Consider the following 72,089-nt stretch of genomic DNA (forward strand, 5'->3'; position numbering starts at 1 on the left):
AATGACTTAACCATCATTTTGTTATTATCTTATAGCTAAAAATAAAATCGTACAATGTAGTACTTTCTATAGAGGTTATAAAATACAAGAATGATGACGAACATTATTTTGTTTTGAAAATATAATATTTTAATTGCATCGCAATGTGAGTGAATCCAGGATTTTATGAAGGAGGGTGTGGCCCTAGGTCGTTAAAGCCGACATCCAAGAAGAGGGGGGGGGGGCGTCTGCTTGGTGTACCACCCCGAAAAATAAAAATATCAAATGGTGAGTTCTGAGCCATAGTTAGACTACTAATTAGGCCTAAAACGGCAGTTTCTGCTAATGAATTTTGGATTATTTTGTGAGGTTGAAAATGTTCGAAGGGCTCGGAGAAAGTTGTGGAGGAGATGGGAGCGGTAGGGGAAGGGGGAAGAGGAGTAAGCTTAGCCTAAAGACCAGCGAATAAAAGCACACCAAACAGAATAAAGCAAATACAGGAGTGAATCTAGACTTATTTTGTTCAAGTTAGGGAGTCCAAAGCTTTCTATAGTGAAAGGAGGGAGGAGGGGGGGGGGGGGGGAGAAGAGAACTGGCAGAATCGATTTTCTATAAAAACAACTCCTTTCTAACCGTTTTGGGGGAAGCCCTACCGTCCCCTCTCCGACCCCGTGGCTAAGCCACTGGAAAGTATAAAGCCGCAACAACTCTTAAATAAAGATAAGATCATAAAGATCAGACAACGAGGTATACGTTATAGATATTCTTATAACTGAAAAGTCACTTGAGATTAAGACTTCTTACAACTAAAACCAACAAGATCTTAAATGTTCCTTCATGACATATAACACATGCGAGGAAAGTTGTTATGTGAGAATTTTATTTTAAGAAAATGAACAATGAAAAACTGACAGGTGACGAATTTAAACTAATTTGCGAAAGAGCAAAGAAAATTCAACATTCCATCTGTGCATGAAATAATTGATCATCGTATTACTTTAATGAGATTATTTCTTGTGAGTAAACAGACAACGAACTAGATGAAATGCATCAGGTCATAAACTTGTCGTTTACAATATGTTGATTCTGAATTATTCGAACTATATTTTCTTTATTAAGTAACATATAGAAATATACAATAGATATTAAAATTTGAATTTCTACTGTTGCATGAACATCAATAAACATATATGCAACGTTATTTAAGACAGTCTTTGAATATAAATTTTGTCTTTTTACCATAGCTATAACTCTGAGTGGACACAAGGGGAATATCGAATAGGGGTGGGGCGGGGTGGGTCGGGCGGGCGGGCGGGCGGGGTGGGTGGGTGTTGTGGGTTTGGGTGAGGTGAAGGTGGTTAACGACCCAGTCATACTAAATGAGATTACGATAGTTAAATATTATGAGGACGTACTCACCTTTAGTTGTGAATATGATAAACAAAATAATGTATGACAATCACCACTGGTTCCAAAAATATATTAAAATAATTATTGAATCGCACGTTGATCCATAGCTTCTTATTAGTGAATCGTACTATGGATGTTCTTTGTTTTACATGGTAAACGATGATGAATAATATTATATCCACGTGAAACTGGATCCACAATAAGCAATTTTTTTTATATTATTTATCCAAGTGAAATGTATTTGTCATTCTAAACTAAACGCTTAAAACATTGTCTAAACATGCCACAATGGTGTATGTGAGCTGATGCATGCAGCGGGAATATATATACTATTGATGTGAAGATGTGACACATACCAGGCCTATAATATGTTGAAATCTCGATAGAACTGGTCACTGATTAATACCGTCAATAATATTCACACGAAATTACGTGTGAAAAGAGCGTGATTTTTGTTCTTTTTCAGACACGATATGAGATCGATAAAATAAACAGATGCTCTGCATCATACTGAGTTTGTCAAATTGATATAGTCTATTTAATTCGTTTTGTTTCACCTTTCATCACTTATAATAAAAAAAAAAATGTACTTAGAATGGCCTTCATGTGGCAATTCTTCCCCTTCTCAAAGAGTAAATTACATTTGACCATGAAACAAATTACAGCATTTTTCTATACAGTTATATATATATATATATATATATATATATATATATATATATATATATTTATATTTATGTATAAATATATATAAATATATATATATATTTATATTTATATATAAATATATATATATATAAGGAGTATTGTTTAGAAAATATATTTTATACAATACTCCTTATTTGTAAATTATATGAGTCATATCTTATTTCTGTGCGTTTTGCTAATAATATATATAGATATAGATATATGTTTAAGAGGTGTGTTGCTACTTTTTTTAACTGATATATTCGAATGGGAAAAATTTTAATATGGTTTTAGTGACCATCAGAAAGACCTCAGTTATTAATTGGCTAGTAAAAAGAGATATGAACTGTAGCTCTCGGGATTTGAATTAAAGCATGGGAGAGCTGTGTGTCAAAACCTCGGAGAGGTGAGGGTCCTGCGGGGGAGGGGTGAAACGGAGGGGGGGGGGGTTATTCTTCCTCTTTTGCAGCCGAATATAGGCCTATAAGCTAAAAGCTTCTTTAAAAATCAGAAACTAACCTCAGTAAATCAAGTCACAACCCCGTCCCAGCTCCAATAAAATAGACAGAATTCACAGAAGAAATCTTCATGGTTACTGCCTTCATCCTTATATGTGGCTTCGAGAAATGAAGGTGATGGGGGCGGGGTGGGGTGGGTTGAGAGTCCTTATCGAAACTACCCATGATGCATGCAATGTGTTATTTCAAGATAGGGCTCGAGATTATAAAATGAAATCTTACATGTAATGACAATATCTCTAATTTAATTTACACCAGTCAGAACCCAATTCATCAGATCCAAGAAAGGGAAATTAGATATTGAAATTGCTATGATCATAGCAGATGATTCCATTTTCTGACTGTCCACGGCCAGACGCCTAAAAGGGACACCTCTGATTGGGGGTCCACGCAGGAGCAGAGCCCCTGCTCGGAGTTCAGGGGCGCAGCCACTGGAAACTACACCTTTTTCAGATATTTCTTGTTAATCTTAGAGATATTAAATAACGAATACATGCAGATCTGATAGGGGGGTTACTGTGAAATTGCTTTATAATATGTATCATATAGGGGGCCTGCACTCCATACTATCTGGTTAATAAAAGAAATTCTAAAGAGAGGAAGAGAATATACCCCTCCCCTCCCCTCCCGGCCCCGCCCTCCCATCTGCTGACCTCTATGAGAGAGTGAATTTGGATTATGTAGAGAGTGCAAATAACTGAACAACCCATCCTCGCTAAAGACATGAAAAGTTCTCTTCTACAACCCGTCGTACACGACTTATCCTCCACCTCTCTCTTTCTTCTCTCCCTCTCTATCTCGATTTGCTATAAGTACTCTGTTTTGTAATCATTTTAATTATCAATATAATCGAAGCGTTGGTTAGCAGATATACATTTCTTCTTGATTTGGTTCGAAACATTCCTGTTTAATTAGTGATTGTTTGACCTGTAGGCTATAGCGGTATCGAAATGTTAATGCTTTCGCTAGATTAAGGCTTACTAGTGGTCTGATGTATATCTATCGACAAAGGCGTAGGAACCGGGGGGCTGGGGGGCCAGCCCCCCCCTCCCAAGTGAAAAATATGAGGGCGGAAGTATCATTCCGCCCCCCGCTTCGCAAGTCAGAAAACCCCTTTTTCATTTCCAAATGAGAAAAAAATTCTCATTTGGAGCAACAAATTGCATCTAAGGCCAGGTGAAAATGCAAAATTATTTACAAAATGGAGTGGGTGTTGAAGTGTGCTATATTGCACCAAATTGCATCTGAGGCCACCTGGAAATGCAAAAAAAAAATCAAATTAGACCCCTCCCCCAGGCCGGTCATCAGTCTTCAGCTCCCCCCCCCCCACTAAAAAGTACCGTCCTACGCAACTGTCTATCGAGAAGAACAAAACTTTCGTCACAACCTCTACAAAAAGATGTCTCAGTTCAAATGGTTACACCACGTGACCACGGTGACGTCAGTCAAAGTGCAATGACGACGTCAATGGTGAAGTGTATATTGCTACATGTACGGTAACGACAAAGATCGTTGTACCCATTGCTATAGGCCTATTATCAGTTTTTGTAAACAATTCTTTCAATGTTGATGATTCGAGGAGATTCAGCATATATTTTCCTCTGAGCATATAAAAGCCCGTTCGACACAATGGGCTGCTGAAGACAAAAGAAATAGCTTGGTAACTGTTGATGTATACGGTCCGATGCGCAATTATTGTCCCGTTTGCGTTAGCAAATACCAAGGGGTGACGTTATTATGAATTTGCGTAAGGCACAACAAGAAACACTAACCTATGACGCAGCTACTTTGAATAGAAAGTGCCCTTTTATTTATCGACAATAAATATCTATCTATATATATATATATATATATATATATATATATATATATATATATATATATATATATATATATATATAAATATATATATCAACTTTGACAATCATAAACATTTCTATTCCTCGATGTATTCATAAAACTATAGAGTTTCGAAAAATAATTTATAAACTATAAAATCCATCCATAGGAATCAAATCAGCTTACTGCTTACCATTTTTGTAACTATTACTTTTATGCAGAGTCAAACTTTTGGTAAGCCAGAAAGAATCGAACAATAAATGTTGACGATCTTTGCTATATGAACTATGCAATCCAGCCCCAATTTTGTGTTGAACCAGCACGATTTTAGTTTATTTGCAACAGTTCTTTTGTGCTATTACATGCGTGTGTTGTTGTTTGTTATCATATGTTACTGCACAAGTTTGCACGATGGCGAGTCTGGTTTGCAATAAGATATGTTTGGTCCTGTATAATTGTTAATTGTTACCCTTATTGTGTATATATATATATATATATATATATATATATATATATATATATATAATATATATATATATAAATATATATATATATATATACCCAATAATATACATATACATATAATAATATACATTTACATATAATAATATACATATACATAATAATATCCATATACATATATCATGCAACCGCCTCCTCTCGCTCCTCCCCGCCCCTTCCCCCTCCTCAACAACCCCAACCCGACCCCCTCTGTCATACATTACATTTCCTCGCATGAACACACGACTAAAAGCTAAATCAGTAAACCCCTGTGTCGACCACTGACCTTTCTAAAACAGTACGGAAGATTGTGAAACCTCATCTGTGACCAGATTTGTGGTACGAGTACAACAGCACGAATACGAATACAACAGCATGAGTATACGAGTACAACAGGATGAGTTCGAGTACAACAGCATGAGTACGAGTACAACAGCATGAGTACGATTACAACAGCATGAGTACGAGTACAACAGCACGAATACGAATACAACAGCATGAGTATACGAGTAAAACAGCATGAGTTCGAGTACAACAGCATGAGTACGAGTACAACAGCATGAGTTCGAGTACAACAGCGTGAGTACGAGTACAACAGGACGAATACGAATACAACAGCATGAGTATACGAGTACAACAGCATGAGTTCGGGTACAACAGCATGAGTATACGAGTACAACAGCATGAGTTCGAGTACAACAGCATGAGTACGAGTACAATAGCATGAGTACGAGTACAACAGCATGCGTACGAGTACAATAGCAAGAGTACGAGTACAACAGCATGAGTACAGACTCTGCATGGTATCAGATTGGAACACCTAAAAGTTACCTCCCCCTCTCCTACACTTCGTGTATCCATCCCCCCCCCCCCCCCTCCGGGCCCTCCCCATCGCTCTTCCGAGACGAAGAGCTCTTTTTATGGACATCTCCTATTCAACAACCTACTCCGCCGTTGCTTGGATGTAAAATATTATTTCACATTGGTAGACTGTGCTGTAATGTGTATTTCAATTTTGACTGCACGTATATGTATTTAAACACATACATGTGCATTTGAAAACTTTAACCGTATATATCCAGCCACATTACTATACTTTACGATATAAAAGTTTCATACAACGGATTGGTGTGTGTACTTTAAATAGCATTGATAATCCGTCTGCTTTTCTCGTTGACGACATGCACAACCGTTACCATGGCAGCAAGTACTGGGGTTATCCTACTGAGGTATTTCTTATCACAACGATACTTTATTTTTTGATATATTCACTCAATGACGATTGCATTATATTATTTTTTTCTAAATGTATAATCTGCTTCCCATGCTCTCACCCCCATCAAATCACCCCCCCCTCCCCCACCTCACCTATGCTCCAACTCATCGCTGCTCCCTGCCCATATCGCTTCCTATCACCAGTACCTTTGATCCCGTGTTGGTGATTTGTCGGTGAATTCACGGAAAAGGGAGTTTGAACCTCTGATTAACTTGAAACCAGTTCCTGCCTGGATACATTCAAACAAGCGGAACTACTTTTTCATATCGCGGAGGAGGACAGTCTATAGGCTGCATGCATGTGCGACGGCCTCTTCAGTTAAGATTAGTATAGGATTGTGCTTTATGAAGAAGCCCATCCAAGCATGACTGCTTTGAGGTTGTCCTGAATAGGCGTGACCTAACCCTTTTGCTAACTCACAATCTGCAACCAAGGCCTATCAATTGAGGAAGTCCTATATGATAAGTTGGCTGGGTGAATTGTATGGCCAACTACACAGTTTAGGTGTAGACCAGATCCGCAGACCTGAGATCTCGCTTGACAATTTTTTTTCACAGCTAACTTTGTGAAAAGCGAGAACTTTTCGCCGTTGATCATTGCAAAATTCATCGACAGAATTTTTTAATTTGCATCTGTGAAAATACAACGAAACAAAGAGCAGATTTTGCCGGTGAAGGTGCAAGGAAAACAAAGCTAAAACCATGGCTGGTTGGCATAGAGTTGTTGTGACTCTGTTAGTGGTTTGTACTTTCGCAATAAAACAAGGTTAGTAACTTAAAAAAATTACCTTTCTCATGTATAATTTGTTTCTATTATGTTTCTTTGTTTTACTTAAACATAAACGAAAGGAACGAAGGAATGAAAAGACAATTAATCTGTTCGAGCTTGTTTCATATTCAAGCTGACGGTTAACCGATATCCATGTCTAATAACAGCAGTTTAGATGGTGTTAAAGGTATAGTTGGAAATTCGGTATGCGATTTTAACAGGCAAAACGCCTCAGTGTTCTTGCTGAATGGCTGTGTAACCAGTGTTGTGTGAAATCGGTTTCGTCATACCAAACATTGTGACTATCAAATACTTCATCACCGATATAACATACTTTATATGAAATGATATTAAGCACTAACATTGATCGTTTATGGGGCGAATTTAGAACCAGGTAAATTTTAGGGGGGGGGGGAAGGAGAAGAAAAGTGGAATTTCATCCCAAGATACTAGTGTATCATAACGTATGCCTATACCATAACATATTCACTGAACATTCCGATCATATTATATCATATCAATACTAAGATAATAATGATAGATACATTGTACGACAGATAAACAACATTATTTGTACATCATGGAGAGATTGTGTGTTCCAGAGGGGACTGGCCGGGTACACTGTGCTTGTTCTATGGACGTACTAACGATTCATTAATTGGATTCATTAATTTTAAAAGCTTCAAAATAATATATTCAGTCTATAATTTCACGCCGGAAGTCAGCACACACCCCACCCCACCCCTTCCACCCCCTTCCACGGGTCCCATCAACACCCCACCACCATAGTGCCATGAATATGCATATTTCATATATAGCGTTAACAATGCTCATATATGTATAGTATGTAACATATCTCATATCTGGAGGCGACCATATAGACTCACATTATACTTTTGTCCCTAATCAGTCTACACTGATCACGTGTACTACCCAGTTACGCTCACATCTTGTTCTGATCCACATCATGAACAAAGTGCATGAACAAAACAAAAAAAATCCATTTTCGTCAGCACTTTTTAAACTTTTAAACTCAAATACCGTTTACCTCATTCTAAACAGTCCGTGTAACTTCCGCATAATACATGCATAAACTCCTTGCACAGCAAGTTGTATATTAGGTGCAGACAGTGGCGTAGGAAGGTACTTTTGAGTGGGGGGGGGCTGAAGACTGATGGCCGGCCTGGGGGAGGGGTCTATGGGGAGGGGGTGTCCCCCTCCCCTTTGGATTTGTTTTTGCATTTCCAGGTGGCCTCAGATGCAATTTGGTGCAATATAGCACACTTCAACACCCACTCCATTTTGTAACTAATTTTGCATTTTCACCTGGCCTTAGATGCAATTTGGGGCTCCAAATGAGATTTCTTTTCTGATTTGGAAATGAAAAAGGGGTTTTCTGACTTGCTGAGCGGGGGGGGGGGGCGGAATGATACTTCCGCCCCCTACCATATTTTTCACTGGGGGGGGGGCTGGCGCCCCCAGCCCCCGGTTCCTACGCCCTTGGGTGCAGATATATACATGCCGCCCTCGTCCAACTCGGTAGGTCTGTATGCCAGCCGTTTTGAATATTTGTCTTATTGTATGTGTCCGATATATTTCTACTGAACCAACCTTCCCCCTTCTCCAGAAAAAAAAAGCACAGTGGTATGTTACCTCCTATAAGAAATGTTTGTACCGTATACAAGTATGTGATTTAACTATACATCTCACTGCGTTGACATACAAGATGTTCTAAAGGAGTCAGTGTAAACACAGGGTTCTGTGTCACCCCGACCACCAAGTTGAACCCCTTCCACCAAACACCCCCTCACCCCACCCATTTGCCTTACTGTCCTATTTAAGGTCAAGGTCGATGGCCGTTGCATAAAAAACTTGACTTCATTCGTATTTTGATATTCCAGTGTACGTAGCCTGTTAGATCTTGCTACGTGCACCTGAATTTCGTATACAGATGTTCAATGCAGATCGTGTACGCCAGGTAACAGCATACGGAAGTACCGGATGTGATTTCAACAAAGGGTCATACTTACTAGTTACTCATACATTTCCTTTTTGAGGAACCTTTTTCAATCCATTATGCAATGAATTTACATTGTTCGTGTATGCAGATTGTCAGGAAATATTACTTGGCAAGGTGAGGGGAGTTAAGGGCGAAGGGGGGGGGGAGGGTACGGACCAGGGAGTAGTTGGGTGAGAAGGTTAATGTCACTTGCAGAGATTAGATGTTTGCCAGCACATTATTGTAACAAAATAGTCCCGTTATGCACTACATCTCTACTCCATTCCGACCCAGCCCCAACCCTCATAATCCCCACCCCAAACCACCACCGTCCCCTCCCTTCGTTTGTCTTGACAGCTTTTGTGGTAGGCCGACTTTATAATCAAAGGTAGATCGTATAAATAGCACACTTAGTGGATGACAAAGTTTGTAGAAGTACTTCCGATAAGAAACGCTGTTTTGCAAAATGAATGGGCTCATATTACATACACATCTTTTGTCAAGTTTGGTTAGTATATTCATCAGCCATCATTACAGTGCCCCTTTTTCCAAAGCAGGGTTGAAAAGAGGGTCATATGAACCCCCCCCCCCCCCTCGATATATATACTTCATTCTTGGTGCCATTAACGAAGATGGTGGACCAACAGTGTTTAAAATTAGATATCAAGTACCTCAACTTATGTACAGCTTTGGTTAATATATTTTCTCAATATTTGTGTTAATAGTAATTAATTCTAGAGTTCTTTGTGAAGGTATCTTCAGATCAAGCTTTCAAGCATGTGTCCATAAGAAAAGGATGCTGTGAATTGAGTACTTTGTATTTTGACTATACGAGTTGAATTGTTTTGCATAGAATCGTTTGAACTAGATTGAAGAACAGACAGATAGATAGACAGACAGTTAGATAGATAGACATATAGATAGAAACAGGGGCGTAGCGAGGAATTTGCCAAGGGAGGGGCGAATATGAGCAGCTGTAGCAAACTTTCTAAGCGTAGCGCCACCATGTGAACATTTCGGCAGAATATGCCTCCCAGATCGCTGGTAATGGCACTTCCCAGGCCGTGTAAGTTGCATCTAAGACTTTTTTTATTTTGAAATTACTAGCGATATCATAAAAACAAATACAAAAAATATGCTCAAGGGGGTGGGGGCGGCTGCTCCCTTAGCCCCCCCCCCCTTGGCTACGCGCCTTACAGAAAGAAAGATATATGTATATGTATTTTAGTAAAATAATTACCATATATCATAGTAGCCTTTAAGTGTTCCAAACTATGATGGGAAGTAAAAATCACCGTAACTCACATCAACAAACACAAACGTTGCGGCCATTCTCTCTGCATTTATCTCTTCATATGTTCATTGGCTTCATAGCACGTTGAATATATGGTAACATTGGTAAATTCAGAAAAGATTTTAATAGATTTTTTTAGATTTTAATATTTTAATATTTTTTACCGTCCTAAAATTCTGGAAGCAATCGTCATGAAGCAATCAAGTAAAGGCTGCAGCACACAGAAATGTCCACATTCATTTCTGTGGCTACATCCGGTTGAGATATGATCGTGGCGCTATACCAGTTTTGGCGTTGGCTAAAGCGTTGAATGTGAAATCTTAATTAAATCGAGCAGAGAAATCAATTTCTGTGTTTATGGTATCAACTGTAGCATAGTCTTGTATCCCAGATAAACAGTTTCGCGGAACAGAGCCAAGAGTTGAAAAGGCTAACAGTTAGCGTACTTGAGTTGAAAACCTGTGATACCTTGGCAACTGCGTATGTGGGAGTACCTAGTAATGCTTTTACAGAGATGGCTCGGTAAGTTTTGCAGATTTGGCAAAAAAGTTAGGAAGGCATGGCTTGGAATATTTCATATCTCATCACTAATGGAAAAGGTGTGAACATATTTCAACATATTTGCGTAGCCCTAGCCTAGAAAGCAGAGGATCACCACGTCCCCGAAATTGCGTGATTCTGTCCATTATTCAGAATGTTTATGGCATGTCATTTCAATTTGTTCTATTTCTAACAGCCCAACCACAGACCACCAACAATTCAACAGTAATGATGGATTCTACCATTCAGTCTGACACACCAACTACCACACCTTCTTCAAGTGATCCCACCATTCAAACACAAGAACCTGCAGGGACAAGCACATTAGAGCCTACACCTGACCCAGGGCCTAGTCCTACAGATGACCCAAACCAGATTTCGGGGGAATTGACATATGAAAATCTTGGTAAGTAGCCTAGGCAAGTCTGCATGTTTTCACTGTGTATTCTTCATTGAGGATAAAGTGAGGAGCAGAGTGTTGGTGGGAGACAAGTGTGGTATACAGGTATTTTTCAAAGGGTCCTTTTTGTTTTGTTTGTTTTTGTGTGTGTAGCAAGGAGTTTATGAGAAACTGTTCAATTACATCACATGTGATTCCAATCCCGGTGAAATGTAATTTGAGGTCATCTATGTTCAAACTAGTACTATCATGTAGCACTCTGGCATGTCAAAATATTACATACATTTAATTACAAATGTCCAATCCTACCCTACCACATGTTGTAGCTTGTAAGTCTACTAACTTGAGTGATTGAATGATATTAACTTGAGTCACCAAGTGATTCACATTCATTACTTCATTATTAGGATAGATCATGAGGAAACAATGTGAAGTGTGTGGAAACATTATGCTGATAACTTTACGGCGCCCTCAAAATGTTAAGAACATTTCTCTAACAGGTATCTAAACAACTTTCTGCCAAATGATGGAATATGTGTTCTTAACAATTTATAATAAACTGACCAATTCCTTAATTTCTAGTAAATGAGAATTTCATCAGTTAGCTGTGAACAAAAAGAGATAACCAGACATTAAACCTTTCCATACCAAATAGGTACGGCTCAAAGTCTATATTGTTGTCTGTTTTTACAAGCTCTTCTGCGGCCATCCAAGGTCAGTAATAGAGAAAAAATGCTCTTATTGAAATGAGTGACTGAGTGGGCTTCCCCACTTGATCTCGAGCAGTTGATCAGATCCAGGTCTGATCAACCGCTCTTAATCAACTGCTGTGGGGGAACGCATCCTCGGTCATCATATCTCGAGATGTTGATCCACCGACAGGGTTAAATCAGATCTCGAGCAGTTGATTAAAATTGCCGTGTGTGAAAGCTCTGTGGATCAAGGTGGCCGGTGATCACAATGATCTATGACGTAGCATCCTTTCTTTGACCACAGTTACAGCGCGAAAATTGGCTTGTAACAGGCCTTTTGTACAGTATTGCGTAGATTAACAAGCGTTGTGCTACCACTAGTTAGTAAGCTGCTCACAGTACATAGGTGTAGTTAATTGAAGAAGGAACACAGCAAATTCATTGGGCATACACTATACTGTGCACTGTTGGAACAACATGGGCTGCGGAAAATGCAAGAGCAAAAAAATGTGGTCCAACGTGGATCAAGTGGGCACGCCAAACTGTTGACCTCGAGCGGCTCGATCAGATTCGGATCTGATCAAGTGCTTGTGATCAACGACCAATAGTTAAAAGGTTATTAAATACAGTAGACTCAACAATAGAAAGGAAGTTGACCTCTGAAATGTTACTTCTATAGCAAATTATCATTATTCATCTAAACTTACCTCACCAAGTTTATATATATGAAGTCCTAAAAGAAGGATGCATGACAGGATAACACATTTAAGCCATCTTTCATGTTACATTTGTCATCATAAGTCATCAAAAAGCATTGATATATATATATATATATATGTAAATATATATATGTATTATATGTGCTATATGTATTATATGTGTTATATGTATGTATATATATATATATATATACACACATATTTTATGTATAGCTATATATTATATGTATATATATGCAAAAGATCCCATTTTTCCATAGCTGTTATCTACTATACAATATAAAAATATGGGGAACAGTGAGGGAGGAGGGGGGAGCCTTATGGCACCTGTATTGTACACATTGAATCATATAACTTGAATTACTTTGAATTACTTAACTAACAATGCCTATTTTTGTCATCTTCCACAGCGAGTCTTGGTATCAAGTTTGATTATGAAATGGAACAAGAATGGGAAGGATACGATGGTTGGTACAATAATCTCGCCCATCCTGACTGGGGTGGCGCAGGTAAATACAGTTCCATGCTTCACTTTTCCAGTTTTTTAATATGATCGATCATCGATTTCTGAACATGTGCAATCATCTCGCCCAAAGTGACTGGGGTGGCGCAGGTAAATACAATTACGCGCTTTGCTTTCGTGAGAAAGCTCTTTTCAAGTTTTTTTTTAAATTTGATTGATCATTGCTTTCTGAACATGTACAGAATTATTATTTTTTTGGGGGGAGCGGTATTCTGCAGTTCGTTAATACGTTAAAGAGACAATACATGACGAGGCGACAATACTGTCACAGTAACTAGACCCAGATGACAATTTGGGGATCCATACAATTCTTTGTGCTTGAACAGAAGTATTAAATGTAAAATGCTTGGAACTTTGACAATAAGGTCCCTTCCCCCCCTTCCCCCCCAAACTACCTGCATAGTCTGACCTTCTTCTACTTGGTAGCAAATGTGAAAGAATCTCCTGTTTTGAGAATATCTTTAGGAATGAGGATGGGGGGGGGGAGACAGCAACCATATCCTTTAATGGTTGTTTGATAAAGGATGACAAAATTATATTTGATATGTTGTAGGCCATTTAATGAAAACACTTCAACCAGTCCAGTTTGTGAATACTTTTAATCTTTGAGAAATGACCCCACTTGTGAATAATAATCTGATACACAGGACAAACACTTGTACAGCCGAAACCATCCTAAGGATCTATAATTCAAAAAATCAAACCGACACTATCGTATGGCAGTTTTCATTTACTAGCGCCCCAAACCCTGACTTCGGTCAAATTAACACTAGATACATAATCTCTGCTTACTGCAGCCTCTGTCTTAACAACCCCTAGATACATCACTGATAAATGACCTTATGAAATTACGAAACAAAAAGAAATCTGTCTTCAGTCATTGGTTTAACTCTGCTTTTTCTTTGACACACCCATCCTAACGAATATATTTCTGTCTCTGTACGTTATCCTCGAACAGATCTGCCTCTAACGAGACGTCTGCCTGTGGCATATGAAGACGGTGTATTTAGGCCTGCCGGTTATGACAGACCTAACCCCATGAACCTTTCAAGAGCCGCTATGCTCGGCAACACAGGACTGGGATCATTCCGAGGAAGGACCGCTCTGATGACTTTCTTTGGTGAGTGTATGCTGCAAAAAAAAACAACAATTTAAAGGCATTGAAGACTTGCCCAAACCGTGTGCGGCCATCTGAAAAAGTTAACTTTCCGTTGCTTGCAAGTGACAATTTGTTCGTTTCGCTACAAAATGCAGATTGTAATGAAACGTGATACCTTTTTATCTTTAGCTGGACCTGAGATGTCCATCGCTGTATCGTTTATACACTTTGCTGTGGGTATTGACCTCAGCTGTATGTACTAAATGTACACTAGTGTCTAATTACCCACAGTAGCAAGCTGTGTGTGTATTTTCTGGGATAGATGGTAGTGTGTAACACTTCTGTTACACCTCATTTGAAACAAGGTCAGATTACCGGCATTAGACTTTTCTTTTTGCGCGAGTCTTCACACCCTTTAAATGATTAAAAACGTGAAAAAACCATTTTTAAACAAACGGCTCGCGTCTAAGGGTAGCTGTCAGAATTCTTGTCCTGATTTCACCTGGCTGTGTGCCGGATATACCAGAGGTCCAAAGAGAAATATTGTTTGGAAACCAATAGGCAAGGCATTGAAAACCCTCTTTATCCTTAGATTTGGTAATGTTCAGGGTAGGCCCCGGTAGGTCGATCATGCGTTTTATGCCAATTATCGCAAGATTTTGGGGAAACTTTCTTTGGAGAGCTGGATTTGGCCCAGTGGCCACCTATCGAGAACCCCTTATGGAGATCATACGTCCGTGTTTGTAATATGCATATATATTGATCTCATCAAGTCGGCATAATTCACAGAGTCAAAAGCTGTTATCGAGTTAAACTTGGTTTTATTAAATCTTTTACTTTCAGGACAACAAGTGGTCGAAGAGATTTTGGACGCCCAGCGGCCAGGTTGCCCCCCAGAGTATTTTAACATCAAAATTCCCGAGGATTACGAAGCTTTTCAGGATGTTACTGTCGTAAACAGAGAAAGGCAGAATCAGATTAGGACAGAGCTCCCTCTGTTGAGGAGCAGGTACAGCTTTCAAACTGGATACGCTCCCAACGTCCCACGAGAACAGGTCAGAATAACAGACTTTGTATAATCCTTGTCATTTGCAACTCACGTCTCTCTGGGCCATGCAAAAACAAAGGATGGATAGTTTTTGAAAATGTCAGAAAAATTAAGTCAACTTCTCTTTTCACCTTTAACTTGTCGATGTTGATTATTTTTTGGGGGGGTTAAGTCTTCTACTTCTTCTTTGCTTTTGTAACTTTGATAACATTGTACATTTCATGTCAACTCTAGAGGTCGTGACCCCTCCAAATGAATTAACATATATATATACAACGGTATTTGTACATTTACTCTGCCCATTAGCTCAACGAGATCACTCCTTGGTTCGACGGCGGACTCGTCTACGGAATTTCAAAAGCCTGGGCCGACGCCTTGAGGGAGTTTGACGGCGGACGGCTGCGAAGTAACGCCGCTAGGGGGGAACCCTATTATCCCGAGGAAAATACCATCGGACTTCCAATGGCCAATCCTCCCAACCCGACCGTTCACAAACATTTGGACTCTAAGCGATTTTTTAGTGAGTGTAACAAAAGCTAAAAGTGACGATGCCGTTGATCTCGAGCACTAGCGCGGCTTGAACTTTTGTCTTGAGGTGTATTCTAAGAATAGTAACTTTTAGTCACTGCAAGGTAGATGTGAAATGGGGAGTGGGGAGGTAGAACTGGGAGGGGAGGGAAAAATTCTGGTTCATTGACATATGGCAAAACTTTTCCAAAAGTAAAAATTCTTTCTTAAACATGGAACCAAAAGTCGTCCATAACAACTTTGAAAGAAATCATGTTAGCTGCAATAGCAACCATGTTGTCAGCTGTTTGGTATTATTATGACAAGAAATTTGTAAATTTTTCTTCAAAGAAAATCTGTTCCTTTTCATGTCAAGAAGGTTAAGGAGTAGCCTAGATCTAGCACCTTTTATAGCCTAGTTTGCATATAAGGATCAAGGCTGACGCCTGTGAAATCATTAACTATGATATGATGTACTACCGACTGGTTTACGGCTCTTTTTTTGTACGAGAACGGGGGAAAAAAAAAAATCGTGGGCAGTATTATTACTAAACAGTATAGTAACATGTTGCAGTAAAGTAATGCTAAAGTCATGTAGGGCATAAACCAAGTATGGTACCGTGAAGAGATTACAATAGTGTAGCTAACTGAGGTATTACTGCTCTAAGTTCAATGATGACTACCGTGCTCATTTTTTTGTTAGCTCCAGAATCTGTGAGCACAATTTTTTTTGGAGATATTTCTAACAGTAGTCAGAAAAGAATAAAAAAACGAAAAAAAAAAAATGCTGAAAAATTTGAGGCCAACTTTAGCATAATATGTATGTCAATTTGTATGTCACTATTTTAGAGGCTTGAAACTGTCTATTCCCTGCATTTTCTACTGTTTTACCAGAGGCTAAAGTCAAGTTAATCATTATGGATGTGCGATGTCTGCATTTCACACCTGTCCTTCTAGATTTGTACCTGTTCCCTCAGACATTTTGCAAATCTAGTATGTAGATACCAGTCTGTTAGGTTAATTTCTCGTGCTGAGAGCATTGTACTCATATGTGTACTCATGCAATGGGGAGGGTGGAGCTGGGTGGGGTGGGGTGATTCTATTTAAATTAATACTCACTCAAGTGTGAGTCAGCCAATAAGGCAAAGAGCATTCCAATAAAACCTCTGACGACTTGCTTCCATTACAGAACTCGGTAACCCGAGAGGAAACGAAAATCCTTTTCTCCTCACCTTTGGTATCGTATGGTTTCGTTGGCATAACGTCTGGTGTGATGTCATCATCAAGGGTTTGATGGAAGACCACAGTGAGCTGTCGAGAGATGAGATTGAACATGAGTACGACGAATACATCTTTAACGAAGCCAGAAAGTGGGTCATTGCGACCTACCAGGTAAGAATTTCAACCAATAACCATTAGTCTGCTCTGGATAGGGTTGGAGAGCACTATCATCAAGATATGGTCTGTAATTTGCTCGAAATTGACTTAGAAGACCTGCTTGAATACGTCGTTGAGAAATCTTGGTCTGTTTTAAGACCGAGGACATTGAATATGGAGGGAAGAGCTATTAGTAAAAGTATTTGCATGTTTGCATATCATGGATAAATTGGAACCGGTTTATCCTAGAAAGATAAGAGCATGGGTGGGTCATCGGTTGTACAATTCTGCCATTGGTGTAATGATGTGGCCAAACTTTTATATTGTTTTGTACAATGTCATGGGAAGAGAGAAGTGTCTAAGTCCACAACTGAAGTTGCTCAGATTGTTAAGTTAGATATTTTCAAATAGATGCCAATTTCTTTTATTCGATCCCACTGACCACAAGGGGTTTCAGCTTTCGGAAATGAACTTGGTAGCAATATCTAGTTTGAATAGCGCCAACAGAAGCCTCCTTACCGATTGTTAGAGTCAGTTTACCAGCAATTTGAGATCCCATGTTTGGTCCAGTCGAGAAAACTTATCCTGGTCACGGGGGGGGGGGGGGGTTGTTTTGCTACTGAAAGCCTCATTTCCAATCTGAGTTTACAAATAACGCAAGGTTGTGTTTTGTTGTAGTTATTTTAGCATTGGTGAGTTACGAATACTTTGTCAGTTACTCATGGTTGGGCGTGCACTTCCAATCCTACAGTTAAACGAGAAATTTTCATTTTTCAGAGTAAGCGTAGGGTGTGGTCGATAACTTGACTTCTTCTTTTTCTTTGCCAGAATATTGTATACTATGAATGGTTGCCAGTGTTTCTCAACATCGACATGGAAGAATACGAATACGAGGGTATGTTTTAATATCAATGCTCTTAAAATGTTGCAGGGAATTTGTTTCTCTTTTTTATTGGAGTTATTACAATATATTTGATAATCTGCTTTATGACAGTGGGACGAGAAAAGAGCCAAGATGGTCCATTGATAATTAACGTTCGTTTTTTCTGGTTTTCTTTCTTTTCGTCATAACCCTTCAGGTTACAAGGGTTACATTCATCCAGGTGTCACTCATGAATTCCAGTCTGCAGCTATGAGATTTGGGCATACCCTCGTTCCACCCGGTGTTTATCGCAGGTAAAGTACTGTTTTTACCTCTCTGTCTCTAAGCTGTCGACATTTGATGATGTTGCCGGTTTTAAGGCAGCGCTCTGGCCGAAAGGGATCATGGTAGTGGCATTAAAAGCGGTGACACCTTTGTAATATTTTCAAATATCTCAATCTCCTCAAGATTTTGATGGATCACATTCAAAGTTGAACTGATGATTGTTGGATTGTGTATGAATAAGGTGATGCCTAATAATTTTTGGTCAACAGTTAATTAATTACAATTAATCCCCATTGTTTAAAAAAATCTGAGCCTTCACCTTTTTGCCAAAGCTCCTTTAATTTGTCTCACAGTCTCTGCAGTGTTTGTTTACATTTGTGGTTAAGCTCTGCAGAGGCTGTAAGTGGAATTAAAGCAGGATTGGGAGTTGTTATTAACTGTTGAACTGTAAGCATGAGAGCCCTATAGCCAATCAGCACTTGCTAATTCTTAGAAGTCTTTGAGCCTGAGGTATGTAAAAATTTTGGGAAGGCGTGCTTGTGAAGTTATGTCTGCTCAGGTAGAGGGGAGAAAGTTTAATAGGGTAGGTCAGTGGTATTGTTTGAGAGAGTGGGTAAAATAGGATTTAAAGGGGGAAAATAGGAATTATAGCCAGTGGTGTGGCCAGGATTCTGCTAACGGAGGGGGGTTATCGCCGTTTTGAGCTAGGGGTATAAATTTGCCTTTGAACCTAAAATGTTTGGCCTCATGGGCCCAAAATTGGTGGAATCTGAAAAATGGCCTGAAATTTGGTGGGCCATAAAGTTTTGTGGGCCCTACATTTTTTGAGCTTGAAAAGGTATGAGCTCTGCACCATTGGTGCTCTAGTTTATTCTTTATTATTTAAAAAAAAAAAATTTCACATATAATTATTATGCCAGATGATCTGGATTTCCATTTGACCTGTCCTTTCTCTTTACTTTTTCGATGCAGGGATGATGAGTGTAACTTCCGGAAGACTACCCCATTCTCCAGCTACCATCCCCATGCCTCTGGCCATTATGGTGTCAGAACTTGCAATTCGTTTTGGAATCCACAGGTGAGGAATAAAGAGGAGAGGCAAAGACATGCATAAAATATGATATTAACAGAATTATGACAACCAGCATTATCATTCAGTAAAGTAAAGTAAAGTAAAATTTATTGATATCAATCATAAAATGAAGATATAATAAAATGGAATCCGCAGCTTAAAAATATGCAAAATATATATACAAAAATATGATAAAAATATCATCTAGTTATGTGACAATTCAAAGCTTTATACTCCTAGGTAAAAAAGAATGTCTAAAGCGTTCAGTACGCATACGAGGTAAGGTATACAACCTACGTGGAGTGGTGTAATACTTATGGAGAGGATGGTCAGGATCAGTCAAAATCCCTCTTACATAATGAAGTACAATATCTTCAATGTACTGATCATCTATAGAATAATACTTTCTAAAATGTCTGTTAATCAAATTGAGTTGTGTCTTGAAACAGGAAGAGAGCCACACAGGAGCACAATAGACCATGAGTGAAAGCACCATGGAACGGAAGAGCCAAAGCTGTTTCTCATATTCTAGACCAAATCTCTCCTAAATACAATATAGCCGCTGCTTTATTTTCGCTAGAAATAATAAGATACACGCATTTGTTAAGTTAATTGTTGGTATTTTATTAATATAGTCCTTTCTTTCTTTCTTTCTTTCTTTATTTCTTTTCCTCCCAATTTTTTTTTTAGAAATCCGTGAGAGAATTTGGAATCGAAGAATATCTAATGGGAATGGCAGCGCAAATTACAGAGAGAGAAGACAACATCATCACGGAAGATTTGCAACGTAAGTTGTGAATTCTGTTACCAGTTCCTCTCCAATTCGGTTAAAACTCAGGTTCAGTGGGGAAATTAGTTACGAGAAACTACACTTCATTAGCTCTGTTTAGAACATGTGATTTTGTATTAACAAAGGCCGCATAACAAAGGCCGCGTGATTAACAAAAGCCGCATTCCAAGTTCAAAGGCATATATATTGTAAATATGTGATGTTATCAAACAATGGGAAACATTCAACTACAGCAGACTACATGTACCCCTTGTACATAACGTATGCTAACCTCTCAAGCCCTATTTTGCACATCATTGTGTATGACCCTACATACCCTCTTCGATGCCATGCAAATTTATTCAAGTCCGAGTCGAGTGACTAAAGCAGATGCCTATCACTTTTGTCTCCATATTTGAGATCACGTAAGTAACAGAGGTACCCAGCTTCAAACTATGCCTAGAAATAGCCGAGTGCTCTACGTTACTCTACCACGTTTCTCTACTTTACTCTACGTTACTCTATGTTACTCTATTTTATAGATTCAGATCAATGAAGAAGATACTTTCCTAGAGATGCCATGGTCTATACCTTTATCTTGTATCTATTTCTGCAGGTCGGGTCTTTGGGCCGCTAGATTTCTCAAGGAGAGACCTGATGGCAGTCAATATTCAGCGTGGTCGAGACCACGGTCTTCCGGACTATCAGACTGCGAGAGAAGCTCTTGGATTACCGACAAAGATGAGTGTTGCAGATATAAGACCTGGTTCCGCAGAATTTAAGGATGCTTCATATTTGAATAAATTTGTTGAAAATGATAGTGATGAATTCACCGGTGTAGCTGACTCAGTAAGTAATCATAATAACCAAATCATATGAATGAGTTTCTGTAGTGGTGATGACCATGGTTGAACAAATCATCTCAATAACATTAGTCGTGCACGCAAAATGCTCACTACTGAGGCAGCCAAGCTAGCTGTGCACACATTATTTACCTCCAGGTTGGACTACTGCAACAGCCTCTTGATTGGTGTAAACAAATCCCTAATCACTAAACTTCAGAATGTCCAACGCACCTCTGCTCGCATCATTGTCAAGCGTAAGAAGTATGACTCTATCACATCGGAACTCATTGCTCTTCACTGGCTTCCTATACAACAGCGCATTAAATTCAAAGTTCTCCTTCTTGTGTACAAAGCTCACCATAAACAGTCGCCATCCTACATATCTGACTTACTACAGCTGCAAGCACCACGCAGACAGCTTAGATCATATATATCTTCTCCTCACTTTATCATGCCCAGAACCCGTGCTGTGTCATTTGCAGATCGCTCATTCTCCTGCTATGGACCAAAAGAGTGGAACACTCTTCCAAATCACATCAAGGATGCTCAGACTATTCATATTTTCAAGAAACTGCTCAAATGTTATCTTTTTCAAGAAGTGTATTGTAATTAATTTCATGTAACTGTCTTGAGCGCCTTTGAACAACTTTTGTTGATTTTGGCGCTATATAAATGTTTTCTGATTGATTGATTGATTGAAATCAAATACATGAGTTACTTTATTAATATTGGTTATTTGAATGGAAGTGACCAATGTGGACAAATGACCTGTCAGGGTTATTGGTAATGCCCTGATTTAGAAAAATTATATATATATATATATATATATATATATATATATGGAATTCTGTATATAATCTGTATCTGTGAAAATGTCTCTGTCTTTCTATCATTCGTGCTTTCTTACGTGAAGACCTTAGAGGATCTGGAAACAGTTTTGAGAGATCATTGCTTAGAAATGAATCTAACCACGGGTAAACAGAAAACCTGCGAAGGGCAAGAGTTGCTGTACCTGCTGGACATTTGGCCCGGTGGGATATTGGAGACGACCTCAAATGGACCGGGAGAACTCTTCAGATCCATCATTTTGGATCAGTTCATCAGGATACGGGACGCCGACCGATTTTGGTTCGAGAATCCCCGAGGGTGAGCAAGCGATAAAATATGGCGTATTCTCTACTTGCAAAGAAAAATTGGTGATCATAGTATGATGATAAGGAGAAAAAAACAATTGATTATGTTATCCCACGGCACCTTCAGTAGTATAACAGGTTTCTCCCACATTTGTGGTCGCTTAAGCGTCGTAAAAATAACTGCTGATTATTATTATTGATATTATTATTTTATCGTTAGTATGATTATTGTTATTATGATCATCATTATCATTATCATCATTATTATTATTATATTAAGATCCTCATCAAATTGAACATCCACAGGAGGTTCAGCGAGAAAGAAATAAAATACATCCGCAGTGTCACCTTAAAAGATGTCTTTATTGCAGTGTCGAAGTGGGGAAATCATACTTTCAAAGGTAGTGCCGAAGATGCTATCCAAGATAACCCATTTATTCTAGAGGAGGGTAAGTTACGGCGTTTGTTTTCCTTATACCTTATCGACATTTTAATTATGTCCCCTGTAGCAGACAAAATTATTCCTCGGTTTTTTCCATTTTTCTTGATCAATTTTTCCATTTTGAAGTCTTCTTTCTTTTTTTTCCAATCAGTCTCCCTCTAACCATTGCAAGAAACTTTGTGTAAGCTGAGTAATGAACAAAATGTTATCGGTAAAAGTTTACCTTGCTTTGTTCCACCTACCACAATCCCCACCCCCCCTCCCCCTACTCCCCACATTCCCCCTCAAATCAGAACCATAACCCCAAACAAACAGATTTCTCCCCTCCCCACCCCCAAACCCGCCTAATCTTCCAGGGTCTGTGATAAAGATGGAAGTCCATACATTGTCCGGAAGTGTGACGTGGAGAAAATTTCAGTTTTCAGTTTTCACGTATTGTCAATGTGAATATCCCAAACTGAACTTGCGTTCGTGGTCTGTTTCCCGCAGGTGATAAATGCTTTGAAAGGAATAATATGACAGATCCAAGCCTTACCGTTAACCAAACTGAAATGGAGGAGTGCACTCCTCCCAAGTCTTTTGACTATTTTGGAGGCAGTCAGGCGTCCTTTGCCCTTTCGTATGCCGCCCTCGGTTTTTCGGTGGTCGGTAAGTTTCTATCTGGAGAAGGGCCTCATGAATCTTTAGATGACGTAAACGGGCACTGATAGGAGAAGCAGACGGTGGGGGGGGGGGGGGGAGGATAATAGATGTATACATGTAGAATTATATTTGCTTAAAAGTCTAGTTTGAGTAATAAAGTTCTTTTTTGACAGGAAAGATAGAGAACCAAAAGTCTTGTGTAACATGTTTGACCTCCCCTTTTTTAGGGGGTTGGGGGTTTTGATGGTGGATATGGTGATGGGGGGGGGGAGTTTGATATTTAAGGAAAAAGATTCTTGATGTCTTTTTGTGTCTGTTATATGTGGTTTCACTGTTTGGCTGGTAGGTTGTGAATGTTTTAGAAATGTAAATGCTGCTAAAAAGTAAGAGATGTTTATTTTTTATTTTTATGGGGATGGCAAACTTAAAGGGGGTGGGGGAGGGGTGGGAGAGGGTTAGGGGGTTTGTGAGAAAGCTAGGCGAGCCATTCACATTCAATTGCATGATTACTTTTTCACTTGTAGGGGCTGTGTCCTTGCTCATCATCTTTGCCAAATGGCAGGCTAGGAAGACCGAGGAGAAGCGCAAGGAAATTAATCGCAAATCTCGCAAGGGTCGTCCAGAGAAACTGACTACATACGAAGGTCAGTTTACTTATGTCCTCCATATTCAGAAAAACAAACAAATTTGGGGCCTCTTGACCCTCAATTGTTAACCTTTATCGTTTTTGGTGACCCTTTAAGGGGTGGATGTTTTGACCTGGGGTAGGGGTTTATGTGGAGGAGGTATCCTAACCCCCCCTCCCCACCTCCACTCTCCTCCAATCCCTCCCCTCCCTTCTACTCCAACCCTCTCTTTCAACATAAACAGGATATTGCTCTCGATATCTCTGCGGAAAAAAGTTGTTTAATGTTGGGATGTTGTGATATCCCTTTTTTACAGCTCAAGAATGGCAGGGTCGAAGGAAAGGTTGTCGTCCAGTAAACGTCATGCTGGGCCCCGGCGCTATCATCAAGTTGAACAACGAGAGAGGAAATCAGACCTTTCGAACCATCGACCTCAGCCACCACCAGAAGGTGACACTCTGGGTATCTGCCGACGGAAAGCAACGGTTCATGACGTTGAAGCTGGAGAGAGAGTACGACCTGGTGCTCCGATTTTCCGACACTGAAATCCGACAAGAATTTATCAGCAAAGTTGAAAGCTTTTTGGGTAGCCCTGAAGTTGGCGTTGGCCGTGAACGATTGGAAGTCAAGGAGACCGATCTTCTCAACAGTGCTATCACCAAGGACCATCGTCAAAGAACACTGGAAAAGTTTTTCCGACATGCGTTTGCCTCGGTGAGTTTCCCGTTTCCGTCAATCTCTGAAATTCATTGTCCCACGTCCTCCTTCGCCTTTCCCTCGTCCCCCTCCCCCTCCCTTCTCACTCAGCAAAATGAAGACAAAGTAGATTGACAAATTACCATAACTTCAATGTTTTCAAACGACACATCCTTGAATACCCCAACCATGGCACTTGTGAAAGTTGATCAGCCAAAGGTGCAAGATTTTACCAGTTTCATTTACAGTGGTGATTGCAGGATGTGGTACTCTAACCCTTAGCCCTACCCCGCCTCCCCCTCCCTCTAACCTTGTTTTCCCTCTTTCTCCCCAATAAAATGTATTACTGTTGTGGTGTAAAATTCTCTCCTTTTTTCCAGTCTGCTTTCAATCTCAAATTTTTCTGTTGATTTGATTTTGAGAATGTTTAGTATCTTGTCATCACCATATTGATTGATTCTTCTTCACTTTCATTTTAATGTCGGTGTTGTAACTTTTTTTTTTTTTTCTTACTTGGAATCCGTCTTGATGGTTTGAATGATAGGTCCACAGTATTGTGATGATGCAACCTGTTGCAACCACAACAAGTTTTAACAATCTGGTTCATAAGAGCAGAAAGTCCAGAATTTTTTTTAATAAAATTTATTTTTGTTGGAGATAAAAAATGTCAAAGTTACTAACTTCGTCAGTCATATTCCTAATAGAATGTCTGGAACCATTTTGCAAATTTTGTCGGCAAAAGTGTGGGAAAATTTGGCAAAATGGGGAATAGATATAAGGGATTGCAAATTACCAGTGAATCTTTCTTCGTTTTTTTTCGTTTTCATTATACTTTTTATTCCTTCTCAATTTCTCTCTTACAGCTCTCTCAAGAAGAACTGGACCCAGAGGATGTGGCCAGCGGCATCGATCGCAAAGACCTCAGCGACATTCTGACCTGCGAACTCACCAAGTCCGAGTTTGCCGAGATGCTGTCCATGAAACCGGACTCGGTGTTCGTAGAACAGATGTTTGACCTGATCGACAAGGACATGAGCGGTGCGATCTCTTTCCGAGAATTTCTGGACGTGATTGTCATCTTTGCAAAGGGTGAGTGAAGCCAAAAAAATGACCGTTTCCAGCGACTGTGGAACCCGGAACATAATCGAGACTCAATAATAACGAAAAAACAGAGAACAGAATCGGGGTGTTTTCTTAGAGATGTTTAAACGGCGATTAAGAGAGCTTCTTTTCTGTCTTCATTGATGGCCACTCCATGTACTGAAATGACGTGATGTAAACAAAAATTATTGCTCGTGTGTTAGTTACGTTATTTTTTTATCTAAGTTGCCGCATTTTGGATAGACCACACTGCCGGTTGATGGTATCAAGGTTCGTTGGACTCACACGGGCGACCTCAATTATTTTAATGTTTTTTTTTTTCGTATTTTGCTTCCAGGCAAGGCCGACCAGAAATTGAAATTGATGTTCGACATGTACGATTTGGACCGCTCTGGGCATCTGTCTCGAGACGAATTCAAACACATGTTGAAGTAAGTATCCGCCACAATACACTTCCTTCTGTTGGTAAATAGAACTCTTACCTTAGTGAACATTTTTTATTTTCTTTTGAAGCAGAAGCAGGTCTGCAAAACAAAACAAAAAGAGGGAAAAAAATTGCCACAAAATTTGTTTGCACAGTCATGATGCAGATCTTAACTAGCTATCTTACCATGTACATCGCACAATTGTTAAATAATACTTTTTATGCAATTATTTTCCATGATATTACTTTCTCGCTGAGAAAAAGTGTCTGCACACTTGTTTGCTAAAATGATTTAAGTAAGGTTGGGATTGTAATTTTAATTGGTAGTCATCCTCAGGTCTTTCTAAATTGCCAGTGTCATCATTGTTGGGGCTAAGGGGGAGGGGATACTGGAGAGTGGGTCCCAACAGAGGTGACAGCCCTGGGAGAGGTGACAGCCCTGGGAGAGGTGACAGCCCTGGGAGAGGTTACAGGAAGAGAGATGACAGGGAGAGATGACAGGGGAGAGGTGACAGGGAGGTGTCAGGGGGAGAAATGACAGGGGAGGGGACAGAGGGAGGTGACGGGGTGAGGTGAAAGGGGGAGGTGACGGGGGTGAGGTGAAAGGGGGAGGTGACAGGGGATGACGGGGAGGTGACGGGAGAGTTGACAGGGGAGAGGGAGAGATGACGGGGGAGAGGGGACAGGGAGAGGTGACAGGGAGGTGTCAGGGGGAGAAATGACAGGGGAGGGGACAGAGGGAGGTGACCGGGGAGAGGTGACAGGAGGTGACAGGGGGAGTTGACGGGAGAGTTGACGGGAGAGTTGATGGAAGAGTTGACGGAAGAGGTGACGGGGGTGAGGTGACAGGGGAGGTGACAGGGAGGTGTCAGGGGGAGAAATGACAGGGGAGGGGACAGAGGGAGGTGACGGGGTGAGGTGAAAGGGGGAGGTGACGGGGGTGAGGTGAAAGGGGGAGGTGACAGGGGATGACGGGGATGTGACGGGAGAGTTGACAGGGGAGAGGTGACAGGGAGAGGTGACGGGGGTGAGGTGACAGGGAGGTGTCAGGGGGAGAAATGACAGGGGAGGGGACAGAGGGATGTTACGTGGAGAGGTGACTGGGGAGAGGTGACAGGGGGTGACGGGAGAGTTGATGGTGAAGAGGTGACAGGGGGAGGTGACGGGAGGTGACATGCAAAGGATAAGTGAGTATATGGGTTGGTTTGGTGAAATAAAAGTACCAGTAATTGGTAATCAACTGCACACACAAAAAAAAGTTCTGTTTTGAGTCAGTGCATGAATCACCGAGTTGACTCCTGGTATTCTGTCTGCGTTCCCCTACAGGTCCATGATGGACATTGTGAGTGCATCTGTCGAATCAGAACGCCTCGACGAGGTCGTCAACGGCATGTTCAGCAACGCCGGCTTCGAGAACAAGGAAGAACTGTCCCTCGATGACTTCATCTCTTTGATGGCAGAACATAGGAATGAGTTGGAAGCAGCTGCTCTTCAACTTGAAGGTAATTCATAATCGACCAAGGAGGATACAATTGTTACAAATACTGTCAGAAAACAAAACATTAGGAGCAGAGGAAGGAGTAATAAAGCTGTTTAAGTTGTCGTTTTTGTTCAGTACAGTTCCAGTACTTAAGTACAGTAAAAGTCATGTCTCACCTTTGTTTAGTATGGTTCTACATGTTGGGGAGGAAGGGGATGGGGAAGGGGGGGGTGTAACGTAGAGTAGCTAGTGAAAGCAGAAGACTTGTCCAAGTCGTACAAGGAAAGCAAGATTGAGTTTTTTCTGTATTCAACAAAACAATTACCACCTGTGGTTTTAAGCTCACAAGACTTTTTTCTATTTTTTTACTTTTTCACCGTAGTTGTTATTAGTTATGTGATTTCTCTTCCTTCTGTCTCCGTCAGGTGCCGATGTGCCGGAACAAAATGCCCCTAGCCTTGCTCCCGCCAAGACCGTTATCAGACGTGAGAATGCTCCCACCAGAGCCCGAAAGACTATCGTTCGCGCATACGGGTAAGCCTCACCAAATCATCACATCCCATTAAATCAATTTTTAGTGCACAGAACTGGATCTTCAACCATTTCAGGAGTCCCTGAGAGGAATTTAAGTAACATTCAACTATAAGATGGTTTCGGTGGGTGGGGGGGGGGTTGGTGGGAGGGATAGGTGAGGGGAACACTAAGAAAGGTCATTTTCTTTATCACTTTTGCAGATGAACCCATTTGTTTTGTTTTTGTATGATGTCTATCTAATGTTTTTCTCTGTAAATGGAGCACAATGAGTTCCAGTTTCATAAAAAAACATAATTTTTTTTTTCAAAGTGCAAAGTTTGTTATTTTTTATTTGATAATTTGGTTATATTTTATCGTTTGATTTAATGTAATTTAAAATTTAATTTATAAATTTCAATTTTAATTATTATTTTGACGTTCCCCCTGTTTTTTTACCTTTTTGGGTGGTTAAGAGCCACCCAAAAAGGTGGTGTGTATGATTGTTACGTTATTTCAATCTTTGGGAATAATTTGTTATCTCTTTACCTACCTACCCCCCTCAGTGACCAGAAACCCAGGAAATCCAGGTACTTTGAAGTTCTATTACCCTACTGCACAAATACCCTCTCTCTGTCCTGTTTGTAATCTTTCACATTTACGGTGATGGGGAGACAAATTAACCAGATTTTTTCCACACTTTTATTCCTGGAATATCAACTGTAGACTGTTTTTGTTTGTTTTGTCCAGGCTGGGAAGTCAGTGTAAAGATGGTTTTTATCAATCCCAAAGTGGAACAGGAAACACATCTCATCTTTGTGATTTTTTCTCGTCATCTGGTGGACCATCTATGGCAAAATTAATATGTTCTATTTGATATCCGGTGGTTGATCATTTATTTGTATGGTGGTCGGGTCTCACTTTGTTTGTGTTCTCCATAAAACTATGCCTAAATGTGAACAACATTTGAGCTTTTATCATTTTCAAGAAAGTGTGGGGTAAGCGTTTTACAAAGTTTTTACACACCGCCTCTTTTCTTGATTCCTCACGAGTGAATGAAATGAAAACAAACGACTAATGAATTTGTCTAAGTTGCAAAAACCATTTTGTTATATCTGAACAAATTGCATTCAACTTCAACTCTTTTTATGATATTTTGTTTTACCAAATGAAAAAGTTCTGAGCCAAGGTAAGAATGTTTGCTTCAATTCTCCCACGTGGCAAACGTATCTGTCATTCTGTCTCTTCGGTGGTTTTCTTCAGTGTCTTTTTTTTCTTCTTTTTTTCGGCGAGCCTAGCTTAGTCGCTTAGTGATATAGTTTGCCTCTTTGAAGCTGGGGATCAATCTAGAGTAGATTGTGTAGTGTCTAAAAATGTTTCTATAAAGGGACGACAACACCAGAGCTTTGAGATACAGAAAGTAGAAAAGCTAAAATGAAATTATGGAGACTTTATAAATGAAAACTTATATAAAACTGAATTTTCCTCATAGTATTCAAGACTGTTTCAAAATATTTATAACAGTTAGGAGATGTCAAATAAACAGGTGGTTGGTGATCCACATTCCCCCCCCCTTCCTCAGTGATATTGTAAATTGGCTGATTTTCGTACACCAAAACAACTTTGTGGCTGGGGTGTCTGTTTGAGTTCTGCTCCTCTGATGATATTGGTTTTGAAAATTTGACAAAAAAACATTTTAAAGGATTGCTTTTTTAATGTCTTGTGAAGTTTCATGTTACCTTGTTTCTCCTTCTAAGCATTTTTTTTGTATCCCCCATCTTTTAATAATCTTATGTATTGTGTTCTTTCTGCACACTTCACTATGAAAATGGTTGTGGAATATTAATATCAATCCATTCTTCCCATTCATTTCAGTAATTATTTTTACCAAAAAAGTAAAGTTCTTGTACGACCAGTATTCTGCCTACCGACCAAAAATTTCATATAAATAGATCGTCTCAAAATTTCAATGGATAGAGAGTTTTTTTTTGGAAACACTCTCTGCATTGACCATTTTGGTGCATATCGGTGGATAAGTTTGTTCCTCTGAGCTTTTCAGTGTTAGCGAAATTTACAAAACGTTATACCACATTGCCTCGGCAATTTGCAAACGGAAGGTGTTTTTTGGCCTTTGTGGTTTCCTCTCGTGTACAAATTTGTTAGGTCTTTGCCGGAACAGCGAACACGACATTTGCGAAGAGGAAATATCCGATTGTAATTATGGGATGGTCCAAATTGGTCGTGAAATTCACAGTAGTCGGAATTCAGTTCCACCCCGGCATGGTGTCTCATATATTAAAATCCATTCCGTTTAAATTTGATCCTTTCGATTTACCACACATTTGGTGGAGGGTCTTTTTCCTCCTAGAATTTTGAGTTGTTTGCGCGGTGCAGTGTAATCTCCATATACGCAATGGTTTTGTAATGATGTACTGGAAATTGTTACCTATGTTACAAGGCTTTCAGGCCGGCAATTTCACCATTGTCTCAGTCCCACATTGTTTTTCCCTTTTTTTGGCCATTTAGTCCATTTGCAAAAGTAACAGAGAATTTGATCTAGCAAGTAATAATGCTGTGTTGCCTTGGCAACACAGGGCACCAAGGTTACTTATGTTTCAACCTAGAGATATGTTATTAAAATCTCTCCAAAAGAAGCTGTGGACTTAAAAACTCATGGGAGTGCATTGCCTCTGGAGAAAATTCCTAAATTTACAAAAATTGAATATGTTGTTGCATTGTGGGTTGCACTGTTGCTATGGAGACATTTCCTAAAATGCCTGCCTGGATTTGTGGTGTATTGAAGTTTTTAACTAACCACCTTCAACCTTTCATTGTTGTCATCTCTATATTTTCACTACACTAACTGAGAGTTTGAATGGTCTTTCACACGTTTCTAACAAAAAGATGGCTGTATTTTAAATGACAATATGGCCTAAAGTTGTGTATATAATGAAATGTATCAAATTATATGTGTGATATTTCAAGGGCGTAGGAACCGGGGGGGCCAGTGAAAAATATGGAGGGCGGAAGTATCATTCCGCCCCCCGCTTCGCAAGTCAGAAAACCCCTTTTTCATTTCCAAATGAGAAAAAAATCTCATTTGGAGCACCAAATTGCATCTAAGGCTAGGTGAAAATGCAAAATTATATACAAAATGGAGTGGGTGGGTTGAAGTGTGCTATATTGCACCAAATTGCATCTGAGGCCACCTGGAAATGCAAAAAACACCCCCTCCCCTTAGAATTTTTTTTTTTTTTGTCATTTTTCTGCACCAGTTGGGATAAGGGAGAAGGAAGGGAGAGGTGGGGGGGAGTGGGGATAGTACCACATTCTCATAGGTTCAACAGCATGTTTTTGTGATGATGATGTATCAATTTCCAAAACGGAGTGATAGTTTTCGAATGTATCTGGTAGAAATGTTAAATTGTCACAGGTAGTCACATCGTCATGGCAATTGGGGTCAATTTATTGTCTGCACGTTTGTACGATTTACCAATGATTTCTTCCAAATGAGCGATGTTTTTCCAGATAATTATTACTTTTGGTGTGAAGCCCTTGGAATCCATGGTACGTCAGCAACTAACGGACCACAAAAAATTTATCAAATTTCCCATGAAATTATCATAAAAAAGTTACAATAAAATAGCAAATAATGCTTTTGCAGAACAATTTTTCCATTTCCATCTTGACATTTGCTTATTATGCAGTAGAAGTCTGTAAAAAATGTTCTTCTTCATCATATACATCCAGTGGTATCTCACTGGAATATCCCTGTAAAAACAGCATCAAAAAATCAAAAGAACCCCCCCTCCCCCCCAAATAAAAAACGGTACAAATACACAAAGTATTTAGAAATTCTAGGTATGCAAATACCTCATAGTGTGTCCATAAATCTCTTGAGTATCATATACATATTTCTTTTTACCGTGCAATTGCGGGTGAAAAAAGCAAGCCAGTACAATACGTACCGTAGCTTTATAAGCCGAATGATTACAAGCGTAAATGCCAAAAATTGAGATCTGAACAGAAGATGGTTTTAATTCTAAAAATGTTGAGGGAGAAGCCTATGGAGAGAGAAGAAAGTCTTCAAATTATTGACCACGATGAACAGAAAGACTAAAAAAAAGAAAATTTTTTGAGTGAGGCAAAATTTTTAGTGGTGACTAATTTTGAGTGAGGCTCTCAGTGAGACTAGTTTTTACTAATTTTAATTAATTAAATTAATTTTTAACAGAGATGGCAGAGGAGCCAATGCTCGCATCAAGCGCACCCAGTCTCAACATGTGAAGGTGTCGACAGTCAGCAGGACATACCCCCAGACGAACGGAACCCGCTATTACAACACGGTCGTGAGATTGATCGAGAACTACAAACGACAGATTTTCATCGTGGTGCTTTACAACCTTGTCCTTCTGGGTATCTTTGCTGAGCGTGCTTACTGTAAGTTATCCTCATTAAACTCTTAATTCGATTAACCCTAATATCTATAGCTTAAAGCTAGGGCATTTCCACCCTAGACCATTTGGTAAAGACCTGGGGTCTGGGTACATACGTACATACCTGGGTACATACGTTTTTCATTTTTTTTCCTTTACTTTTTTTTTTAGTTTTGTGGATTGAAACCAAACAGTGTTAAAAATGTTGTATACAACATGCAAGAAGAAAGTATGAAGTAAACCGTTTGGCAGAGTTGCTTGCGATGAACAGATCCTTCCCCCTCCCCCACCCCCTCTCGACCACTTTCACTTCATTAACATGCATATCCGATTGGTACCTACCATAAACATCAGTCCACATTATTTTAGAGAAACCCCTCCCCGCCCCAACCCCATTCTCTCCAGCAAATTTTGCAGTTTTAGCGTTTTCGCAATACGTCCACAGCTTGAAAAGTACTTTATATTAACCCCACACTACCAAGACCGAAATGCGATTTCGTGCTTAAAAAAAACACGGCTCTGGTTACCTCTGCAGATTACTCAGTGGAACGTGAATTTGCCGGCCTGAGAACCATCGCCGGCTATGGTGTCACCGTCACCCGTGGTGCGGCTTCGGCTATGATGTTCACGTACTCGTCGCTCCTCGTCACCATGAGTCGAAATACCATCACCTACCTCCGCGAGACCTTCCTCCACCGTTTCGTTGACTTTGACTTCTTCCTCACCCTCCATAAAATGATTGCATTTGAAGCTCTGGGATTTTCAAGTAAGTCTAGAGTATAGAGTTAGTATAGAGTATCGCGTCAGTATAGAGTATAGAGTTAAGTATAGAGTATAGAGTCCTCCGCTCTTCTGCCTCAGACTCCTAAGCTTCCACCGGTCAGTTTTTTCAACGAGGAAATAAATGAGACAACGACGTCGTCGTAATGGTGATTTGTGATATGTTTTCGGTTTAAAATTCAAATTATTGAAAATAACAAATAAAAAAGATACATGTGTATCTCATGTGTTTTTTTGTTGCAAATTTTGTAAACGGGAAGCGATTTGATATGTCGAAGATAAATTTGCAATGTTGTCTTCAAAACCATGACATGCTTAAGATGTCAGAAGATAACCCCCCCACCCCAACCCCCCAGTTCCTTCCGACTTCTCCAACTCCTATGATCGTGGAAGCTTGCACGGTCGTTGTTCAGACATAAGATATCAAAAGTCCCTCCCATTCCTTTAAAACTATGTCAGATGGTAACTGGTCAATGTACAATACACTCCGACGCATTTATATTCTCTATTTGTTTTCGTTCCGTTTCGCGTCTACAGTCTTGCATACCATCGGCCATTCCATCAACTTTTACCACATCTCCACTCAGCCTGCTGGTGATCTCACTTGCCTCTTCAGGAACTTCTGGCACAGGTTAGTTCTGTTTATATCGGAGGAAAAAATAATAATAAATAATTGAGAAAGAATAGGACGTAATCTTCTATTCTTTCTCGACAATGGTATCGTAACGGCCAAATCAAGTAGGACAGTTAGACCATGAACAGAAGATTGTTGTAAGCTTAGCCAACATGAATGAGGTTACAAGAAGGTCGAATCGTTTCACATCGGGAATATTCAGAAAAGAGTCTACTGTGACAAAGGGAAGGATTAACTCGTAGGTGGTCACTGATGTCAAATATATTTTCTTTGAGGGTTTTCCTTTTATCGACCTTGCCGGTTACATATGCTCTTGGAATTTTTTGTTGTTGAAATTTTCGAATGTCTGCTTTTGATAGCAGATGTTATCTGACTTAAAGGTTACTTCAAAACAGATTGTTTGAAACTAATACACTATCTCCATCTCAGACACATTCAATAAAAAATCCACAATTGAAAAAAAAACAAAATCATATCATATCATAACGGTTTAAAACATGCTCTCGGGAAGTAATTGTCTCCTACCCAGGGCAGAGACGTTTTGTTCGTTAGTTAAATATCAAAGAAAAAATGAGACTTAGGTAAATCGTCCAGCAGTCATAATATAGATTTCTTTGCATCCTCTGCGTTTGGACAATTCCATTAGTTTAAAATGGTTTTTGGCGTGACATTTGTGAGGAGAAGAAGTGCATAGGCCTTTTTAAATGAGGCTGCAATAAATTACTCCAATGGCCACTTAGCACAGTTAATACCTCAACTTTCTGTTCCCATAGTAACTAGTAGCTAACCACCCGTTATTTTCTTTGCAGTTCAGTTTCTGAAAATTTAGATCACCCTAATGAATGTAATCACAGCTGCTTCTTTTAGTGGCTCAAAAACAAAGTGTTTGCATAGTTTGCTGCAAGTGGGGTAATGTTTATGGACAGGAAAAGCTTGTCATGGTCAAAGAAAGTAAGATTTTCATTTTAAATGTTTTTTTTGGTTAGATTTATGTGCAGTAAATAGATATCTGTTGTTTTTTCTTTTTCTCTGTGGGGTAATGTTTAATTAATTTGTCTTGCTCTGTTCCAGATCCAACGAACTTCCCAAATTCCACTACTGGGCTTGGGGAACTATAACTGGTAAGATGTTGTGTGTGTAAAGTACATGCAGATATGTAGTTGTATGGATATGTATATGGACGCATATATATATATATATATATATATATATGTACGCCTACAAAGGAATTACGACCTACCTCACCGATTACGAACCTCTGGACATACAATCAGCGTCCATAGCCTAGTGGTTAGGGCGTCCGCATATAGAGCGGGAGGCCCGGGTTCGAATCCCGGTGGATGCTGGAATTTTTTCACTGTTCTGAATTTTCCAACTCAAATTTATCTTTTTTTATATATATATATATATATATATATATATATATATATATATATATATACATACATATATATATATACACACATATATACACACATATACATATATATAAATAGCCTTGTTGGTTTACTGTCTTGCAAATAAAGCGGGAGGTCTTGGTTTCGAATCTCTGTGCGGGTTGGTTTCTCACTGTTCTGGATGTTCCAAGTCATTGCTGTTTCAAATATATCCATAAATTGGCTATATATTTATATGTATATACATGTATATATATATATATATGTATATATATATGTATTTATGTTGGCTGCCAAAACACATTTGATTGTAATTATATAGGTATATGTAAATAGGTGTATACATGTATAGAGTGTCTGTATATGCCTCTGTATATATATTGTATAGACTGTAACTGCAAGTATTTATAATCTTCTTCCATCTGACGTTTGTTTTGCTTGCCTCGAGCGAAACACTCCTGTCGATCAGCGGGATGTCTCTCGGTCATGCACTGTTGTGAAGTAACTAAGCACATGGTATTGGATTGGTGTAGATGTTTTCCTCGTCTTTATTTCCCAGGTTTTACCGGCATTCTTCTCGTCATCTTCTGCGCCGTCATCTATACCTTCGCCCTGCAGTATTCCCGTCGTAGAGTCTTCAAACTCTTCTGGCTGACCCACAACCTCTGGGTGGTCTACTTCATCCTCATGTTCCTCCACGGCTCCGGTAACCTCGTCCAGCCTCCATTCCTGTGGTTCTTTGCACTCGGACCTCTCATCTGGTACACCCTGGACAAGCTGGTCAGTATCGCCCGTAACAAGGCCGAAATCACTGTCACCGATGCCCAGCTTCTGCCATCAGGTACCTTCGTAATTAACTTTTGTACTGCGTGTCCAGTATTGTGTTTGCCTTGTCACTATGGTGATAATTGAATCAATTTTTAGTTTTTAGATTAAAAATAGCGCCGTAATAATTAAACCTGATCGGTCATTTCCGAGTTCCTCAAGTCAAGATTTTGACGGACGTGACAGAACTCTTCGAATGTAAAAAATGTATAAAAAAAAGGAAAAAAGAGAGAACTTATACTGTTGCTTTTTGGAGAAGAAAGTGTCATCCAAACATCTCTAACACATTTAATTTCATAACTGTGTCTGTTCCTTCGGCAGGTGTCACCATGTTGGAATTCAAGCGGCCCGTGAACTTTGACTACAAGTCCGGCCAGTGGGTGCGAATCGCCTGCAAGGTCCTCGGCGGCTCCGAGTATCACCCCTTCACACTGACCTCGGCACCCCACGAGGAGAACCTCTCCCTGCATATCCGAGCCATCGGACCCTGGACCATCAACGTCCGTAAGACCTATGACCCCAACGCCCTGCGTGACCATCCATACCCTAAGGTAAAGAAGTGCAGTCAGTTTATCTGCAACTGTTTATAGAAATTTATATGATTTTTTTTGTTTAACTTATTCGACATCAGTTTTTTCCCATTTTATACGTTTCTCTTCTCCTCCCCTGCAATCTTGGCATGGTGATAAGAATAGCCTGCTGTACTGCATAACAGCGAACCCCCCCACCCCCTCCTCAATGTCCAACAAAAAATGTGATCATTTTAACATGGCTGAAAAAAGTCATATGTAAAATAGACGAGAAGCAGAGTTCACCATATGACTATTTTAAAGCACCAGCCAAAGCCCAACTCACTTCAAACTCCACCCCAGACCCTCAAACCAGCGCAATCTAGCCATTCTATTTCAATTTTTTTCTTTCTTTTTGAATTTTAGAGTTTTCCCAAGTTGAACATTATTTGTTATGATGTCATTTTTTATTTATTTATTTATTTACATTATTGTAAAATTTTATTTTTTCCCCATTCTCTCAGCTGTATCTGGACGGACCCTACGGAGAGGGCCATCAGGACTGGTACCAGTTTGAAGTCTCTGTGTTGGTGGGTGGAGGCATCGGTGTCACACCATTTGCATCCATCTTGAAGGACATCGTCTTCAGATCACAGACCAACTCCAAGATCAACTGCAAGAAGGTGAGATCTGCGCATAATTTATATATCCAGCAGACACAAATATCAGTGTCAAGAGTTATTATGAAAAGTCTGAAATTTCAGCCTCGAAGAAGTAAAAACCAAACCGACAGCGTTTGAAGAGATCCGGTCGACATTCGCAATGTCTCTGCATAGATTGGATAATTACATTTCCACCTCATTTTAACAAACATTACCGAAAAGGGGAGTGTTCAGAAAGGTTCAGAAAGGCGTCCAGGATCGCGAAACATCCTTTGTAGAAATTGGAATTATTACTATTCATAATATCATCGATATCCTCCTAAAGTTGCACAATCGCAGCTAAACTTACCGTAAGATTTCGTGCAACAGAAACTGAAAAAGAGAAGAAAAGGGAACCAAAAGCCAAAAAAACAGAAGCAATAGTTAGAAATTGTCTTTTCTTTCTTTCCGTTAGGTCTATTTCATCTGGGTGACTCGTACTCAGAAGCACTTTGAGTGGCTGACCGACATCATCCGTGACGTTGAAGAGAAGGACGAAAAGGACTTGGTCTCCACCCATATCTTCATCACTCAGTTCTTCCAGAAATTTGACTTGCGGACAACCATGTTGGTAAGTGTGCAACCGATTTTGTGGTTTTTCAAAATCTGGGAGACTCCGAAGCTCGACTGCCTCGATTTCATAGATCTTGTTTTCGGTTGAACGTTTTTTTTCATTCCACCAGAAAAAAAAGAAGGATATATATGTCGGAAGAAGAGTTACGTAATCTCGTAATCAATACTCCGCAGTAGTTGGTTAAACAGAGCAGTGGGTCAGCAAACTCATTCGTTGTGTCATTGGGTTTGGAATGTCAGTTTATGCGAATTTCGTCTCAAGAATACACCCGGGTGTTCAACCTCATGCAGACGCAGGGGCCAGTTTTAATAGATTGTATGTAATAAAGAGAATTCAGAACGCTGCTGCGCGCGTGGTCTCTCTCACTAAAAAGTTTGATCACATCACTCCTCCCCCATTCATTGCATTGGCTTACCGTCTCTCAGCCCATCCAGTTTAAGATCCTACTTCACACATACAAAGGGATCAACGGCTTGCCCCTCAAGATATCACTGTACTACAGTTACGCTTTGCTCTTCCTATCATGCGCATTTGCAATTAACTCTTGGTCAAGGTACCCGCACTCGTTATGGCGATTGTGCCTTTTCTGTCGCTGCGCCTTCTCTTTGGAAGGAACTTCCATTTCACGTTCGTGACTCTCCCTCCTGTTGTATTTTTGTAAAGCGCTTTGAAATGCAGTATTAAGCGCTATATAAATGTAAAATTTGTTCTCTTTTTCTATAGTACATCTGTGAGAGACATTTCCAGAAGATCTCAAACCGTTCCCTCTTCACTGGCCTGCAATCCGTGACTCACTTTGGGCGCCCTCACTTTGAGTCCTTCCTGGGATCTCTGCAGGACGAACATCCAGAGGTGAGAATTTTATTTTTTCTTATTTTTTTTCTTATTTTTTGGGGTGGGGGAGGAGAGGGGGGAAGTATTTCACCAGTTATGTGGTCAGTTACATCTATAGTTATACAACTGCCAACTTGGGACAAATTTATACAGCTACAAAGGTTTATTCATTTTGTCCACATACTTGAAAAAGTAGAAATAGAATATTATGACAAAGGTTTATTCATTTTGTCCACATACTTAAAAAAGTAGAAAAAGAATATTATAAATGCTAGGAGGGGGTGGAGAGGGAGGGGCTGTGGTGTGAACAAACTTGAAAAAAATAGGAAGCCAGGAGGTAGTTAATCAAATTTGCAGGACAAAAGGGGGTGAGAGTTTAACAGTTAGTGTCTAAGTAATACCGTGAACTTTGAACAACATACATAACAGTTGAAGTATTTTTCTGTTTTTCTAATGGAAATCTCTATTTTCCTCTCGTATTCTACCCTTAGGCCTCCAAGGTAGGAGTCTTCAGTTGCGGTCCTCCTGGAATGACCAGCAACGTGGAGAAGGCCTGTGTGGAGCTCAACAAGTACGACGGAGCGGCATTCATGCATCACTTTGAAAACTTCTAGGATGGATGGAAGTTGGTTCTATAAACGGTTGAGGAAAAATTAAATACTACTTGTGAATAGGCAGTCGAGTAAACTGCAGAAATATTTGACAATGGTGTCGGCTAGTTTATCTTTTGTACTTTTGTAACCGAATAGTTCCTCCCCTACCCCGCCAAAGCCTTTCACCCCGTCTGATCAAACCGCGCCCCTACACGTCATCGACTCGATATGTAGTCTGTACGATATGAGAGAACACGTCCAAAATGTACGTGTTTCTAATTGGACTGAGGAGTGTTTGCATGCAAGACTTGTTCAGGAGACGATTTGGCAAATTCTTTCCCCGGTCCAGATTCTGAAAAAGGTCGGTACATGTACGTAATACTTGAGCAATGTTTCACCAAAAGTTGTTCCTGTTGTTGACGTAAGTAGAGGGTAAGGGGTGATGTGGTCATATATCTTTGGCTGTAATTAGCAAGTTTCATCCGTGAAATTTTTTTAGAAGCAGTCTTCAAGTAACTTCGTAGTAGAAGAATTTTAAGTTGCATAGCGTGTCAGTAGTGAGCCCTCATTGGTGGGATGACAGTCTGGGATTTACTCACTAATAAGGGTTATGATCATGAACAAAAAGAGGCTTAATGTTGAAAAATTAAATATATAGGATACACAGAATGTTGAAATGAAAACTTTATTAACTTTTATCGGTAATATTGTTGTCTTGTTAAACTTTCAGTGGTATGTTGGAGGAGGTGAATTGTCAATCAATGTTTGATTTGATTAGCTCATTAAATAATTAAGAATTTTGACATATAAGTGGGAAAGAGTTGTCTCATGTTTCAAGTGATTTTGATGCTTCATCTTACTTTGACTAATTTGTGTGATCTAAAAATCAAAATTTTGCTAAACGAAAAAAAAAATCTCCCAGGTACGGTTCTACGCATGTAAACGGGAAAAATCGAAAAAGCTTAGGAAAGGTCTTTATGTATGATAAAGAGAATAATTGAGAACTCTTTGGCTCTTAGAGACAGTAACAGAAATTACGGAGGAAAGATATCTCGTTGGAACTCACCTACATTGATTAAGTCTTTACAGAAAAAAAAGGTTCCTGTTTAAAAAACAGTTCCTAACTTGGAAATAAAATACATCTTCTAAGTAAAAAACGGCTGACATGTGGAATAGTGTGACACCAATTTTGACCTTGGTATGCCTTATATGGTACATCTGTTAAGCAAACCTGTTTCATTATTGTGTGTGTGTGCCTGTCATGTGGCACATTCAGTGCCTAGTGGATAGCGAACCAGATCAAATTATGTGAGAGATATGTGATCACCGTCACTTGTCGTGAAATGATGGTGACCGACTACGAGATTTTGCCTGTGTGCTGTGGTCCGGCTGTTAATCGATTGGAGTATTGAAGTTTAGTTAAGCTGTTTGTACAATCTATTCTACCTTACCTACACAAGGTTTGAATCTTTTCTACCTGATGAAGAAACAACTCAAACTTGTGAAATAACAATATAAATGGAATAAACATGTAGTTATGAGGTTACCTCTGGGATTTTAATACTAGTTTTTTGGGAACAAAAAAAACATTAAGACTACTACCGGACCCAATTTCTTTCACTCATTCGTTTGGTCTTTCTTTGCATGGTTTTTGTTTTGTTTTGTTTATGCTTCTTCGTTTTCTTCCTGTAAATGAGTATAAAAATATGCTTTATGCAGACTTTTGACGTTTTTGTGAAACTTTTTGTGGAAACTTGTGTTTATATGAGGGGTTTTAAAGAATAATGGGTGCTTTGTTTTTTAGGTAGCAAATCATATGAAAGAGGAGCAAAACAGATTAATTTTAGATCCAAAATAGGGATCATTTTGTGACTGTCTGGAAGGGTTAATATTCAAACATATATTTTTAATTATTTTCATTTTATGTTCATTTTGCTGAAAAAAATATTTCTATTTCTATTTTTTATTGTTATTTTCTTATTAGCGATATAGCTATGCAAATGATTTATCACATTTTGGTGAGTTAATAAGAAACTGTATTGTCAGTAAATGAAATAGAAAATAATATTTTTTTTTGTTTTTGTTTTTGTTTAGCAGTTTAACTCTTCTAAATAATCTCTTGCTTCTGCATAAAATGTATTGTACAAGTTTGAAGAATGTAAACTAAAGAAAATATTATTTTCATTTTGATGGTATTTTTGGGGGGATTTTGAATACAAATTAATGTTTATACAAGATTTAAAGTACCATATTTTGTCCTCATTTCATGGTTTAACACGTTTTATGTCGTTTCTCTGTTGCTTCCTTGGAAGGAGTTTAGCAGAAGTTTTTCTGGCTTCTGTTTAGACTAGCCAGTACACAAGAAACATATATACTGGTCTCGCACCACAATTAATTGTTCCATTGACTTACACACTAAACTCGTCAATTTCAAGACTTGCCAAAGCATAGATAGAAGTTTTTAACTGGTATATCCTACCCACCACATGATAGCTGAGACTTTGGCCTATCATGGCATTTGCAAACTTCCATATCATGACCGTTTAGATTTTGAGCTAAAAGAGGAGCAAGTTGAGCATACCGAACCCCCACACTTCCATCTGCTCGCTCGGAGTAATATCAACATTTAACCAAAGATTTTATAAAATGGTTTATATCACATTCGATCATCCCTTTTTCCACACCATCTGTGCTTTAAAATATGCTCTTTCATATAAAGGCAGAACAAATAATGACAGTAACTGATAACATGCTTAAACAAGCTTTACCTTAGGTACTTTTACCCCTTTTTCTCTGACAATGGTTAACCTTTCGAGCGGATATAGACTACTCTAATTTTGTTGCGGTACCTACTGTACGTAAAACAAAGCCAGGTGAACCACCAGATCCCCAATCCCTCCTACTCGTTGCCCAGATCAAATGCATGACTGCTGGGTTGGACTTATGGAGTTCGCCAAGTTCTTAAAAACTGTAGATAAACTTTCCAACGTGTGGAGAAATCCTTCGACCTATCCATCGAAATTGTTTGGGTCACCCCCCCCCCCCTCACATCCCCCATAGTTTGCGGACCGTCGCCAGAGTGGAAAACGAAGTTGAGGGAAGACTGATAACTCTCGTCACTTTTTAAATTAGGAGCCCATTTTATCAGATTTATGGATACACTTATCTACCTTTGCCATATGATCTCAGGCAGGGTATATATGGGATTATGTAATTCACCCCTACCCTGACTCCTCGCCCACTTTCGACCAGGCGCGTAGCCAGGAATTTGCCAAGGGAGGGGCGAAACTGTAGATTCGGCATTGCAAACTATCTAAGCGTAGCGCCACCATGAGTTGGCGCGAAGCGTACAAGAAAATTTTGGCTGAAAATGCCTCCTAGATCGCTGGAAATGGCACTTCCCAGGCCTTGTAAGTTGCATCTTAGCATTTTCTCTTTTGAAAATACTAGCGATATCATAAAAACATTAAAAAAAAAAAAAAAAATATGCTCAAGGGGGAGGGGGGGCGGCTGCCCCCTTCGCCCCCCCCCCTTGGCTACGCGCCTGCTTTCGCCACCCAATTATGAAAATGTTCAACCCATACAGTGTAAAGAATTGAAATTATGAAGCATGATTATCTTTATGAGTTACATTCCAGTACTGGACATTCCAATCTTGACTGATGCAACATAATTTAATATTGTCATTTCGTTTACCAAAAAAAAAAAAAAAATCCAAAGTTGTAAATAAGTTTGACTGGAAATGAGTCACTAATTTCAAACAGTTGATACCGATATAGATTAGATGCATTTTACTGAATCAAATTTTTCAATTAAAAAATTCAGAGAACTAACAATAGAAAATCGTGGGTTGCTCTCGAGGGAGGGGAGGGGAAAGGAGGTGCTAAGGATATGGAGGAGAAGGAATGGGGCATTTGTAAATTAAGAGGAGTGTCTGAGACCTTTACAAAGCATCTGCTTGTGGCTTGCATATAAATATGAAAATTTTAATTATTAATCGATCACATTTCTTCCGAATTCAATCTTAGAAACTATATTCTGTCTAATCTAGTTGATTTTACTCTGCATCACTGGAGGTTGCCAGCATTTTGTAACAAACTTTAATACCATGATGTCATCATGTTTTCTATCATTAGATATCATTATACTCGACATTATCATGTAAAAATGACTTTCAATCGAAAAATTTTTTTGTTGAAATATTCAGACCCTTTGTATATGTAGAGAGTAATTCTATAGTGGGTTAAACTTTTCATTTACACCGAAATGATTATTACATTATTACATCTTATACTGACTCTAAAGACTACCTGGGTTTTCGTTTCACATATAGAAACAAACAACTTATTGATATGTGACATACTTATTGACCTGTTTAATTATCTTATAACACCACTTCCATTATATCGTTTACATTCCAATCATTCCCCCTCCCCCACCCCACCCCCTTTCCGTTGATTATTATTGTTTAGTCTTTTATCTTTCACTCAAAATGAATCATGCAGCCTACTTAATGCAAATCCTATACCTTATCCTAACATGGGAAGATATACCGACAAGAAAATAGTGTACTTAACCTATAGATATAGACGCGCCATTTTATTACATGTTGAACAGTGATTGTTCATTAATCAGAAGGCTTGTCAGTACTGCGATAAAAGCAGCTCCCTCCGACTAGAATGAGAGTTTATTAAATAATTGCGTAGATTGGTATCACGTTACATTGTTTGGGCGTCTCTTTTACTTTTATCATTGGAAAATAAAGAGGGTTCTAAGAAAAAACAACAACATTAGGTTAATAAACATTTTCGACAATTTATATATATACATATATATCTATATATATCCTTGCTAGCAACGGAAGCGAAGTGTTGATAGCTATTAATTTTGAGCAATACATGAAAGCAAATTTATATATTCAAATATAAATAGAAAAATATACGACAAAAGCACTATACAAGGTCTCAAGGGGAAATATAACGAGAAAAGCTAAAACACAACAGAAACTGACACTAAATAGTACCAGCCACAAGAAAATAAAAATGATTCAGTTTTTTAGGCAAGATGGAGAAAAAAAAACCAAGAAAGAGGAGAGGTATATAGATTAATAGAAAAGGAAAAGATTGATTCCCCCGAAGAGCAATACTTGCTAGAATTTACCGATCTGTGTCTTGATACAAGGCTGAAATGCGTCAAAACCCACTTTGCAGTAGATTTGGTTTCAGCGGCTTCGGCCCATCGTCGGCAATTAAGCCCCTTTTACACGCATGATGCTTTTAAGACTTGTCACATTTAATCAACCTACTCTAACTGTGAAAGGACGAAAATCATCGCTAGTGTCAGCAGGGGACGAAAGACGTTAGTCCTTGGACACAAAATGGCGGGTGAGGCAAAGAACTATTAGTTAGGGATATCTCAAAAATTAAACTGCCTTTAAGATCTATGTTTATGAAATGAATTATATTGTATTTATAAGGTTTGATCATTGATATTCATATCAACAGGCAGACAGTGTCTTTCGATTAATGAGTATTTTTAATTAGGTAATAAATAGAGCAAATAATTAATCGAAAGGGGGTTATGAAAAGAGTTGCTCAAATAATTAGCCTAATCGAAAGGACGTTAAATGAAAAGAGTTGCTTTGGAGAGTTAATTGGCATCGTGTTCGTGACATTAATTACTCACACGAGCAGTCATCAGAAATAATTGTGTTAACGACTGTAAGAATACTCGTTATTTTATGTGTCGTTGATTTACGATAAAACGATTAAATCTTAATAGACATAAGTTATGATCACATTAATAAACAACGAGAAGTTTTGTAATATGAATGTATCTTATATATGTGTTATAAGTCCTTCTCCTTCTTCTTCTCCTTCTCCTTCTCCTTCTCCTTCTCCTTCTCCTTCTCCTTCTCCTTCTCCTTCTCCTTCTCCTTCTCCTTCTCCTTCTCCTTCTCCTTCTCCTTCTCCTTCTCCTTCTCCTTCTCCTTCTCCTTCTCCTTCTCCTTCTCCTTCTCCTTCTCCTTCTCCTTCTCCTTCTCCTTCTCCTTCTCCTTCTTCTTCTCCTCCTCCTTCTCCTTCTCCTTCTCCTTCGTCTTCGTCTTCGTCATTGCTTTTGGATTTTGGTTTTGGGGTTTTGGGGTTATGGGTTTTGGTTTTTTTTTTTTTGGGGGGGGGGGTGGGGGTACTTTGTTCTTTGTTTTTGATTTGTTTTCTCTTTTCCTTTATCTTTTTTTCTTTTCTTTTCTTTTTTGCTTTGTTTGTTTTTTAAAGAAATTTATCTTTGCTGGCTGAAATTTAAAATATATATATATTTAACTTTAGACCAAGTTGTCTATTGATTTTCAGTCGCCTGGACAGTTCAGTATCAAATTAATTAAAAGGAATAAACTTTCTCTTTCCAATAACTTTCTTTCATTCTGACCCGACGATGTTACTGTATAAAAGTATGCAACGGTAAACTCACTGGTAAATTAAAGAGAAAATTTGATAAGAACAAAGACATTTTTTGACTCGAATCTCGTTTATCTAATCAAATTTCTTTTGTTTTTAAACTATAAAGCCCTTCAAAGTAATGCAAAGAACTTGTTCCCGTTTCCTTTGTTTGCTTGCTTGCTATTCACATTATTGTGCATCATTTTTTTTTATTGCCTTATAACCGGAACACCACCTTCAGCTTCATATAAAATGTGATAAAATCACCTTTACCCGTTTTCCTTATTAATTTAATGGTTTATTAATTTTTTTCTCATTTTTATTCATTTATTTTACATATATCCTTTTTTTTTTTCTTTTTTTTTTTGGTCTTTTGTCATTTGGGTTTGGCGAGATTTGAGACCTATTTCTGTTAACTTACGTCTAAATCTCTCTACTCGCCATTAATCATGTTATCTCTCGAGCAGACTACACCCGTGAATATAATATATCAAATGAACACCGCATCTTGTTATTCGACACTCCTTTCGCGCCAAAATAGTTTGTATTAGTGCCAAATTAGGCTACCCTTCTTCTCTCTTACAATAATCTTTGCTGTTTTACAGCAACAACAAAAAAAGAAGAAGGGAAAAAAGAAACCTTCAAACTGATATATTAAAAGTTTCAATAAATAGTGAAACATGGGGGCAAGCACGTAGCGTTGATTTTCCCCATATTAATAAGGATATCTCTACCGTTCCCTGGGCGATCGCTTGGTAGAAAGAATTATTGTGTTCGAGGCAAATTCTCCTTGTATATTAGTAGATAAAATACTAATGGTTTTGCAATAAGTGAGCTAGCTGTATCAGGTTTGCGCCTTAAATCGATGTTATCAAACTTCTAGACAGTAAAATGGATCCGATAGAACGTTTTACGGCTTTTTGCTTTAGTTTCTGGTCACCGAGGAGTCAGTGACGATGTGTTTTGACAAGACTGAGTACATTAAATGGGATATCACTCGCTCCTAGCTTATTAATTGGCGAAATCTTTACATAAACACGTGAGGCGAGATGACAAAATTCTTTCTTCATACTCTTCAGTTTTGATTCTATCCCTCCGTATTTTTCAGTCAAATTCTATAGGCCGTTAAAAAAAAAAGGAAAAAAGGAAAAAAAAATGTTGCGGCTAAATTTGTAAAAGGTAATAAGCCACCACATCGCCAAATCTCGTCATGACCTGGTTATCCCTTAATAAGACTGATTAACTTTAGACGTAAATATATGGGTTCGGGAGAGAGGGAGTTAGGGGTGGGGGAGAGGAGAGGAGGGGTGGCAAAGTGAAGGACATAGAATCCTTGGGATTTGTGGTATAAAAAGAGATACACGGAATGGGAGTTATCATTTAACGCTTTGATAAGCTTTTTTCTTTCTTTTTTTAAACAAAATTGGTCTCAAACAGTGATATTAAAGACCTTTTGTGGTCGCCGGAATTTTCGACTCCTTATAAAGAAGGGGAATATATTTTTCCCCATTTTACTGTCACAGCTCAGTAAACTTGAATTGTAGTTGGGCATATGCTGGGCATAACTTAAAGAATAACTTCAGGTAGCAATTTATATCGCCGGTATGTCGTGGTCCAATAAAAAAGACTGGATGCTAGTATTATTTCTATATAGCTTATTCCGGTATTAGAGACAGTTTTTCTTCAAACTATGTTTATAGTTGGAACGTTCCTTTAAGGTTACATTTTTGATGATGACGATTCCACCTCAGTCCAGGCCAAGACGGTTATATTAATTCACGTGTTTATAATTAATAACAACCGAATAAAAAATGTTAAATTAACTTCACATCTACAGAAAGACACATACAATATTAATTCTCTTATTGTTATGTATATATCTTATCATGCATCTATAACATTAACGCCTACGAATTAGTCATCAGAATAAATTTAGTAATATATCATAATACCAAAACTGTAATCTTTTCTTATTTATATAGTTCATTCCCAATCGTTCCGATTGAAATTGTAGATTGAATTTTTCACTTTACCCCAGCATATAAAGAATAGATGACTCCGCCACTTTTTAATTGGTCGCTTAATAACCAGAAGTACCTTACCCACTCTATCGCCCTCCTTACCCACTCCAACCCCCCCCCCTCCCCCACTCCACTCCACCTTCCCATTCAGGACAAGACACCCAAAATCTATATGAATCATTAAAATAACTGAAATGACAATGGTTGTACAATAAAGGGAAAAGTCACTTTTTATAGTCTTTAAACTGATTGAAATGAATTAATAACCTTTGATAACGATTTCCACTCGTTCCATAAATATTTTCCTTTGTTTTCTTGCCTTATCGCTTTTATCTAAGAAAGTTCAAAAAGTTGATTGCTTGAGTTGTATATTTACTCAAAGTCTTAGATGAATAAGATATTTTCTTGTAAAATATAAGACATCATGTAGAATGCATGCCACTTCAGAAATTGTTTGCAGTGAATATTTTTGAAGATCCTTATCACTATAAGAAAAGCTGTTCAACACCAAAGGTTTCCACTTATACAAAAAACGGTAAATCACAAGTCAAGGTGAACTATAGTCTCAACTTGCAATGAACGTGTTTCCTTTGTGTGCGTTAATGTATGTGTTTATATGTATATATGTTTATATAGGTATGTATGTATATATGTATATATATATATATATATATATAAATATATATATATATATATATATATATCATGATAAAGAATCAGGACTGCAAGGAGAGTGCTCTATGCTATAATAGCAGAGCCTAAATATATAAGTATATGCCTTGGTAAGTTACAGCTGTACTTACCAAGGCATATACTTATATATATATATATATATATATATATACATACATATATATATATATATATATATATATATATATATATATAAATATATACATATATATATATATATATATATATATATATATATTTATATATATAAATATGTATGTATATATATATCTATGTATGTGATATTTTGCATCTTCGGAGGTCGCATGTCCTTTTAAGTTGTGTCGGTTTAAATCTGTCAATCTCCTGGCATCCTTTTCAAGATATATACAAATTTACTGCGAATACAGAAACAAAATGGTTTCAAAGAACTAATGAGCTCGTCCTTCCCTTCCATGACCTATTCATTTTGTAGGTTTCTCGATCTCCAGGGAAAGGGGAGACGGCATGGTTGCTTCATTAATACACACGCAATACGAAGCTGTCCCTTTTAATTTTTATTTTCTAATTATCACTTTTTTTCGTGCTATTCTTTTCTTTCCTTTTCTTCTGCGTTATTCAAATCTGCGTCAACACTTGTATGGTTTATTTTCGCGTTTTCACGTTAATTGTGTAATTTTCGTTTAATCTAGAGATTAAAATAGGAGCAACAATAAAATGCATATTCATGTTCTCTAAAGTGTTTCTTTGTAAGAAAGTATGGTTTAAGTCGGAAAGATTCTTTTGTTAGATTAGAAAAGTTGATAGGCCTAAGTTGTTTTTTTATTTTAGACAGGAATTATCACGCAATTAACAGGGTTATACCTCTCCCGAAGGAAATATGAAATCATTGGCCAGTTTAAAGAAAACCTTCTTCGTCCTCCCCCCCCCCCCCTTCCATCACCCCAGCCCTTTAGTGCATTCATTCATCCCTGTTGTCAATCGGATTTGTTTCTAGCAGTTAAACTTGAAAAGAAAAAAGATGTTTTGCTCGATCAGGCATCCCCCCTTTTTTTTAACCGTGTTAGTCTCATCGCTCTTAAGATTGTTGGTGAACCTTTACGATGGCACCTCATTGCACCTATTATACGAACTTCCATGCACCTATGGAGACAGCTGCTTTGCAAGAGCAGGTCAACAGCTCTGGAATAGTCTCCCTCTACATATTTCAAATCCAGGATTTGTCAACTTTGCAGAAGGGACTGAAGTCGTTCTTATTAGTAAATGCTTATCTCAGCTTGTAAACTCATCTTTTTTTAACTGTTATGGGTTTTTTTTCCATTGTGTACCTTGCTCCTACAGCGTTTTCTGTACCAACTGGATAACAGAGCCATACAAATTCATAATTAATAATAATAATAATAATAATCATAATAATCATAATCATAATAATAATAATAATGATAATAATAATAATAATAATAATAATAATAATAATAATAATAATAATAATAATAATAATAATAATAATAATAATAATAATAATAATAATAATAATAATAATAATAATATTAATAATATTAATAATAATAATAATAATAATAATAATAATAATAATAATAATAATAATAATAATAATAATAATAATAATAATAATATTAATAATAATAATAATAATAATAATAATGATAATAGCATTATTATTATTACTGTTATTATTGTTGTTGTTGTTGTTATTATTATTTTTTGTTTATTACTACTACTACGTGATTTAGTTTGGTAACTGACTACATAAATAATGTTTCCTTTTTTACAGTCAGAAAAAGAGATAACCACCGACCCGAATTATCACAATATATATCAAATGTTGACACCGTGGATCTCCATATACATAACGTTTAGAGAATTCCCTTCTCTTCCTGCTCCACACGCTCCCACACACCCCCCTCCCTCCACCCTCCCCCCTCCACCCCTTCCAACCTCCTCTCCTTTATCTCTCTCTCGAGTCCCTTATTCAAATTCTTATTATATCAAATGATATTTCTTATTTCATGCATTTGTTGAGATCTTCGACAGGTGGTAAATTAAAACCAGTCTCAAACAATTGAAACATTGTTCTATGTTGATTATAATCACCTCATAGATGGCAATCTTTCTCTTTATAACGTAAAACATTAGTGATTTAATAAGTGTGCGTATAGAGCCCTTTGTGGGTACTTATGCGACCTTGTGTGGTTGATTAACTCCCAAGCCAAGTAACTAATTGCCTAGTCTTCTATTATCACCTCACCATTGTTTCCTCCAAATTGAACACCTGATCTACAAATACATTGTGCCGATTGTTTTGACGATACGAGATGTTGAACGACAAATAAAGAATTACACAAGAAATATCAGTAAACCAGAAGAAGAGAAAAAAAATATGATAAAGAAAAGCAAAAAGGAAACAGGAAACAGGAAAAGAAATCAACGATATTATTTCTTTGGTCATCAAATTAATCGACGCTGTGGTAAGACATGATGTATTAAGCTGAAGACTAAAAAGTGAACTTCTGGGACGTAATCTTACTCAACAATAATATCATAAGTCCTTGAAACCTTTCAAATGATATGAAAACTCACACACACAGGTATACATACACGCACACGTGCATCTGATTAATGTGTCGGTTCAAGCACGCACATTCGCATATATACATACAAACCCACGGTGAACGCGCCATGTTGTTCACAACACTCCGTCGCGTGAAAGCGTTAAAACTTCGATGAACCTGTTTCTGCTCAGCCGAAAGACGGGCAGGCTGCACTGTAGGTCCAATTCTCTCGATAGTCGATGATATACCAGTAGCTACCTGGTATAGATGGCACAGTAACCTTGAAACGAGATCTTGTGCAGTAGTAGCCGACAAATACACTTTCCGAACGACTCGACGTGTGATACAATCATCACCTCGACATACCATCTTCATGACCATACGGTTACAAATTTCGATGTAAGGGGACTGTGGGTGAGAGTCGATAAAGTATTCTTACCTCCCTCCCCGGTGGCACCCCCTTCCCCATATAACACACAAGCGATATATTGGCTTTTCAAACTGTATCATCATATATTTCTGCACAAACACGTGGTATATTTCTGCCCTGTCGTTGGCGCCATCTTTATGATATGTAATATGATAACATTACTGAACACATCATCAAATTTACAAATTACAACCCCCCCCCCTAAAAAAAAAATTATTAATAATACATAAACTAAGTTTTTCCTTCCCACGGACATGTCGTAGTGTAATATAACCTAAGACCCCCGTTAATATTAAAGAAAAGAATGTGGGTGAAAGCCAAAATACATTTATTATTTTGAAAACCAACCTGTAAGAATCTGTATACCTCACTCCCGCCTCCATTGACGAATTTTGAGACATTTTGACTGCCTACAGCGGGCCTTGATTTCTTACTTCTTTGACTCTATTTGGACAAGTCACTCTCAGCAGATATAATTCAAAAAATTATTGCAAACTTTTTAGTGAGGCTTTGTAGCGGTGTATTTGATCGATTCTTTCAGAGGCTAAGTAAAATAAAGTCTCGCTTTTATTAACATCTTTCGACCCTTTTCCCTTTTCTTTTACCTTTATATATATTTTATTTTTTTTATTTCACTCTGTTAAACGTAACCCCGGCTCCTCTGAGCTGTATTCATTAACTAATTGATATACATATCAAGTTTAACCGTTCGATATACCCCCAACTTCTGATTCATCCTAATACCGGATCACATCTAATTTGTCCAATCATATCTTTCTAACAAATGTTTGATACTTTTTAAGACCTTTGGGGACAAAGTTAAGTTGAATACTGTAAACATTTAAGATACTTAAAGGGGTATACTGTCAGCCTGACTTAACCAAGATGTATCATTTGATGAGCAATAATAGTACAGTAAAATGTAAGCCAAACCGAATCATGATAAATGTATCAAACAATAAAAGTATAAAGTATATACGAGAATATAAAGTTGTACTTAAAATACTCAAAATGCGTTGTTTCGTTACGGATAACGTCTTTATATATTTGATGATTTATTTTCAAAAACGGGAAAAAAAAACACAACCAAAGTACTTGTTTCATAATTTGTCATGTTTATAATTTCCTAGCTTGTTTTTGTTTATGCCGTGTTTATAGAAATAAAATTTCACATGAAGTCATTGCTTTACCGCACTGTGTGATAACAACAATATCCCACACCGTCAACATCAACGTCAACATCAACATCAACACCGTCAACCCAACACCCACATATAGTCTGAACCTTTCCGAATTAGAATCATTTTTCAGTCAGTTAATTAACGATTTACTTACAATACTTGTTAGCGAGTAGGGAAACATTCATTCTATTGTGTTCATGTGTGTTTTGATATCGCTATAATTATTGCATTTTCCGTCTTCTAAGAACAATACCAATTAATAAAGATAATTTTTGTTTTCTATTCGGAAAGTCGGATCTCTGCTCCACAGTAAATTGTGATAAAAAATTTGCGTCGTAGAGACTTGTAGTTTATGAGAATCACAATATTTTATGTTATTTATTAAACAATGTCAAGCCTGCCTTGGGAAAAAAATCAGTCGTTTTTAATATTATAATTTTTTGTGTTAATTTTTGGGTTTGTAACGTAACGGCTACGGTATCATATATGAATCCCCCCCCCCCCCAAAAAAAAATTGTTTTTATTAATGAACTTCACCCAAACCTTAATTTGCATTAATTATATAAATTAAATAAGAGTAAACACTATGCACACAAATAAAGCGTCCCTGTTAACAAAAATATTCTGATATTATATTTTACATATCATATTCTTGTTTACATTGTTTATCCTGGGCTTTACATTATGGTTCTTCTTGTGATAGACCTTCATATATTGTATATACCAACAACTTGCGTGTTACATTGCCTCTCTTATCAAAACGGCGTCTTTATGTCATATTCTGCGATCATCATATTTGTTAATATCAATTCTGCTCCCCGGCGACAAACTTGATCATCAAAAAAGTCATTTTGTCTAAGGTTTTCATTAAGGGTGTATAAGCTATCTAATTATACACTAAAACCTATATCGAAATCATCCCTCTGCGACTTTTCGAAGATTATATTTTTTCATCTCTAAATAATAATATTAATGTACCTCATTTTTAACGGAGGACAAAATTTAAAAGTACTCTATTTCATTATCTGTAATGACTTATATATAAACTTCGATTAATGTTTCATAGTGCAGTATTTCATTTGCTCGATCGCAATTAACGTTTGGATACGGATATATAAAACCTAGCAAAATATTAAACCTAGAGTGAAGATGATGGCGCTCATTATAATGAACACTCATTGTTTTTTTTCCCCCTCTGGGGTATCGATTTATGCCCTATAACTTGAATATATAGCAAAACCGAGTAAATCTTTGAGGTTTTTTTTTATCCTGATTCTCTTTTTTTTCACAGTTGATTTTCATAGTGTACTTTATAACAATAAATAAGTCCAAATTTCGTGTCAACGAGAAGATCAGATACACCATATATATTGGTCATTAGTTACTATATATAAATGGTTTCATAATATTCGCTTTTTTGTACCTCCAGACATTTTCAGAAACAAAGTAGGGGGTTTGTGTATGAATAATACCGATCATGATGTTATAAATTGCAATTAGGCTTTATTTTACATTTAGACATTATCATTATGAGCCAATAATCTCCGATATATACCTTTCATTCGAATTGACGTGAATTTCCTGTGAGCAATCTTGCGTAAATCAATCTGAATAGGTTTTGTCCTCAATTGTTGTTTTGGAGGGGAAATAAATTTAAAGTAAGAATTCCATTCAATTTCTCTTCTATTTATTTTTACTTCATAAATGACTGAATGTCTCTCTATCCCATCTCTTTATTTTTCTCTCTTCCTATCTCCATCTCTCCCTCTGTCTCCCTGTCTCTCTTTCTCTTGTCATAATTACCTTTTCATAATCCATTTTTTTGCTTCCGAAAATTGTTCTTTTATTCATTAACCAACTATTCATGATTGGTAGATGGCATGCTTCAAACGTTTCCTATTGGCTGTTCAAGATTCATAATTAAACCATCTCATTCGTCATTGAAAGTTTGCCGCTATTGTATAAGATGTACAGCTTTTTTGTTATCGAGTCAAGATGAAGTCAAAGTTTAAACTAATCATTTTGGAAGCGTTTATTTTCACACTTTGGCTGAGTGGTGGTGAAGTGTCTGCTGAAGGTCCTAGAAAAGAAAAGAAAGACCCCTGCACAACTTGAACAGGTAACGAACATATCTCGACATTGCTGGAAGATAAGAAGGTAAGTTGATTTTTCTGTCTTTTTCTGCCATGTATACAAAGTTTCAAAACTTTGTAAAATCAAAGTATAATTTTTTTAAATAATTTTGAAAGAAAAACAAAATACAACATGTTAGTTATTCCAGTAGGGAATAAGTTAAATTAAAACCACATTTAAGGTTGCTTTCTTTAGTAATAAGTATCTAGAAGATAATTAGAAAGATAATAATTTAAAAAAAAAATCTTGTCTAGGATAAGCTCGCTGTGGGAGATGTGATATGGTTCAATGGATATAATTAACAAACATACATGTGTATAAGATGAATTAGAAACTCAAATATTCGAAATTTTTAGAAGAATTGTGATATTCACAAATATCAAGGTCCAATGATTTTCTTTAAATAAAAGTCCTTTTTATTTATCTGATTATGAGGTGAAAATACGTTCTTATAAGGTTGTAAAATTCGTTCCTGCAATCCAAGCTAATCACAAATAAAATTCATCCTACAGTTTCATTTTCAAAATAATCTTATTCCATTTTGCGAATTGAAAAATCCCACAAATAACGTCTTCTTGTAAATATTTGTAGTCAAACTTTAAAATAACTATATATTAATTAAAATTAATATATGTTTGGCAATTGTTCAAAACTTTGTTCTATTTTACAGTTCAACAAATCATATTAAATACAAGCAAAGTTAAGTATAATAAGGCAATCATTTGTAAACACAATATTATTGACTTAATATTATATTACTTTCGATTTATTTATTCAATGAAACAGGTTATTAGAACATTTATATATTAGCTATAATATATAAATATAGATACACACACATATATATATATATCAGGGTTCTGCCGCTGCCGGTCGGCGCCGGTCGGGCCCGACCAGCACGCTGAATTACCGACCGCCACAATCTGCCTGAGTGACTTTTCCGACCGGCACTTATTTTCGATAGGAACTCAAAAAAACAGCTCCATAGCCGGAGGGTCGAACGTACAGAAACAATCTGTTTGAGACAAGGGGAAATCCAGTTCATAACTGTTCAAAATATCCAACACATCACAGTGTCATACTTAGTAAAAATTACCAGAGTTCCGCATTCCAGACCAATGACTGTTTTCCGTTTCCAACTCCCGATCGTACTTTTGATAGTTTCATGTATATCTATTTTTATCGCGCGAGACACAGGCACTATCCAGCTAGCTAGTACACATACGGCCGTTAACCTTCGTAGCGGATGAATTTACATCATATTGCATTCGGCACGAGTGACAAGGGCTGGAAAACCTTGCGAAGCGTTCGAACCAGGTTCGCGGGAAATCCGCGATGCTCGCGGGAAATCCAGCCGGGCTGGCGAAAAAAAAATCGGACAAAAAATAAAATAGAAAAAAAAACGGGACGAAAAACTAAAAAAAAAACACAAAGGACAAATAAGTAAATCTATAAAAAAAAAAAAAAAATTCACAAGAAAAGTTTCAGAAACAAAAAGAAAATGTTCAGAGAGCGTGCTCGCAATTTTAGTCACAATACCAACGAGTAATGATGTGTCCCCAACCCACTTACAATGGCTATTTCGCAAGCTTCAGGGTACACGTGTCACACGGACACCCACGGCCCAGCGCGGGAAGGTTGCTGTAATAAATCAGCCTCGCGGGAAATGTTTTGAACAATATTGCCATTCCACGTTGTTTTATATTTGTATTGTATGTTGGTTAGTAAACGTTTTCTTTCGTATGAATTTGACTTCAGTTCAGTGTTCCCACTAAGGTGCGGGATTCCCTTCAACTGACTCAGTAATCCCGCAAAGAAAACATTTGTCTGCTGGAAATCCCCGCATCGTTTTTTGCATTCGCGATGAGTTTATACTCAACTTATTCACTTGACCGTATAGAGAGAAAAAACTGAAAATCAATTGTGTACCAATTGTGTACGGAAAGTTGGTAGGCTACACCTTTCAAATTTTACGAAAGATCGAGCAAAGCACTTTCGAAAAATTCACGCCAAACTTGCATATCGTACTAAATGCAACTAATGTCATGTAAACAAGGTTCTAGTGCATCCATTTATGAATATAACGTAAGACCACATCTGGTGTTAAGCGGGGGGAAAGGAAAGTATTTTCTAGCATTTCCAAAAATACCGAAAAATAATATCCTACCATAGTTAAGTGTATAGCAAATAGCCTAACCACCTCGGCGGTTATGTAACGGATCTCACGTAACTACAAAATCACAACTAATTGTATTTTGCGGAGTTTACGTTTTCTACAAGAACATGGAAACAATATTTAACATTGAGTTAATCATGCCAAGTGGCCTAAAACATGTGATTACAAGGGTAACTTTCATAAAGATGGCCATAGCAAGGGGCCTTGATTTCGTGCTATGCGTGTATGGTATGTACTCTGGTGCTCCAGATATTTGTCCTAACTTTTTTCATTAATTATGAAAAATTCCAGACATGAGATCTCATTTCAAAGCTGTCTACATGTGGCTCAGAAAACTCGGGAAGGGCCGTTTCCGGCCATCTGGGGGGTTTCCAAAACCGAAAATTTTCTTGTACGCTCCGCGCCAACCGATGGTGGCGCTCCGCTTAGATAGTCCTGCCGGCACTCAATACACCCTGGGCAGAACCCTGATATATGTATTAAATGATTCAATATAACTTGAGTTAATAACTTGGTATAACCTGCACCAATTCCGTATATTACTTGAATGACTAAATAACTTTATAATATTACATAACATCATATAGATTTAATATGTTATCAACCAATGTTCAAATAAATTCCTAAATTACCAATGTCAATGAAAATAACATGGAAAATATATTGAAATCATTCCACTTTAAACTAATGACTTAATATTCATTAATAGGGTTACTTTAGGACATTAGAATGTTCAACAGGTATGTGTGCAATTCGATTATTTTTTAACATTACCATTATGTCAATTCTATTAAAAAGCAACCGTGTAATTATTAGGAAACTGTAGATAAAAAATATTTCCTGATTGGTTAAGTGGTTATTCTTTCGGTAACTGTTTCTGTTATGTAAAATTGCAATGAAATGGGTCTAAGCTACATTGAAGTTAGTACATTAAACCTTCATTTAGAGAGTAACATTACATATGTATATGGAGCTTGATAAAACTTAAAATTTATCATACATATTTGGGACTTTTTTCTTTCTTAAGAAAGTGTTAAAATAAAATGAGAATAGGTTGTTATAATGTCATAAAATCCAGGATGCAGCATGTTTATATATTTTAGATAAAATGTCTGAATAGGCCTATTTAGTTATAAAACTTTTCAACGATTCCTAATCAGGTGCGTCTTTTATGAAAGAAAGAAAAAAATGGCTCACACTTTTAAAAACTATTTTATATTTACAACAATATTTTGGCACATATTCTCAGACATGAAAATTTATGTCTCTCTCTCTCTACACTTTCGAATTTACCAAAACTTTTTTTTTCAACAAGCAATTCACGTTTTCATCAGTATGCATGTATATCGGGAAGATACACTTGTGCGTGAAAACCTGCCGTGTACACACTGTTGCATGCCTTGCCAGCATTACGTATGGTGTATTTTTTAAATTCTATTTAAAGTCGATCATTATTTCATCCACGAATCCTTTATATCTCCCGATTTAACCTTTGTAGAGAGTAATTGAAGCAAAAGGAGCCCCCCCCCCCCCTACCTCCGTCTCAACCTATAGCAAAGGTCATGTCACTAAAGATGAACTATTGAAAGGCGTTTTCCTCACAGCTGGTGTTCCTACTTAGCAAATTCAATTTCTGAGTCTAATGTTCATACTAATTAGTATACCCACAATTAACACAATACTAATTAACACCCACGCACATTCGGAAAGGGTTATAAATAAGCCCCAAAGTCCCAATGGTCCTGTTAGAAAGCATTGTAGTCTGTTTAATTTTGGCAAGTCGGTTAGGTAACTTGTTCTTGCTTTCCTCTTCGGTAAAGCTTGCGTTGAGAGAAATACTTTAAAACAAAAATAGTAAACGATAACAACGATAGTTTTAATTTAAACTCTTTCTGTCTTTGTATTTAAGCTGTTATATCGTTCAAAATACTTCTTCTTTTTTATTAATATTTATAATAATGGTTTTATTTCGGTTTGGAATCGTGTCATTTGGCAAAAAGAGTGTAATAATTCTCCGATTATAAATTTAATCAATTTATACAATTTTCGTGATTTTTCTATTTTTTATTACATGTGTGCGACCTAACATTTTTCCTCAAAATAATATCAATCCCTTAAACGATATGGAAAACATATTTTTTAAAAACAATGAAATTATTTATGAATGACCAACGCTTTGAATAAAATGGGGCCGACACGAATTTTTAAACGGTCCCATAGATGTTCTGAAAATTGTTTATCTCCGTTTTTTGCTTATCCTTACATTTTATACTTATATGTTGGTATATACGAAACAAGTAAAATTCTCCTTCTTTTCTCCAGAATTTATCCTGGTATTCCATACACGCGAAACATAATATTATTAACATTTGTATTGTTCTCATTTACCTAACGATGTGTGCATTTATAATACATATTACCGTTAAATTTTTCAACAAAAAAACTTACTTTTTTTTTAGATATCATGCAGGCTGTAATTGTTTTGGGTTTTAATATCAGATGATTATTATATTAACTGGAACCACATAACAATGAAATTTATTACCCCTACTAGTCCAGTTTCATCTGAAATAATGATGTTTTTTTTAAACATATTTTTTCCAAATTTACTGTTTACATAATTATGATCATTAATTCAAAACACAGTTAAAACAAACATGCACAAACGACTCCAAAAATATACGAAAATACTAAAATATAGTGTCTGAACGACAAACTGTTGAGTGCAAAATTAATTCGTTACTTTACAGCTAATGCCTTTTCTAGAACTTAATGGACAATCTAGGGTGATTTCAAAAAATTGACCTAATCACAAGCATATGTTTGAGTCACACTTGCTAGCCTGTACATATACCACGATCTCTTACACACAACACCGTGTAAACCAATACCGTCTGCAAACTACCACTAAACATAGGCCTATCTTCCAATATTTTCTATACTCTGTACATTTATTAATGTTATATGAACTACCTGAATGGGGGAGAACATTCCTAAAAGCTTCAGGGCGAGGAGTGTGTTTTTATATATATTTTTTTTTGTTGATATTTTATTAGTCTGATATCTTTATGAGCTTTTAACATATCAATGTTACCTTTTCAATGTATGTCAATAAATATCCTTATCTCATAAATTACGTATTGAAATAACTGTCCCTTTACCTCAACAAATAATAATAAATGGAGTCAAAAAAAGCGAAAGAACATAATTAGACCACTATACCAAATCTCATAAACCAAAAACGAAAAGGGTTTATATGTAGATACATAAGTGCAGCTCGGTAACATGTATAAAACTCACCGTTTAGAACGTGCATAACGCCTCTAGTTAAACCATAAAGTCGGTTTGTTTATAGAGAGAGAGAAAAGGAAAAAAGAAGCAGTATTTGTGTATTGTTAACTAATTGAGAGGTAAATTCCTGGCGCAATAAATGGCCTAAAACACTCCATCAATCATGCGGTTAATCGCTTTTCACTGATTTAGTTTTATTACTGGTTAATGGGTTGAGTTGATGCCAACGGATTCGCCCCAAAAAACATTCACGATAAATCACCTATTATTCGACATGCAAGGAAAGAGAAAACGATAATAAGAAAAACCATAGTTTAAGTAATTTCCAGCAGTTAAACGTCTTAATATTGAGACAATATTTGGCCCGCTAGTTAATGACAGATGGGGCATAGTAATGGAATGACTAAAAACGAAAACACCAAAAAAAAAGTTAAGGAAAGAAGAACTGTAATTGTCTATAAAAACGAAATAATTTGTTATTTTATATTTACAGGAAAGTAAGGTTCTTTATTTTGGCATTCATTTCTTTCTTTCTATATTACTTTTCTTGGCTATATCAATTGAGTAAATGTGAAACAATTTCCTATAGTTGATGATGATTACAGTGGAAAATATTGTTTGCGATTTGTTAAGCGAAAGCCTCATATTGAAGTTAAATAATGGATACATAATGAGGAGCACGTGTAGTTAATATCTCTACGATTAGGCGTACAGGGAGATGTTATCGACCGATATATATATATATAAATATATATATATGTAACTCCTTTAGAAATTTGAAATAATATTTAAAAAGAATATAATAATTTTAACGGTAGCTTGCTTTGAAGATGAACAAAAGTTATCATTGCAAAAGGTATCGTTGGTCTAGTTTTGGTAATTAGGAGACCTACTTAATTATTGCCACTGATGCCTTAACTATATACTGCATCTATTTATGAGAGATTCCGGTTTTATTTTTTATTGATATTAACAAAAAAAGAGGCTAAGTAGGTCCTAAGAATAATGAGTAGACACGAGAGAGAGTAAAAATCAATAAAATAGAGAATAAAGTACGTTGATAAACTTGTATATAAAACTGAGTAAAATTGTATCTTAATTTTACAAGATAAAAAAATTACAGAGTGGTATAAATTAAACCGAAAGAATTAGGTCTATAATCACTGTCACAAAGAATCAATAAATATATATATATATATACATATATATATATATATATATATATATATATATATATATATATTTATTGATTCTTTGTGACAGTGATTATAGACCTAATTCTTTCGGTTTAATTTATACCACTCTGTAATGCTATATAGTTTGAAAGTACCAAACAAAGTAAGAAAAAAGTCTTTAAACTATTTGATTTTACTTTATTTTAGAACAGTTGGTATATTTTGTTATTGTCTTGTGGTGAAGATTTTCTGAATTGAATGCCCCCCTCTTTTTTATATTCTAAAGTTGAACTTTTGGAAATTTTCGGTATCTATATAGATGAGGACACGTTAACTGTAAAATTAAAAGTCTGTTTAACAATAACTGATGCAAATAGTTTGATTATGCGTGCCAAAATAGAGCACAGTTTTATATACTTTCCTAAATGTGTTCACTAAAAATCGAACGTTTTTGGTGTACTTTTGATGGTTGCTCTGACTTGAGATAAAAAAGAAGGAAAACAAAATTGTAATGCACTGTTAACTTTATGTAATTAATTCGTCGACAAAAACAATCGTTTCAAAATAACATGATGAACATGACATGATTAATCATTTCTAGAAGGTCGCAAAAAATAATATTAAAAATTATAATCTTGTTTCTGTTTTTTGTTTGTTTAACTTCGTTCATACTAGTATATGAACAACCAACAACTAACTGCATGAGTAATTACAAACAATGGCGAAAAAAACAAGAAATGTATGGGCTTTTGTTAGACAGAGGTCACCTGTTTGAATTCCGTTCTAGTTATAAACTTCTTTGTTCCTTTCCTTTTAATTGTTTTCCCTCTTCTTTTGTTTTCTTTTGTTTTATTTATTGAGATGCAAGTGGTTCAATTGCATAAATACATAAGGAATTTTAACTTAAAGTATTTAGAAAACAAATCGGATATATAGAGAGGGTTTTAATTTGTTGAAATTATCATCTCTTTCTAAAACAATCTTTTGAATCGTAATTTTGATCCCCTTTTGGGTACTATTCGTTATTTTTTAATTATTCCCATTTTTCTTTCACATAATGAAGTAAAAGTCAGTAGTTTTCAAAATGTTAAGTTTTTGCATGTGATGAGCCACCCAATGTAGGTGGCTTGATCAGTTTTGTACTGTGAAATAAGAGACAACCGTTAAACAGTATAATCTGAAGTGTGTTATAAAACCGTAACATATGTTAGACCTGTCAGAATGCTACTGTGGAAAAATTACTAAAAGTAACAGACGAATACACTACTAAAAGGCTGTTTCAACTAATGACTGGTTAGGAGTCTAAACAACTGTCCCTATGTTTGACTAATACGTATACCTTGTAAAGATGGTTAAAATTGTGGATTGTATGCGTTGGCAATAAAGTTTCATCCACTTTCTGTTAAAATGTGGACAAAACTATTAGCGAAACCTTTAGAGTATGTATGGTTAGTCCAGTCAATCATTATGCATAGGATTATGTGTTTAGAATTTTCTATTTGTATGTCCTTCTCAGTAGCAACTGATTATAAATGTAACACATGTTAAGAAATTACAACACATATCAGTTTTAATTGATTAACTGGTACTCACCTTAACCAGTTTCAACTGATAAAGCCCATAAGAATCGGATACATGCGTACTCATTTAATCACGTGTCTGTGCGACGGAAATGTTGAGAATTACATAATAACAAAAGTAAAACTTGTGTCTTTTCGGACACCTTGTAGATAAGTCATACACAGCGTGTCGTCGACAAAACGTGACTGTGTGTTGATTCACATTTTTCTGTGCATTATTGTTTACAAGTAAATATTTATTCGCATTCCATCAATTATTACAATAAATAGAACAGATGTAACGCTTCCTGGAAACATCATAATTGGTACGGGGACGGGGTGGGTGTGGGGGTGGAGCGTAGAAGATCAAGTGCATTTTGAATCCATGTAGGGTTGTATCGATAAAGTATTGTCAGTCTTGGAAACTGACCTACGCCTCCATAAGAAACGTTCCAGTATTTGCATTTTTTTTTCTTTTTCCATTCGTTTTTTTTTGGCAGAAACTCACAAAGTAGAGAGAATGGAGAACAAAACTTCATCAGAGTCCGGTCATGATTCTTCTGTATCAGAGAAACAAGTCTTCAATGAATATATTTATTCAGGGTCAAGAGATGGAAAGAAAGAAGCCTCCTCGGGGCCCTCTACCGCCACCGACGATCAAGCTGCTGTTAGATCCGTTCAGAATTCCGCCCAATGTCACACGGTCATCCTCTTTGGTGCACCGATCGCGGCCCTGATAATGGACGGCGTAGAACGGCTCTGTCTGGCTCAAATATCCAACATTTTGCTGAAAGATTACAGTTACAATGAGATACATAACCGAAGGGTAGCATTAGGAGTCACCTGCGTCCAATGCACCCCGGTACAGCTCGAGATGCTACGCCGTGTTGGTGCTATGCCGGCGTCTTCTCGTCGATGCGGTATGATCACTCTTCGAGAGGCAGAACGGCTCTGTAAGTCTTTTCTGGTTGAGAACACTCCGCCGAAATTACCGGAAAATTTCGCATTTGATGTCTATCACAAGTGCGCTTGGGGATGTCGTGGTAGCTTTATCCCATCTCGGTATAACAGCTCGCGAGCGAAATGCGTCAAATGTCGATACTGCAGCCTCTTCTTTTCGCCAAATAAATTTATATTCCACACTCATCGACTACCTGATTCGAAATACCGACATCCTGACGCAGCTAACTTCAATTCGTGGAGGAGACACATATTCCTCGTCGATGAAAATCCAAACGACGCGTTGCAGCAAGCGTGGGAAGACGTCAAGGCAATGTTCAATGGAGGTAACAGACGGAGGATAACTCACAGCAGCTCGGAGAAACAGTCCCACCACACGGGAGGAGCACCATCACTACCCGGCTACATAGACCCCTATGGATGCCACCCTAACCCTTTTCAGTTGGAAAAATTAAGAGTTTTGCCACCTTTGGCTGGCTACGGTCTCCTCTGCGAGGGAAACAAGGCATTCCCGCCCTTACGTGGTATTCGACACGACGAACCCAAACTAGATGCAACGTATCCATCAGCTAATTCGTTAGCCAGTCTACATCAACACCATTCTGTCCAACGGCATATTAATCCATTCGTAGCTGATCCAACGAGGCATCTACTGAGGACCGCTAGTCTGCACGATAACCCCAGCATGAATTTCCCATCCGATGCTTTGCGTAACTTTTTACCTCCTCATTTATCCCTAGACCCGTTCTGGAAAGGACCATTACCCACTCCGGGAGTTCTACCACCATCTCTCTTGAACACTTGGCACGCACTTATGTTCTCAAGGGGCCAACCCATGTGCTTTAGTCCTCCACATGAGAATGTTCATGCAGGGGGAGAGGAAAAGGTATGCTTCTCAGCAAAGCGTAGCAGCGAACAGGAATTACCAATCCCGGGACGACGGCCGAGCGGAGTTTGGGGTTCTGCGACGCCGATACAGTCACACCTTGACGAAATGATGGCACCGTCCTCTTCAGAAAGGTCCCCAACTTCTTCTGCGTTCAGACCTCTCATTTCAAAGCTTCCATCAGATGAAAAGCTGCTTTCGTGCTCCCGAACATCTTCCCCTATTTTAAGCGTTGATTCGACTCCAGAAGCCGCAAGTCCGGCCATGAGAAGTAACCTTGATACTGAAATAGGTGTAAAGAAAGACCCGTTGAGGACAGAGGATGGGGAAGAATTGGACGTTGATAGCTCATTAGATGAGCCTTGCGTGGACATGATTGCTGACGATGACCCACCTACTAAATCGGGCAAGTGACTTTTTGGGGGGGGGGTCTTTTAAAATGGTGATGTCAATTGTCCAACATTTTCTACTCACAAAGTTCTTGCTCAGAGGCGGCTTAAATTTTCTATAACTTTTTCCAACAAAATTACACTTTATAAATAACCGTAGGGCATGTTTATTGTAATGAAAAATATGACGAAAGGTTACTTTTTACTACCAACAAGGGAACTTCTTATTTATAAAAAGTGGTAAATTTTGATTTTTTTTCACAGAACGGGAGAGGGGACGTACCCTTTCCTGTAGGTATGTTACGATTATTCTGGGTAACTGAATTTTAGTTTCCATTAATAGGCTGCCTTTGTAATATGCACAAGTTGTTAATAAATTATTTATACTGACGGGATGGGTGGGGAAGTCGACGGAACCTGAGTATACAAAATGTGATAATTTGTGCAGCCCATGATTCGAATAACGTTATAAAACAAAAACAAAACTTTATTTGCATAAGTATATACTATCCAACACAAACACACATTTTTTTTTCAAATATAAATGCTTTTCTATCTAATCTATCATCTCAAAAGCGTGTCTTTCAACTTCTTTTTGTGTGCAAAATTAGAAGCCAAAAAGTTATCCAGCAAAGAACGTTGAACAATGATATTGTTGCACCATGTTTACGTATATGTCTCTAGGTCGGCAGAATGTAAAGAGGTTTTTAAGAGGCTATGTTAGATCTCCATTCATAAAAAAGGTTTGTCTATATAACGTTGGCATAATATATATAGTGAACACCAATTAGGACCTCGTTAAAAAAAACACATGGTGCTCGTCCTAACATTTTCAATAAACGGAGGGGCAGCCACCCCCTACCCCCCTACCCCCCCCAGCCATCTCTTTTTCACTCTCTCTCTCTCTCCCCCTTTCTCTTAATGGAGTATCTCTTTGTCTATACTCAGACTGTTGGTAACAGTGTTATTTGTCTTTGAAACTTTGCCTAGTTGAGCACAACCCACACATATGGGGACAATTTTGACATGATTCGTTCAAATGAAGAAAATAATGTTTAAACATGGAGCTACATGGTTCAAATGATTTTAAATCACGTTTGAAACGGCATTTTGCGACCATTTGCTAAAACGAAAACTGAAGAAAAGGAGCGTGATCAAAAAGGATGCGGGAGGGTACGAGAAACATGCATGTTATTGTATCTTATTTGGTCTAACAGATGTAAACTAAATTATAAAAAATAAATATAATAAAATTCAATTCAATTCTGGCACTGAACGGATTATTAGGCCAAATATTGCTTTGATAGATTACCATAAGAAATAATTATCATGTGCGCAGGCTACATGAGAGCGTTGTGGTCAAGTGGTTTAGCCAGTGGACTTGTGATATAAGGATTGCAGGTTCGAGTATTGGCCAGATTATCAAGTTGTGTCCTTGGGCAAGGCACTTTATCTCCATTGCCTCTCTTCACCCAGGTGTATAAATGGGGAACTGTGAGATAGAACTGTCAGCTGGGCGCTGTTTAGCTGCTGCCATGTGGAGGGATTGTCTCTATGTTTGACAGGTTATCGTTGACCAGGGTAATATTGTGATACCCCTTGAGCACCGTCATCGGTGGATATGTATGCGCTTTATAAATCCTCAGTATTATTATTATTACATTTCAATACCAAATGCTTTTTTCGGGGAGTAACCAATATCAGTATATTTACTGCATGTGGAGAAGTAAATTTGCGACATTTAGTTCAAATAATATATATTACTTAGATTTAAAATTGCGTTCCACTCACTCGTACAGTGAAAGATACACAGAGCTACAAACAAACAAAAGGAAGATTTTGATTGATAGTTATATTCCCAAGTTAACGAATTATTAAACTGATATCTTAATTTACTACAGAAAAGGTTGTCTAAAAGAAATATAATTTAGTGAGCATTGTTTTTGAACACCGTTTTAAATTTTGTATATAAAAGTTAGAGAGCTCAGAGTGTCGATTGTAACAGGATATTTTCCAAAGGCGAAGGATTTTTGTATAAGTCATGATTTTTATCGTTTCTTAGATGGAATCAGGTAGCATAAAGTAATACATTTTGTTATTAGGTTCCGTAGGTCAGATCATTATTAAATGAAAGACAAACTTTTTGAAGGAAATCAAAATGTTGTCGTTTTAAATGATATATTTACTTTCCTTTTCTTGTCTGATTTATAATTGAAAAATATTGCTGCATTAATTCTGTTATTGAGTATACAATATTATTTGTAAATTTGTAACTTTAAAGGACTTTTGACATAATTACAAGAATTGACACGAACCAAAATCGACCAAAGATAAAAATTAATGACAAGAACAGAGGAGGTGACGTCATAACGTCTTAAAGGAGTATTTCACACATTTGAAATATTTTCAAGTGGATACGAACGGGAAAAATGTAGAAAGTCTGATCTCACAAATTTTGCTGGATTATTGGATTTTGATATAATTTTCAAACCTTAAGTCCCAACCTAAAGGCCATTCTTTTAGAGGGCTTGTGATTATCAAGATGTGAGGAGGGGATAGGCGAGGAAGGCAGGGGAAAGAGAGGAACCACTTATGCTTCAAGTGTGACCACGTGGGGCAGTGTATGTCGTAAGTCATTGCTTCATTATAGCATTATTTTTCAATATTCGTTACGGCTTTCATACCCTATTTCCAATAAAATGTTACTAACATCAAAATCAAGTTATATTGGTGAACCTTCAGTGTCAACCCGGGATGTCAAGTGTGTTGGAAAATTGATGAATATGGAAAACTTTTCATTCTTGCCAGTCTTATACGAATTAAGGTTATTGTAAAATATTCGATTTTTGTGATAGATTTTCTAGTATTATATTTCAACTTTCTCTATAATTTAGAAAACAGTACGTTCTTTACTTAGGTACTTTCAGAGTGGTGTATTTTTCTTTAACGTGATTTCTGAAGGTGAATAAAATCATGATTGCTACTTTAAACTATGTTTTGAAGAGGGGGGGGGGGGGGGAGTGGGAGGAATAGCACTCTGTTAGGAATGAACTGCTTCAGTCTTTTACTTTCCTTAAAACAATCATCGTGGCTTATTGTGTCTAAATATGCGAAGTGTGTTTCGTTTGTTTAATTAATACAACCAATTAATTAATTTCCGAGGAAAGGATGTTTTTAAGCCTTAATCTACGAAAGCTTTACGCTCCAACAGGCTTTATTACATTGTGTGTGTATTGGTCATATTTGTCATTTTAGAAACGCATTTTATGTATAAAATAACAAAAATATATATCACATTCGTTTGGTTAAACACTTAGAAAAAAAGAATAAAATTAGAAACGGTTTGTTGATAAATGGAAAAATAATTATGAATGGTTTTATATTCTTTTATGTATTTTAAACGTAAAATGGTAAGTTGAAATATGTTTGGTACACGGTAGGCCTAAACAAGGGGTGGGGAGACACGGGGGAGAAGGGGAAATGGAGAGCTTACCACGTCACCCCAGTTTTGTGAAGAAACTTGAAATTGCCCCTGTTAATAAATAAGAAGTGCTCTTTTCTATTTACATAAAACTAAAATTGTAATTTAAAGGATGTGTTGAAAGAAAGAAAAAACATTCAAACACTTGAATTTGCTGGCAATGAATGCACAAACGATCAAATTTATTGGAGACACGTACTCAGTGTCCCTCGAAGATTTCCACATCCCTTTCCGCCCACCCCCACCCCCCCATCTCTTCCGCAGACTGAACCCACTTCCACCTCCCCTGGGGTGCCTCAATGAACATAAATAAAGTAGATAAAAGTGTATTAATTGCTGTAAGGTATCTTTTTTCTGATCCTCGATCCGGTTAATTCTGGAGAAAACCACATATACAAAGAGAGCTGTCCAATTGACCTCTTGCTGTGTTTCCGTTATTCCTTACCGTACTGCTCGTTAAAATGCCCTCAAATTAGTTCCCATGCACCTTTTTAACTCTCATGTGATTTAATAATCACCTTTTAGTTAAGCCGTGTTATAAGGTTCATGGGCCTTTACCAATGAGTGTACTACGTTTACTGTCTATATATGTGGGCTTTTGTTGATAGGCACACGCAAGCTATTGTCTTATATACTAGTTAGTCACCGGGGAATCTACGTCAATTATAAAGTCATTGTCTCTTGAGTGCGTAACATGTGGTAGTGAATCCCCAAAACTTGTCTAACAAAAGAGAAGTTAACTAGTGACGACTTAAAAGAATTAAAAAAAAAACAATCGTTCGGTGAATGAAGAATGAAGTGGGCTTTTAAAGAATCGAATCCAAGTATGACGTAAGGGAAACCACAAAAAAAAAACCCAAAAGAAAAGCGATATTACTGGACAAGATAATTTTCTTTGAAGATGCCATACATTGTTCCCTTGACTACATATATGTTTTACATATCAACTGTTAGTTGTTTTAGTATCCCTTCGCTTATAACTGAGAGCTGTAGCTTAGTATAGCTAATTAGGGTGGTGTGGTTGGAGTGTACTAAAATACTCACTATACTAGCTTTACACCCATTGTGCCTTCATGGTCAAAAAAGTAAATGAAAGAAAACAGGATATTGCAAATTTTTGGTATTGTATGTATGTATTTTAGATCCTCCTGCATGCAGGCACTCGCGAAGGAGCCTCATTGGCTAATCAGATCCGCAAGCTGACCGAAGTCAGTTTCTTAGATTCAAATTTATCGTCCATGGTTATGAATTGTCTATTGTTAACAACTGTGTAACTAGACGACATACATTAATATTGGAGTGACTCGAACCGGGGTCCTCCTGATTGACAGGTACCGGAGTTAACCACTGAGCTATCACTCCTAATAACAGACGGGATATTATGCCCTAATTGATACGAAAACCAGTGCCTGCCGTATCCAGCTCCCAACCCGCCCCCATCCCCTCTCCCCACGAACACCTATTTTGGATTTGGAGAGAGCGTTGTGGTCAGGTGGTTAAGGCAGTGGACTTGTGATCTAAGGTGTGCAGGTTCGAGTCCTGGCCAGATTATCACGTTGTGTCATTGGGCAAGGCACTTTATCTCCATTGCCTCTCTTCACCAAGGTGTATAAATGGGGACCTGTGAGATAAACTGTCAGTTGGGCGCTGCTTAGCTGCTGCCATGTGGAGGGATTGTCTATAAGTTTGACAGGTTACCGTTGACCAGGGTAATATTGCGCCTTGAGCACCGCTATCGGTGGATATGTCTGCGCTTTATAAATCCTCATTATTATTATTATTATTTTCTATTCCACCGATTAAGCTCACTAGACATGGTACTGTTGATTTGCTATTATATAAAGGCTAATCTGAACTAGTATTACGTATTATCATCATTACGTAATAATGTCACTGACTCAATGCACAAAACTGGAATTAAAGTCTACATGTGTTAGGATCAGAGATCTTGATAGATTAATTTTAATTAATTGGTTATATGTAACCCTTGTAAACTCTTCTAATGTGATCACATAAAAATGACAACAAAGAGAGGGCGGTATGAAGATAAGGTATCCAAAAGTTGAACAAAAAATATCATGTGAAAAAGATTTCCGAATGAACAAGTCGTATGCGAAGTGTTCTGTGGGTAGTAATAACTCTTATGGTAAGTTTCAAATTCTCTCAGTCGAATCCGGTCTGCTTTAACATTTAGCCTCTCTACATTCAAACTTGCTGTGTTTATAACTTGCCGCAGTTTTTAAAGGGTATCGTCTATCCGTACTAAAATGCTCCTCGACGAAGAAAAGGGATTATTCAATAGGGAGAAATACTTGCAATGTTTCAGTATGCGCTTGAAGAAGGAATATGTAGACCAGCGGTCCACAATGAATTTTGTACGTGGGGCAAAGCCACCCCCCTCCCAGAAATAATGGTTGAGGCAAGGGCCAAAAACTCTTAAATCTCACAATGCCTGCATTGAACAATTTGCATGGTACGCAGGGTCCGAATACTCGATAATCTCTGACCAAGGAGAAATCGACTGTTCATCAAGTTAAAATGGTATAAAGAACCCAAAATGAGTTTAAGTTATAGACACTTTAAAAGCCATCGGTTTCCCGTAACGTGAAGCATTTGTACACCTGATGATAACTCCAATTAGGGGACGGTACACTGCACTTGGAGGGAGGGGGCATGTTCTCAGGCCTGGTTACGGGCCTGGTGCACATGTGACTGCTTGGCGTTTATGTCAAATAAGTTCCTTCCCTATCGACATAGCATACGTCGTACGGAGGGCGGAATATCAGAAGGGAAAAAACTTTAATTAGGGGCGCTATTTCACTTCAGTAGATTAGATTTTAACTACATGTAATATAGGTTGGCTCCTGTACTATCCCCCTTTTCTGTTCCTCTTTCACATATAACAAACATTTTTATGAGATAATGAAAATATCTTCAGGGCGGTAAGAAAACTCTAAAATGATTTGATTGCCCAAAAAAACCCAGATGAAATTCAAAACGAAGCGCTGACAGCGTATCTTCTACAAGTGTAAAATTTCATGTCATAATATTTTTAAATCAAATGGCAAGCTGAAGACTGCAGGCGTGGAATTAAATTCAGACGAAGTTTGGCCAAGATGGCGTCGATTGTTAATATACATGTCTCCTTGGATGCATTTGGTATATCGGATTTAATTTTTCACCAATATTTCATTTATAGAAATGAAATAGAAAATAATAAGGAAAATCAATAGCTTAATGATCTAAGTTGTTGTAAGTAAATCATTATATTCAATCATTAGGAAAATGAGGAAATTCCAGAAATGATTTTCTTATCTTGCCAAATTTCTGCTATAACGCACTCAAGATTTGGTAAAAAAAACCTTCCACTTAGAATCAC

At 37.5% G+C, this 72,089-nt stretch overlaps 2 protein-coding genes, 1 long non-coding RNA gene and 1 other non-coding gene across 6 annotated transcripts; 3 read left to right on the plus strand and 1 right to left on the minus strand.

Moving 5' to 3' along the window:
* The first annotated feature begins 6,574 nt into the window (after nt 1–6,574).
* LOC139978155 (dual oxidase 1-like) lies at nt 6,575–41,583 on the plus strand. Of its 3 annotated transcripts, XM_071988055.1 has the most exons (32): nt 6,575–6,975; nt 11,008–11,217; nt 13,033–13,131; nt 14,104–14,265; nt 15,088–15,299; nt 15,599–15,812; nt 16,989–17,191; nt 18,005–18,071; nt 18,256–18,352; nt 19,296–19,401; nt 20,086–20,182; nt 20,781–21,013; nt 21,923–22,155; nt 22,449–22,591; nt 23,074–23,232; nt 23,751–23,870; nt 24,169–24,566; nt 25,412–25,637; nt 25,987–26,080; nt 27,400–27,575; nt 27,979–28,087; nt 28,630–28,653; nt 32,298–32,503; nt 33,035–33,265; nt 33,817–33,910; nt 34,985–35,034; nt 35,870–36,151; nt 36,457–36,686; nt 37,169–37,327; nt 37,761–37,916; nt 38,643–38,771; nt 39,245–41,583. In XM_071988055.1, exons 1-32 carry the CDS (start codon nt 6,912–6,914, stop codon nt 39,365–39,367), a joined length of 5,106 nt encoding a protein of 1,701 aa, XP_071844156.1. In that variant the 5' UTR covers nt 6,575–6,911; the 3' UTR covers nt 39,368–41,583. The 3 variants fall into 3 exon arrangements, with proteins under 3 accessions (XP_071844156.1, XP_071844157.1, XP_071844158.1); XM_071988056.1 differs by lacking the exon at nt 28,630–28,653; XM_071988057.1 differs by lacking the exons at nt 6,575–6,975; nt 11,008–11,217 and having other exon boundaries at nt 13,127–13,235.
* On the plus strand, nt 35,187–35,258 carry Trnay-aua (transfer RNA tyrosine (anticodon AUA)). The gene has a single exon. It is a non-coding gene; the product is annotated as a tRNA-Tyr (tRNA).
* LOC139978156 (uncharacterized) lies at nt 40,224–45,444 on the minus strand. Its single transcript, XR_011796912.1, has 2 exons — nt 40,824–45,444; nt 40,224–40,792 (listed from the first exon to the last, which is right to left on the minus strand). It is a non-coding gene; the product is annotated as an uncharacterized lncRNA (long non-coding RNA).
* A 9,187-nt stretch (nt 45,445–54,631) lies between these two features.
* LOC139978948 (uncharacterized) lies at nt 54,632–65,929 on the plus strand. Its single transcript, XM_071989533.1, has 2 exons — nt 54,632–54,817; nt 63,495–65,929. Exon 2 carries the CDS (start codon nt 63,515–63,517, stop codon nt 65,252–65,254), a length of 1,740 nt encoding a protein of 579 aa, XP_071845634.1. The 5' UTR covers nt 54,632–54,817; nt 63,495–63,514; the 3' UTR covers nt 65,255–65,929.
* The last annotated feature ends 6,160 nt before the right edge of the window (nt 65,930–72,089 follow it).

The sequence above is a fragment of the Apostichopus japonicus genome, chromosome 13, assembly GCF_037975245.1.
Source record: "Apostichopus japonicus isolate 1M-3 chromosome 13, ASM3797524v1, whole genome shotgun sequence".
NCBI classification, from domain to species: Eukaryota; Metazoa; Echinodermata; class Holothuroidea; order Aspidochirotida; family Stichopodidae; genus Apostichopus; species Apostichopus japonicus.

What these genes read in the sequence shown, in the direction of transcription:
- LOC139978155 (XM_071988055.1), top strand. Translation starts at nt 6,912, where the DNA reads ATGGCTGGTTGGCATAGAGTTGTTGTGACTCTGTTAGTGGTTTGTACT. An exon ending in CATCACGGAAGATTTGCAAC is followed by an intron (nt 20,183 to 20,780) that starts GTAAGTTGTGAA and finishes CTATTTCTGCAG; the next exon opens with GTCGGGTCTTTGGGCCGCTA. An exon ending in TGCCCAGCTTCTGCCATCAG is followed by an intron (nt 36,152 to 36,456) that starts GTACCTTCGTAA and finishes TTCCTTCGGCAG; the next exon opens with GTGTCACCATGTTGGAATTC.
- LOC139978948 (XM_071989533.1), top strand. Translation starts at nt 63,515, where the DNA reads ATGGAGAACAAAACTTCATCAGAGTCCGGTCATGATTCTTCTGTATCA.